Source organism: Amblyraja radiata, unplaced genomic scaffold (assembly GCF_010909765.2).
Source record: "Amblyraja radiata isolate CabotCenter1 unplaced genomic scaffold, sAmbRad1.1.pri S89, whole genome shotgun sequence".
Taxonomy (NCBI): Eukaryota; Metazoa; Chordata; class Chondrichthyes; order Rajiformes; family Rajidae; genus Amblyraja; species Amblyraja radiata.
This window is the reverse complement of record NW_022630172.1, coordinates 10,965,528-11,037,616: the sequence shown is the minus strand read 5'-3', so window position 1 is coordinate 11,037,616 and position 72,089 is coordinate 10,965,528. Positions and strand designations below refer to the sequence as shown.

The following is a 72,089-nucleotide window of genomic DNA, read 5'->3' as shown; positions in this document are numbered from 1 at the left end:
AGTGTAAACACAATCTCTCACAGTCTGGGACTTACCACAGTCTCTGTATTTTACAGTCCGGGTTCCTCAGAGCCGCAGACACCAGTTTCACTCCGGAATCTCCCAGGTCGTTTAATCCCAGTCTAAACACAAACAGACAGAGTAAGAAACAAACTGATACAAACCCCGCCCGGTGAGGCTGAGATAGACAACTTCTCCCAAAGGGATATTTCTGGAAACACCTCAGCACATTATTGAACAAATCTGTGTGGATGTGGGTGTTTGGTGACTTTCACCATTTATTCTCATTCCCCGACAACCGGGACAAGATTTTTTCTCATTCCCTGTGCAGTGAAAGGCGGCAGGGCAGGGCAGGGCAGGCAACAGGTGTGTCCCGGGGGAAGGAGTCGATCACCGTGACCCGGGGGAGCCCAACCCCCCCGTGCACAGTGACAGCCACTCGGCCCCATAGAAGGGGTGCTGGACGGACGGAATAACAAAATAGTGGAACAATTTTACAGTTCAGTGTTAGCGTCAAACGGATATTTACCCCAAGTCCTGACACTTGTGCAGAACCGGTCCCAGCCGCTGGAGACCTTCACACTGAATGCGGCAGTTCCATAGATCGAGGTGTTTGATTGTATCACAGAGCCTGATGACATGAGACAGGACCGCACAGTCAATCGGGGTCAGTCCCAGTCCACTGAATGAAAGTGTTTCCACAGATCCCAGTGTCTGCTGAGCCAGTGCAGGATTCTGAGACTCAAACAGGTAGTGCATCGTGTTCAGGAGCCTCCGTTTACCAGCTTCACTCCCTGTGTTTCCAGCCCGGCGTTTAACCTCCTCCTTCACCCAGTCACTCACTCGGCAGATTGTTTGATGAGGGAATTTACCCAGAAACTCCTCCAGGATCCAAGCTGTCCGTGGGGAGGAGAGTCCAGCGACAAAACGGAGAAATACTTCAAATCGCCCGTCTGAATTGCCATGGGCTTCAATGAGGAGTGTCGTGATATCCCCGCGATCTACAGTCAGGAATTGTGCGAGTGCGGCTACAAACTCTTGGATGGTGAGGTGCGGGAAGGTGTACACCACGCTCCGGGCTGAATCCTCTCTCTCCAAAAGTTCCATCAGGAACCCGGACAGGAACTGGGAAGGCTGCAGATTGTATTTGATCAAATCTTCATCTGTGAACACAATGTTCTTCTCAGCCACTCCAGTGAAGGCCATCTGACCAACCCTCAGTAACACCTCACGGAGGTTCTCAATCTCACGGCCGTGGTTTTTCAGGATGTTGTAAATAAAGTAGCAATATAGTTGTGTGATGGTCTTGGGAACTCGCTGCGGGTCCCGGTGTGTTTGTGTGAAGAAGGGGCCCAGTGTCAGGACAAGGATCCAGCAGTAGGCGGGGTTGTAGCTCATGGTGTACAGGATCTCGTTCTCCTTCACATGTTTGAAAACAGCTGCTGCCACCGTCTGATCTTCAAAATACCTGGTGAAATATTCCTTCCGTTCCTCACCAACAAATCCCAGGATTTCAGCCCAGACACTGATCTCTGCCTTTTCCAGTAAATGTAACGCAGTGGGGCGGGTGGTGACTAGCACTGAACACCCTGGGAGCAGCTTGTGCTGGATTAAACTGTACACAATGTCAGACACTTCACACCACCACTCGGGATCTGGACACTGGTGCTTAGGTTCTGTGTCTCTCCGACTGTCAGCAAAATCGATTCTGCCCTTGAATTCATCCAGACCGTCGAATATAAACAGCAATCCCTCTGGGTTCTTCCAGATCTCCCGCAGCATATTCCCAAAGTAAGGATACTGATCCAGAATCAGTTCCCTCAGGTTTATTCTGTGTTTAATCATGTTCAAATCCCGGAATTTGAAACTGAAGACAAACTGGAATTGTTGGAATATTTTCCCTGTGGCCCAGTCATGAACAATCTTCTGCACCATTGTTGTTTTTCCGATCCCCGCGACTCCGGACACTGATGCTGAACTCCCCGCGACTCCGGCTACTGATGCTGAACTCCCAGATCGGGATTTACTCCGGGAAAAGCTGCTGTGGAACAATTGATCAGTCCTGATTTTTTCCAGTTCTCCCCGGAGATGTTTCTTTTGCCATTCCTCATGGTCCCGGCCTCTTGCCAGCAGCTCATGTTCCACCAGTGTCCGATCTCGAACAGTGGAGATGATTGTGAGCTCAGCGTATCGATCAAGCAGCAGGAAATTCTTAACCTTCTCGTTCATCAGGATGGTGTTCACACTCAGTGTTTCAGTCTGTGCTCGCAGAGTCTCCTTGTGTTTCCGTTGAACATCTGTGGACATAGAGACAGCATGTATTGAGTATAGGAGCAGGGAGGTTCTACTGCAGTTGTACAGGGTCTTGGTGAGACCACACCTGGAGTATTGCGTACAGTTTTGGTCTCCTAATCTGAGGAAGGACATTCTTGCCATAGAGGGAGTACAGAGAAGGTTCACCAGACTGATTCCTGGGATGGCAGGACTTTCATATGAAGAAAGACTGGATAGACTCGGCTTGTACTCGCTAGAATTTAGAAGATTGAGGGGGGGATCTTATAGAAACGTACAAAATTCTTAAGGGGTTGGACAGGCTAGATGCAGGAAGATTGTTCCCGATGTTGGGGAAGTCCAGGACAAGGGGTCACAGTTTAAGGAAAAGGGGGAAATCTTTTAGGACCGAGATGAGAAAAACATTTTTCACACAGAGAGTGGTGAATCTGTGGAATTCTCTGGATTCCACAGAAGGTAGTTGAGGCCACAGTTCATTGGCTATATTTAAGAGGGAGTTAGATGTGGCCCTTGTGGCTAAAGGGATCAGGGGGTATGGAGAGAAGGCAGGTACAGGATACTGAGTTGGATGATCATATTGAGTGGTGGTGCAGGCTCGAAGGGCCGAATGGCCTCTTCTCCTGCACCTATTGTCTATGTTTCTATGTCTGTATCTATTCTGGTGAAGGTGAAACAGCTAACATGTGTTCAGCAAAAATAGTAGGGGGATATTTTTAACTGAATCTTTGGAAAGTCAGAGATCGAGAGGTTGAGAATGAACATTGGCCAGAAAATATTTCAACAACCCAAATGTAATTCCGAATGTGTTTGCGTAAGCTTAAGGCAACATTGGTCGCTTTATTACAGAATGAAGATTGTTTCACGGAGCTCCTAGTCCACGCCCTACCCTGTAGTGGCTATGGGGCATAAATATGGGCACTTGCTATTCTTCTGCAGTTGTATAGGGCTCTGGTGAGACCACACCTGGAGTATTGCGTACAGTTTTGGTCTCCTAATTTGAGGAAGGACATTCTTGCTATTGAGGGAGCCCAGCGTAGGTTCACCAGATTGATCCCTGGGATGGCGGGACTGTCATATGAGGAAAGATTGAAAATACTAGGCTTGTATTCACTGGAGTTTAGAAGGATGAGGGTGGGAGGGTCTTATAGAAACATATAAAATTATAAAAGGACTGGACAAGCTAGATGCAGGAAAAATGTTCCCAATGTTGGGCGAGTCCAGAACCAGGAGCCACACACAGTCTTAGAATAAAGGGGAGGCCATTTAAGACTGAGGTGAGAAAATACCTTTCCACCCAGAGAGTTGTGTGAATCTGTGGCCATTTGGGACTGAGATGAGGAGAAACTTTTCCACCCAGAGAGTTGTGTGAATTTGTGGCCATTTGGGACTGAGATGAGGAGAAACTTTTCCACCCAGAGAGTTGTGTGAATTTATGGAATTCCCTGCCACAGAGGGCAGTGGAGGCCAAGTCACTGGATGGATTTAAGAGAGAGTTAGATAGAGCTGTAGGGGCTAGTGGAGTCAAGGGATATGGGGAGAAGGCAGGCACGGGTTATTGATAGGAGATGATCACAATGAATGGTGGTGCTGGCTCGAAGGGCCGAATGGCCTCCGCCTGCACCTATTTTCTATGTTTCTATAAGAGAGGAGGGGAGGAGATTGAGGGTGATTGAGGTGGAGTTGAGGGTGGAGGAGGGTGAGGAGAGGGGGGGGAGAGGAGAGGGGGGAGAGGAGAGGGGAGGGGAGGGGAGGGGAGGGGAGGGAGGGGAGGAGGAAACATTGCGGATGGTAACAGTCGATGGGATCAATTACAAGTCCAGGACAAGGGGTCACAGTTTAAGGATCAGGGGGAAATCATTTAGGACCGAGAAGAGAAAAAAAAAAATTCACACACAGAGAGTGGTGAATCTGTGGAATTCTCTGCCACAGAAGGTAGTTGCGGCCACACAGTTCATTGGCTATATTTAAGAGGGAGTTAGATGTGGCCCTTGTGGCTAAAGGGATCAGGGGGTATGGAGAGAAGGCAGGTACAGGATACTGAGTTGGATGATCAGCCATGATCATATTGAATGGCGGTGCAGGCTCGAAGGGCCGAATGGCCTACTCCTACACCTATTTTCTATGTTTCTATGATCATGGCTGATCATCCCCAATCAGTACCCCGTTCCTGCCTTCTCCCCATATCCCCTGACTCTCTCTCGCTATCTTCAAGAGCCCTATCTAGCTCTCACTTGAAAGAATTTCTCTCCAGAGAACCGGCCTCCACCGCCCTCTGAGGCAGAGAATCCCACAGATTCACACAACTCTCTGGGTGAGAATGACAGACTCTACTGACAGAGAGCAGCTGGCCACTGAAATCCCCGTAGAGGAGTCTGACTACTCAAAATGACCGAGGAATGTGACACTAACACATAGTTCCCTGTCCATCCTCCAGAGCCAGCAAGGAAGGCCCAACACCCAAGTTGTGACACATTCTCATCAGGCAGCTAAAGACAATACAATACCATTTATTAAAGACAGACATTCAGTTTCAGAGTGAAAGGAAGGCGGCTATGGGACTTTTCATGGAGTTTCCCCCTCTGTGTCTCTCTCTCTCTCTGTGTGTCTCTCTCTGTGTGTCTCTCCCTGTGACTCTATCTGTCACACACACACACACACACACACACACACACACACACACACACACACACACACACACACACACACACACACACACACACACACACACACACCCTCCCCTCCTGTCTCTCTCTCTGCCACTCACTCAGGCAGCTAAAGACAGACATTCAGTTTCAGAATGAAAGGCAGGCAGCTATGGGAATCCCATCCCATCACTTACCTTTCAGGTGAGTGGGCACTTCAGATAAACCCTGCCCCATCGTGTCCATGTAGGCGAGCTGGTCTTTACCTGTTTAAACAGAATAACGTGTTAACATGAGCTTACACCCCAGCGGTATGAATATTGACTTCTCCAACTTCAAGTGACCCTTGTTTCCCTCTCTCTCCATCCCTCTCCCTTCACAGTTCCCCGACCAGTCTGACTGTCCTTGATTGAAACATGGAAAATAGGTGCAGGAGGCCATTCGGCCCTTCCAGCCTGCACCATTCGCCATTCAATATGATCATGGCTGATCATCCAACTCAGTATCCTGTACCTGCCTTCTCTCCATACCCCCTGATCCCTTTAGCCACAAGGGCCACATCTAACTCCCTCTTAAATATAGCCAATGAACTGTGTGGCCGCAACTACCTTCTGTGGCAGAGAATTCCACAGACTCACCACTCTCTGTGTGAAAAAAAATGCTTTTTCTCATCTCGACTTCCCCCTTATCCTTAAACTGTGTGTGTGGCCCCTTGTTCTGGACTTCCCCAACATCGGTAACAAACTTCCTGCATCTAGCCTGTCCAACCTCTTAAGAATTTTGTAAGTTTCTATAAGATCCCCCCTCAATCCTCCAAATTCTAGCGGGTACAAGCCAAGTCTATCCAGTCATTCTTCATATGAAAGTCCTGACATCCCAGGAATCAGTCTGGTGAACCTTCTCTGTACTCCCTCTATGGCAAGAATGTCTTTCCTTAGATTTGGAGACCAAAACTGTACGCAATACTCCAGGTGTGGTCTCACCAAGACCCTGTACAACTGCAGTAGAACCTCCCTGCTCCTATACTCAAATCCTTTTGCTATGAACATTGTATCTGTTAATTCAGTTGTTACCTTCTCCGAGTTAACAATGATCTATCCTACATTTTCATTCATCCTCTGTGTCCATTTTCACACCTTATACTTCCTTATCTCTGTATCTCCCACTCCCCCGACACAGTCTGAGGGTCACCCTTTCTATCCATCCGGAGATGCTACCTGCCCTGCCGAGTGAAAGGGCCTGTCCCACCAGCATGCGATTGCATGCGTCTAGCGCGACCAAACGTGGTGGCTTGAGGCGTACGGCCTCACGGGGCCGGTCCCACTTCCAACCGCGGTGGCGTCTGGAGTTGTGCGGAGCTGGTCCCGACATCATACTCACCAATCAGCCGGGCAGGAGGCGGGACAACTGAATTTGGATGTCGCATGGCGTCGGGCGGTGACGTCATCGCGCAATGCCACGCTGGGCGGTGACGTCATCGCGCAACGCCACGCGCTGGGCGTACGCCGTCAAGACGTTGCCTACGGAGTAGACCTGGAGTATTGCGTACAGTTTTGGTCTCCTAATCTGAGGAAAGACATTCTTGCCATAGAGGGAGTACAGAGAAGGTTCACCAGACTGATTCCTGGGATGGCAGGACTTTCATATGAAGAAAGACTGGATAGACTCGGCTTGTACTCGCTAGAATTTAGAAGATTGAGGGGGGGATCTTATAGAAACGTACAAAATTCTTAAGGGGTTGGACAGGCTAGATGCAGGAAGATTGTTCCCGATGTTGGGGAAGTCCAGAACAAGGGGTCACAGTTTAAGGATAAGGGGGAAATCTTTTAGGACCGAGATGAGAAAAACATTTTTTTTTAACACACAGAGAGTGGTGAATCTGTGAAATTCTCTGTCACAGAAGGTAGTTGAGGCCACAGTTCATTGGCTATATTTAAGAGGGAGTTAGATGTGGCCCTTGTGGCTAAAGGGATCAGGGGATATGGAGAGAAGGCAGGTACAGGATACTGAGTTGGATGATCAGCCATGATCATATTGAATGGCGAATGGTGCAGGCTCGAAGGGCCGAATGGCCTCTACTCCTGCACCTATTGTCTATGTTTCTATGAGACGCTGCGCACGGCCGTCGAGGCGTTACGTACGGCCGGCAGGCCGTTGCCGTGCGGATTTTTTGAACACGGTCAGTTTTTCGGAGCCCCCCGCGCACGATGTCGGGACCAGCTCCGCACAACTCCATATGGCTCCGGCGATCGAAGTGGGACCGGCCCCGCGAGGCCGTACGGCTCAAGTGACCACGTTAGTTCGCGCTTGCCGCATGCAGTCAGCCGCATGCTGGTGGGACAGGCCCTTAACTCCAGCATTTTGTGTCTATCTTGTATGAGGTGCTTGTAAGCTCAGCGGCATTTACAGCTGAAATTTAACAGTCTAATGTTGCCGAACCTTGAGCCAGTATCTCTTTCAATATTCTGCTCAGCTTCGGTACCGTGTGATGTATTTTCACAAGGGATTCCCACATCAACCTTTGTGCTCCAGAATCGTTCTCCATCACCAGATTCAGGAGCAGTTTGGAGCCGGCCGCTTGTTTTCCTGTCTCTGCAAGCTCAGTCACTCTCTGTAATGAACAAGTCAAGTCACATTTATATCTATACCACATTTAAAATGCAACTCTCGTTGGCCAAAGTGCTTTACATTTGTTATAAGAATAGTATAAACAAACAAACTACATACATATATACATATAGCCTTCGTTCAGTGGACGTCAGCAAAGGCTGGGGGGTATCGATACGTTTTTAGTCTAGACTTAAAGGAGTTGATGGAGGCGGCAGTTCTGATGGGAAGGGGGATGCTGTTCCACAGTCTAGGAGCTGCAAGTCTAGGAGTTCCGGAGGGAGAGGGAGAGGGAGAGGGAGAGGAGAGGAGAGGGAGAGGGAGAGGGAGAGGGAGAGGGAGAGGGAGAGGGAGAGGGAGAGGGAGAGGGAGAGAGAGAGAGAGAGAGAGAGAGAGAGGGAGAGGGAGAGGGAGAGGGAGATAGAGATAGGGAGAGATAGAGATAGAGATAGAGGTAGAGGTAGAGGTAGAGGTAGAGGTAGAGAGAGAGAGACAGACAGACAGACAGATAGAAACATAGAAAACAGGTGCAGGAGTAGGCCATTCGGCCCTTCTAGCCTCCATACCCCCTGATCCCTTTAGCCACAAGGGCCACATCTAACTCCCTCTTAAATATAGCCAATGAACTGTGTGGCCTCAACTACCTTCTGTGGCAGAGAATTCCAGAGATTCAGATAGATAGATAGATAGATAGATAGATAGAGATAGATATAAAGATAGAGAGAGAGGAAGAGAGAGAGAGAGCAGAGAGAGGAGAGAGATGATGAGAGAGAGAGAGAGATGGAGAGATAGAGATAGAGATAGAGATAGATAGATAGACAGACAGACAGACAGACAGACAGACAGACAGACAGCCAGACAGACAGACAGACAGCCAGACAGACAGACAGACAGACAGACAGACAGACAGACAGCCAGACAGACAGACAGACAGACAGACAGACAGACAGACAGACAGACAGAAACATAGAAAATAGGTGTAGGAGTAGGCCATTCGGGAGAGAGAGAGAGAGAGAGAGAGGGGTTGGAGAGAAAGCAGGTACAGGATACTGAGTTGGATGATCAGACATGATCATATTGAATCAAAGGGCCGAATGGCCTCCTCCTGCACCTATTGTCTATGTTTCTATCACTGGAAGTCACGTGCCCAAATGGGAATTGAAGACAATTGGTGAGTTGTGTTGGAGCTGTGAGCTGGTGTTGGTCAAATACAGGCTCAGTGTTGCTGCATCCACACACTCCTTTGTGAGTTTGATCAACATGGGCCCCGGATATTCCTTTACATTGGTTCTCTCAGTCTGTGTTAAATTTAGAAGCAAAACACAATCTGCGTCCGTTACACTTACGTGACACTCTTGCCCAGTGAAGTGATCCGTGCTCATTACCATGAGGCTAACTCCCTCCACACACTCTTCAATCGCCTGCTCCAGTCGGTCCCGGTAGAATCTCGTCAACAGTAAGAGCTGGTGATCATCGCAATTTGACATGAAAACGGAGATTGCCGAGTTTATATCTGTGAACACAGGAGGAGAAGTAAAACATCATCTGAGAAATCCTTCAACACTGGCCCTCACTTCACACTTCCATGGGTAAAGTTGTGAGACCACACCTGGAGTATTGTGTGCAGTTTTGGCCTGTTGGCCTTCATAACATGAGGATTTCAGTATAGAAGCAAATAGGTCTTTCTGCAGTTGCACAGGGCCCTGGTGAGAGCACACCTGGAGTATTGTGTGCAGTTTTGGCCTGTTGGCCTTCACAACAAGAGGAGTTGAGTACAGGAGCAAAGCGGTCCTTCTGCAGTTGTACAGGGCCCTGGTGAGACCACACCTGGAGTATTGTGTGCAGTTTTGGCCTGTTGGCCTTCATAACATGAGGATTTCAGTACAGGAGCAAAGAGGTCCTTCTGCTGTTGTACAGGGCCCTGGTGAGACCACATCTGGAGTATTGTGTGCAGTTTTGGCCTGTTGGCCTTCATAACATGAGGATTTCAGTATCGGAGTAAAGAGGTTCTTCTGCAGTTGTACTGGGCTCTGGTGAGACCACATCTGGAGTATTGTGTACTATTTTGGTCTCCTAATTTGAGGAAGGACATCCTTGTGATTGAGGGAGCCCAGCGTAGGTTCACCAGATTAATCCCTGGGATGGCGGGACTGTCATATGAGGAAAGATTGAAAAGACTAGGCTTGTATTCACTGGAGTTTAGAAGGATGAGGGGGCGGCTCTTATAGAAACATATAAAATTATAAAAGGACTGGACAAGCTAGATGCAGGAAAAATGTTCCCAATGTTGGGCGAGTCCAGAACCAGGGGCCACACACGTCTTAGAATAAAGGGGAGGTCATTTAAGACTGAGGTGAGAAAAAACAATTTCACCCAGAGTTGTGAATCTGAGGCCATTTGGGACTGAGATGAGGAGAAACCTTTCTACCCAGAGAATTGTGTGAATCTGTGGAATTCCCTGCCACAGAGGGCAGTGGAGGCCAAATCACTGGATGGATTTAAGAGAGTTAGATAGAGCTCTAGGGGATAGTGGAGTCAAGGGATATGGAGAGAAGGCAGGAACGGGGTACTGATTGGGGTGAATGGCGGTGCTGGCTTGAAGGGCCGAATGGCCGACTCCTGCACCTATTGTCTATTGTCAAACTTCCATGAGTGCATGAGAAAAAGATGCAGTTTTAACATCACGTATTGGCAGTGAACGGTTCCCACTCCCCCACCATTCATCACACCTGAACATATTCTCTACCTGGGCCACAGGGAATAGACAATACGTGCAGGAGTAGGCCATTCAGCCCCTCAAGCAATGGGGTGAACCTACGCTGGGCTCCCTCAATCACAAGGATGTCCTTCCTCAAATCCTTTTCTCATACACTCCGCACTGGCCATATTTCCCGCAAGTCCAGGGAGGGCTGTAGGCTCACCTGGCGGGACAGGCAGAGTTGAGCTGGGTTTAGCGCTGTTTCTCTGTGCTGGCTTTGGGCCTGGGGGTACAGCTCGCATCTGACTCCCGACCGCAGTCCCACACACCCCCCCAGCCCCACTCCTCCCTCCTCCAATCATCGCGCTGAATCATCATGTCCCGCCCCCATTGCCTGCTGACCGACGTCTCTCTTGTCCAATTAGCGCGCTCGATCAGCAGTCCTACCCCCACTGTCTCGAGGAAAGCGGAGATTTTTAAATCCGGATGACAAAAACTTGGGGGGACGTGTCCCCTCTGGCCCCCCGGGTTTTCCGCCCCTGGGGTCAAAGGCTCATTTCTGCGCAGAATCTGATCCTGGACTCTGATATTCTGACAACATTTGCAGCAACTCAGATCAAGAAGATTCAAGTTCAAGAAAGTTTACTGTCATATTTCCCAGATAGGACAATGAAATTCTCGCTTTGCTTCAGCACAACAGAACATAGAAGGCATGAATACAGAACAGATCAGCGTGTCCATATACCATTGTATAAATATATACACACATGAATAAATAAACTGATCAAGTGCAAATAACAGATAATGGGCTATTAATGTTCAGAGTTTTGTCCGAGCCAAGTTTAATAGCCTGATGGCTGTGGGGGAGTAGCTATTCCTGAACCTGGACGTCACAGTCTTCAGGCTCCTGTACCTTCTACCTGAAGGTAGCAGGGAGATGAGTGTGTGGCCAGGATTGTCACTTTTGCAGCAACTCAGATCATTTGTTTCCAAAAAGAGGGCTGATTTATCATCCTGCATCTGCCCACCTGTGACTGTGATGTCCCTGTAGATGTCAACTCTCTGGGCTCAGCCCCTTCCCTATTCCCACTTCCGTGTGAACCTCATTTCTTGCATCAGGTGTACACCCACTGTCAGAGCATCATATATATGTCACAGAAGGTTCACAAACCTGTTTGTTTCTTTGATGTAGAGGCCACTGAATCACCTCCCCAGTTACCACCTTCAGCCATGATGTCGACAGGCGTTCACAAACTCTGTAGCTCTGGAATAAACAATATTAACAGAACCATCAGGTGACAATTGAATGTGACGGAAAACATTGCCTTGTGAACCAACAAACAGCATTACAGTGCAGCGGAGATGTGGAAAACAACCCATCCAAACAAGATGGTAAACCCCTGCAAATTAACAAACAAGAAAAGTAGACCACCAAGCTCTTCATGTCTGCCCTGTCATCCATAAGACTATCTGATCTATCCAAGGCAGCAATTCATCATTTGTGCCAGATCCCTGAAGCTTTCAAACACCCTGATCACCGTATCACTATTCCAGACCAAACACGGCCAACCCCCAACATCCACATCTCACCTGTTTGGAGGCTTCAACTCACAGAGAAAGAGGAAAAATACCCACTGATGGGGAATTACTATCACACTCTGCTGGCCCTATTCTTCCCACAACCCTGCTATCCAGGACAAAAGCTTCCACACCACCATGTTACCCATTGCCAAATTCCCCACTAGCTGGACCGGGAATTAAACCATTTCATGGGCCAAACGCAAACGTCCCAACTCTGTAATCCCCACTGCTCCCATGCACATTCCACCACATCCCTGGAGTTCCCATTCCAGAATAGAAGGATCCAGTGGTCGTGGTCCATGTGGGGACCAATGACATAGGAAGGACGAGGAAGGAGGATCTGCTGAAGGAGTTTGAGCAGTTAGGGAATAAATTAAAAAGCAGAACCTCGAGGGTACTGATCTCCGGATTGCTACCTGAGCCACGGGCCAAATCGGCGAGGGTACGTAAAATTAAAAAGCTGAATGCGTGGCTCAAAGACTGGTGTGGGAATAATGGGTTTGGTTTCTTGGGCCACTGGCACCAGTACTGGGACAGGGGGGATCTGTTCTGTAAGGACGGACTTCACCTGAACGGTGCTGGGACTGGGGTCCTGGCAAATCATATAACTAGGGCAGTAGAGAGGTCTTTAAACTAAGTAGCGGGGGGGAGGTATCAAGGGGGGTAATAACGGCAGGGGTAGAGGAAATAGAGCAGGGTATCAGTGGGGAAGCGGAAAGTCAAAATGTGACAGGAGACAGAATGGGTGAAGATAAAGCTCTAGATGTAAAAGGGGCAAAAACGGAAAGGAAGGGTAGTAAAAATCATCTGAAAGTGCTTTATCTAAATGCACGGAGTATTCGTAATAAGATAAATGAATTAACGGTGCAATTAAGTATATATAGTTATGATATCGTGGCCATTACGGAGACATGGCTGCAAGGGGATCAGGACTGGGAGTTAAATATAGAGGGGTACTCGACAATTAGGAAAGATAGACAGGAAAGAAAGGGAGGAGGGGTGGCCCTTTTAATAAGGGAGGGAATAACGGCAATAGAGAGGAAGGATATTGCGTTGAAGGATCAGGATAGTGAAACAGCTTGGGTACAGATAGAGAATAACAAGGGGAAAAAAACACTAGTGGGTGTAATTTATAGACCTCCAAATAGCTGTGACGCTGTTAGTCAGAACATAAATCTGCAAATAGTTGACGCATGTAAAAAGGGAACTGCTGTAATCATGGGGGACTTCAATTTTCATATTAATTGGGCAAACCAAACTGGGCAGGGTAGACTAGAGGAAGAATTTATAGAATGTATTAGAGACGGGTTCCTAGAACAGTATGTCACAGAACCGACAAGGGGGGAGGCAATCTTGGATCTGGTCCTGTGTAATGAAGCAGGATTAATTAAAAATGTCATAGTTAGGGACTCGTTGGGAACAAGTGACCACAATATGGTCGAATTCCATATTCAAATAGAAGGGGAGCAGGTTGAAACTCAGGCTAGGGTGCTTAGTCTAAATAAGGGGGATTATGAAGGTATGAGGACTGAGCTGATCAAAGTTGACTGGGATAGCAGACTCAAGAATAAGACGGTACATGAGCAGTGGTGTACGTTTAAGGGTCTACTGTATAACCTTCAAGAAAAATTTATTCCTATGAAGAAAAAAAGGGGTAAGGGTAAGAACAGTCAGCCATGGCTCAGTAAAACTATAAAGGATAGTATTCGGCTGAAGGCAAGGGCATATAAGGTAGCCAGAGATAGTGGGAGGGTAGAGGATTGGGAAGCATTTAAAGGTCAGCAAAAAATAACTAAGAGATTAATTAAGACGGGGAAAATAGACTATGAAAGGAATTTAGCAAACAACATAAAAACTAATAGTAAGAGTTTTTATAGCTATATAAAAAGAAAAAGGGTGGCTAAGGTGAACGTTGGTCCATTGGAGGGTGAGACTGGAGAGTTGTTGGTGGGGAACATGGAAATGGCAAAGGCATTAAACGAGTATTTTGTATCAGTCTTCACCATAGAAGACACAAAAAATATTCCAACGTTGGATAAACAGGGGGCGGTAGGAATGGAGGAGCTAAATACTATTAAGATCACCAAGGAGGTGGTATTAGGGAAATTAATGAGACTGAAGGAGGATAAATCCCCTGGGCCTGATGGATTACATCCAAGGGTCTTGAGGGAGATAGCGGTGGGGATTGTGGATGCATTGGTGATAATTTTCCAAAACTCCCTGGAGGCAGGAACGGTCCCAGTGGATTGGAAAATGGCCAATGTAACACCTATATTTAAAAAAGGAAGTAAACAGAAAGCGGGTAACTATAGACCGGTTAGTCTAACATCGGTGGTGGGTAAAATGTTAGAGACAATTATTAAAGAAACACTAACGGGGCACTTGGATAAACATGACTTCATCGGACAGAACCAGCATGGTTTTGTGAAGGGGAAGTCCTGTTTAACGAATTTGCTCGAATTCTTTGAGGAAGTAACAACCCGGGTGGATAAAGGGGAACCGGTGGATGTGGTATACTTGGACTTCCAAAAGGCTTTTGACAAGGTGCCACATAAGAGACTATTGCTAAAAATAAAAAATTATGGAATTGGGGGTAATATATTAGCATGGGTAGAGGATTGGCTAACAAATAGGAAGCAGAGAGTGGGGATAAATGGTTCATATCGGGATGGCAACCGGTAACTAGCGGGGTTCCGCAAGGGTCGGTGCTGGGACCCCAGTTGTTCACAATTTATATAAATGATTTGGAGGAGGGAACCAAGTGTAATATATCAAAATTTGCGGACGATACAAAAATGGGAGGAAAAGTAGGGGATGAGGAGGATAGGAAGAGTCTGCAAAAGGATATAGATAAGCTAGGTGAGTGGGCAACAACTTGGCAGATGAAATTTAATACTAATAAATGTGAAGTCATTCACTTTGGGAAAAAAAATGATAGGGCAAGTTATTTTCTAAATGAGGAGGAGCTGCGTTGTAATGCAACGCAAAGGGATCTAGGGGTATTAGTACATGAATCACTAAAAGTTAGTATGCAGGTGCAGCAAGCAATCAGGAAGGCCAATGGAGTTTTGGCCTTTATTGCTAGGGGGATTGAGTATAAAAACACGGAGGTCTTGCTGCAGCTGTACACAGTATTAGTGAGACCACATTTGGAATACTGTGTACAGTTCTGGGGTCCATACTTAAGAAAGGATGTACTAGCCCTGGAGGCAGTGCAGCGAAGGTTTACAAGATTAATTCCTGCAATGAGGGGATTGACATATGAGGAAAGGTTAAGTAGGCTGGAACTCTACTCTTTGGAGTTTAGAAGAATGAGAGGCGATCTCATTGAAACATATAAGATCGTGAGGGGCCTTGATCGGGTGGATGCACCGAGGATGTTCCCAATGATCGGGGAAACTAGAACTAGGGGACATAGTTGCAGAATAAGGGGGGGCTCTTTTAAAACTGAGATGAGGAAGAACTTCTTCACCCAGAGGGTGGTTAATTTATGGAATTCACTGCCCCAGGGAGCAGTGGAAGCAGAAACTTTAAATATATTTAAGACTAAAATAGATGGTTTTTTAGCTGCCAAGGGGATAAGGGGCTACGGGGAGAGGGCAGGGATATGGACCTAGGTATGGTTAGTATAGTAAGACCTGAGTGATCTCCTGGACAAGTGTCGATCGCCTAGATTGGGGTCGGAGAGGAATTTCCCGGATTTTTTTCCCGAATTGGACCTGGGTTTTTATCCGGTTTTTTGCCTCCCCCAGGAGATCACGAGGTTTTTGGGGTGGAGAGGGGTGATAGCGGTATAAAGGGGAGGGTAGTGTCTTGTGTTCTGTGTCTTGTGTCTACTGTTTGTGGGTAAGTGTGTCTGTTTAGTGTTCAGCCATGAGCGAATGGCGGTGCGGGCTCGACGGACCTGGTGGTCTACTCTCGCACCTACTTTCTATGTTTCTATGTTTCTATGATTCTATCCCAGGCCTGGACTCTGCAGGGTCTCCATGATGTCAGGTGATGTCTGCAGTACCACCACCAGTCCCACTTCACAGGAGAATCATCCATCTCATCTCTACAGGACGCTGCTCAAACCCGCCCAAAGGTTCATCGGACGGCGTTACCGGGAGAGAGCTGGGGACGTCAGGCGCGAGGAATGGCCCACAGGCGCGAGGAACGTGCCCACAGCACCTTCAAGGTAGGCGGAGTCGCCCCACGGGACACAAAGATGGGTGAGGAGAGGGAGGTCAGTTCACATGAAATGCACCAGTACATCGAGCTCGAGGGTGGACCGGATTTCGACTTTGAAAATGGCAATGCCCGTAGGTGTAATATGTGCTAAAAGAATTTCACTGTGCTGTTGCATATTGAACTACTGAACTGTTGACCAAGCATCTGTTCCTGTCAGCACTCTCCAACTGATTCATCCTCAACAAACAGGGATTATCCTTTGCTATCTTGCAGACATTCTCTATTATCATAGCTGAAAGATACAATTCTGCATTAAATGGTACTACTTCTGGTCCTGAACTATCCCAGTTGTGGACAGGTGATCTCTCCCTACCTTTAAACAACATCTAGCATCTAAAGCAAACTTATTTAGTTATCTTATGGCTGTGTGTGATCTGGCCAAGTGCAAATGACTAGCATTTGTTACCAGTGTAATAAAGACAATGTGTATTTACTTGTATTTAAGAAGGAACTGCAGATGCTGGAAAATCGAAGGTACACAAAAAAGCTGGAGAAACTGAGCGGGTGCAGCAGCATCTATGGAGCGAAGGAAATAGGCAACGTTTCGGGCCGAAACCCTTCTTCAGACTGATGGGGGGTGGGGGGGCGGGGAGAAGAAAGGGAAAAGGAGGAGGAGCCCGAAGGCTGGGGGATGGGAGGAGACAGCAGGAGGGCTGATAAAGGGGAGACAGCAAGGATCAACAAAATTGGGAGAATTCAATGTTCATGCCCCCAGGATGAAGACTCTCCAAGTGGAATATGAGGTGCTGTTCCTCCAATTTCCGGTGCTGCTCGCTCTGGCCATGGAGGAGACCCAGGACAGAGAGGTCGGATACGGAGTGGGAGGGGGAGTTGAAGTGCTGTGCCACCGGGTGGTCAGGTTGGTTATTGCGGAAAGAGCGGATGTGTTCGGCGAAACGATCGTCAAGCCTAAGCCTGGTCTCACCGATGTAGATCAGCTGACATCTAGAGCAGCGGATGCAATAGATGAGGTTGGAGGAGATGCAGGTAAACCTCTGTCGCATCTGGAACGACTGCTTGGGTCCTTGAATGGATTCGAGGGGGAGTTAAAGGGACAAGTGTTGCATCTCTTGCGGTTGCAAGGGAAACTGCCCTGGGAGGGGTTGTTATGGGAGGGAAGGGAATAATTGACTAGGGAGTTGCGGAGGGAGTGGTCTTTGCGGAAGGCAGACATGGGGGAAGATGGGAAGATTTGGCGAGTGGTGGGGTCATGTTGGAGGTGGCGAAACTGACGGAGGATTACTTGTTGTATGTGACGGCTGGTGGGGTGAAAGGTGAGGACTAGGGGGACTCTGCCCTTGTTGCGAGTGGGGGGATGGGGAGAGAGAGCAGTGTTGCGGGGTATGGAAGACACCCTGGTGCGAGCCTCATCTATGGTGGAGGATGGGAACCCCCGTTCCCTGAAGAATGAGGACATTTCAGATGCCCTGGTGTGGAACGCATCATCCTGGGAGCAGATGCGGCGTAGACGGAGGAATTGGGAGTAGGGGATGGAGTCCTTACAGGAAGCAGGGTGGGAAGAAGTTTAGTCCAGATAACCATGGGAGTCAGTAGGTTTATAGTGGATGTCGGTCAGAAGTCTATCACCTGCAATGGAGATAGTGAGGTCAAGGAATGGTAGGGAAGTGTCGGAAATGGTCCAGGTGTATTTGAGTGCCGGATGGAAGTTAGTGTTGAAGTGGATGAAGTCAGTCAGTTGTGTGTGGGTGCAGGAGGTGGCACAAAAGCAGTCGTCGATGTAGCGGAGGAAGAGGTCGGGGATGGGGCCCTGGTACGTATTGAACAAGGATTGCTCGTCGTAACCGACAAAGAGGCAGGCATAGCTGGGGCCCATGCGTGTGCCCATAGCTACGCCTTGTATTTGGAGGAAATGGGACGTGAAGTTATTGAGGGTAAGGACCAGGCGGAGGAGAGTGCCAGTGGCTGGGTATAGGTTGCTTCTCTGATCGAGGAAGAACCGGAGGGCTTTGAGAACATCCTGGTGGGGGATGGAGGTGTAGAGTGACTGGACGTCCATGGTGAAGATGAGGGGGTGAGGGCCTAGAGAGTGGAATGCGCGGAGACGACGGAGAGTGTCTGAGGTGTCTTGAAAATAGGTAGGGAGTGATTTAACCAAGGGGGATAGGATGGAGTCAAGGTATGTGGAAATGAGTTCGGCGGGGCTCGAACAGGCAGAGACAATAGGTCTACCGGGACATTCAGGTTTGTGGAGTTTGGGTGTGTGTATTTACTTTATTGATTAAAATAGTACATGCAGAAAACAATGGAAGTGCAATGTTAGATGATCCATTATCAGAACTGGGACTGTAATCAAATGCTGCTCAAACTGCTGAGTGTTTCCAGCATATTTCTCTTTTTCATTCAGATCTTCTGGAATAGCAATATTTTAAAAAAAATTCCATGCCCAAAAAAACGGTTGCGAAAGTCACACGTCATCCTACAGTGGTCAATAAATTTGTGCAAATTTCATATTTCCCCTCACATACCCAATAGTCCCAACCCATTTGAATAATGAAATGAGAACTGACATGTACAAAACGCATTCTGTGTTGCAAATCTGAAATCCTCAAAGTATCCTTTCCTTTTACTATCATCCTGGGAGCACTGTCCCTCAGCCTACTCAAAATAAATGTTCACGCATGTTGTACATCCGTCAAAGAGAATGCCTACAAGTCCTTTGTCAGGCTCAAATTAGTGTATTGTGGAGCCGTATGGGATCCTTTCAACAACTGCAACATCACCCTGGAGAAAGTACAACGCCGAGCAGCCCGCTTTGTATGTAATGACTAATCAAGCATGAATCAAGCATGAATAATATGCTGACTTCTCTCGGATGGGATACCTAGAGAGCCGCAGAATCTGGCTAAGACTTATTGCAATTTACAAGGAGATTCACAAAATCACGCCATCAAATCTCCCGTCATCCCAGAGCACCAACTGCCATGAAACAAGACAAAATAATGGTCCCTACATCTTCAACTGGCTAAATTTTAATAAACCTTGCTACCAATATTCCCTTTACCCAAGGACGATAAGGGAATGGAATGATACCACCCAACACACGTGCTGCTCCCGGTGTTAAGTCATTTAAAAAGGGGATTGAGCAAGTAGATCTCCTCAACTTGGTGAAAAAGACCCACTTTAAAATGTAATCACCACTCTACTCACTGCGCCCGATAACAACTGATGAACTGTTTGCACAGTGATCAACTAGAACCAGAACTAGTCTTATCTGTGACCACAGGGCGAAACAAATGTGCAACTCCCCTTACAGAAGGCTCAGAAAGTTGAGGACGTTTATCAGCAAAAACATCTGAAACCAGAAATAACAAGCTGACGGTTTCATTATGAAACAGTTCCCTGAACATTGAGCCATTTAGTAAGTGTAAAACAAACTGGGACATTTGCTTTGACTCCACCAGACTGCTCAGCGCATTCACCACATCAACTGTTAGTTCCAACTTTATAGAAGTCTGTGTGATTTGCAGCATCTACACAAACACATCCAATGACAAAACACAGCAGCTGTTGTGGAACATGACTTTTCTGCTTCAAACTATCACTGGGACACATTTACTCACAACAATAAATTCAATGTGTTGCAGACAGACAAGAACAAATCACATTCAATGGGGAATTTAACCCAAGTCTCTCCCCAAGATTAGAGCCGTCCACTGGGGAGCGGCGGACAAAATACTCACCGATGGATGGATGGATGGATGTCAATCTGCTGTCCTCGCTCCCCGGCCCTGAGTCTCCCCGCCCGCTCAGACACCGCGGTGGGCCCCACAGCGGCCTGGACAGTGGAGTCCCTCTCCTCTCCTCTTCCCGCTCCCCCAGCCCGTGGACTCCCTCTCTTCTCTTCTCTCTTCCCCCGCCGCTGCAACAGGTCGGTCGGCTGGAAGGAAACGACGCCCATCCGGTGACTTGCCAGCCTGTGCACATGCGCACTGCGTCATCATGGCAGGAAGTAAATTAAACAAACCCACAGATGCTGCAGGTCGAAACTCAAACCCACAGATGCTGCAGGTCTAATATCAAACCCACAGATGCTGCAGGTCGAAACTCAAACCGGAAAACACAACCCCAAGTTCCCATTTAGGTTGCACACCACCTTTACTTTAAAATATCGATGAGTCCAAATGGTGAACTCTCTCCCCCAACAGAACATGTCACATGTCATGGGTGGAATTGGCTGCTCACAACTTCTGCTCAAATAAAACAAATGCTGTTCCGACACGTAAACACAACTGAAACATTTACCACATTTCTAATTCCAAGAAAGGTTAACATTGGCAAAGTCACCGGCTGTTAGGTGGTTAATTGGAATAAGTTTGGAAATTATTAACTGTATTTGGAAGTTTGATAAATTATTGGAAAGGCTAAATTTCACGAGAGCATCAATTGAGCTGTATAGAGTAATGAGATGAGGGATGAAAGGGTGAGGACCACTTTCCCTGAGTAATTCGGTCGAATACAGGGTAGCACGGTGATACACGAATTAGCTGAAAGATTGTAGACCTGGTGAAACGTTTCTCCCACCACAGGATCAGTACAGAACTGGAACTCAGCCAAAATTACCTGTGAAGACACGTAATCTGGCCGATGAACTCTTGCACAACCGGCAAAGACACTGGGTCAAATAATTGGCTTCCTCTGTCCTCAATGTATTGAAACCGCGAATGACCAACGGTAGCTGGGGGATGGAGGTACCACTGGTAGACACAGTGATGAAGACAGGAACCCCAAGCACATTTACACTGGGTGGAGCTGGGCATCCCTGCATTGTTCCAACGTTCCTCAGAGTCAGAAACAAGCCACCCCAGAAACACACCGACCACCACCCCAGTCACAGATTCTGACCCCTAGATCTGGACTCTTCACTCAGGGGAATAACCAGCAGTCAAGAGTGTTAAATTCTCACATGTACAATGGAACAATTATATTCTTACATGCAGCATAACATACCACCCGGCATACATCCAATCTATGGACATTTCATTCAGGTCACCCCTCATTCATCGAAACATTAAAGAACAGAGGCTGAGCATCGGTCTCGCTACACACGGCAACGCCAGTCTGATGATACTGAAAAAGTTACTTTTATAACTACTAAACCAGGTTCGCTTCTCAATAAACAGACACCACACAAACTGTTTGGTAGACCAGTTCAAAACTTTACTTAACATCGGCCGATGGAAGGGAGCGAGAATTCCAGCTAAGTGACCAATATAGACACTCGACTGTCCTCTGTTCCCTTCTCTGAACAACAGAATTACATCGCATTATATAGCGTTTCTTTGTCACATTAGCACATTCCACAGACATTAGTCATGGTCAGAGGTACAGGAAAAGGCATCACATCAAAGGCCTTTTGTTTACAGGTTATGATATACTAAAAACATTGACCATTTGTTTTAGGTCATTTTATCTTCAAAGAGATCACCCTAGCTCTTTCGCTGTTTCCTCTCTGTCACTTGGTCCTTCATAAACTTAGGCCATTTGGTTTATGGCATCTTATCTTTCCACTTCCCTGGATCCTCTCTCATCACTTTGGCCCTCCTAAACATTGGTCATTTGGTTTATGGCATCTTACTTCAAAGATGTGACTAGCTGTTTCTCTCTTCCTTTATTGCCTCCTCCCCCATAAACATTGGTCATTTGGTTCATAGCATCTTACTTCAAAGATGTGACTAGCTGTTTCTTTCTCTGTCACTTCCTCACTTGGGAGACAATGTTATGGTACTTATTATCCCACACACCTGCAACCTGAGGCAAGCCTAATTTGACACTAAATATAAGCTGTAAGCTAGCCCAGAAACCCATTTTAATTTCTTCTTATTTTTATAACTTTATTCGGCTTCATCAATACTTGATGCAATATTATTCCTTATTTATGTCAATAAATGTTATCTAATACTCTTGTTGCTGCTGTAGCAAGGCACCATGTTCATTGTATAATAGTACAAAAACATTCACAGAATACAGCATTGCTGCTTTATTGACTGCTGGCGAGGATGGTCTCACATTTCACAGTTACCCCATCTGGCACCATGCTGTCACCCACCCACCCTGTCCCCACCCTGCCGAGCCCTCTCGACACCCTCCCCACTCCATCCTCACCCTCCTGAACCCTCTCCTCACCCTCCACACCCCATCCTCACCCTCCTGAACCCTCTCTTCACCCTCCACACTCCATCCTCACCCTCCTGAACCCTCTCCTCACCCTCCGTACCCCCTCCTGAACCCTCTCCTCACCCTCCTGAACCCTCTCTTCACCCTCCTGAACCCCATCCTCACCCTCCTGAACCCTCTCTTCACCCTCCTGAACCCCATCCTCGCCCTCCTGAACCCTCTCTTCACCTACACACCCAAACCCGCCCCTCCTGAACCCACTCTTCACCTTACACACCCAATCCCGACCCTACTGAACCCTCTCTTCACACCCCATCCTTACCCACCAGAACCCTCACTTCACCCTCCACACCCAATCCCCACCCTACTGAACCCTCTCTGCGTCCTCCACATCCCACCCTCTCCCAAACCCTGTGCACTCTCCACATCCCTTCCGAACCCTCTCTGCATCCTCTCCCCTCTCTCCCAAACCCTCTCTGCACCCTACAAACCCCGTCCCCATCCTCACGAACCCTCTCTGCACCCTCCACGCCCCATCAAATAGTGAAAGGCTTGGACAGAATGAATGTGGAGAGGATGTTTCCACCAGTGGGAGAGTCTAGGACCACTAGTCTAGCCTCAGAATTAAAGGATGTACCTCTAGAATGGAGATGATGAGGAATTTCTTGAGCTGGAGGGTGGTGAATCTGTGGGATTCATTGCAGCAGACGGCTGCCATTAGGTATTTTTAAGGCGGAGCTGGACAGATTCTTCATCCGTACGGGTGTCAGGGTTATGGGGAGCAGGCAGGAGAATGGGGTTGAGAGGGAGACATAGATCAGCCGTGATTGAGTCTAAGAATAAAATCATCGTCTATATCTCTCGTTTCCCTTAACCGTAACCAGACTGAAGAAGGGTCTCGACCCGAAACGTCACCCATTCCTAGTCTCCAGAGATGCTGCCTGTCCCGCTGAGTTACTCCAGCTTTTTGTGTCTAACCATGATTGAATGGCGGAGTAGACTAGATGGGCCGACTGGCCTCATTCTGCTGCTCCCCACGGCAGACCCCTCTCTGCCCGGTGATGCATAAACTCGGGGCGTCACCGGGCAGCTGCGGCTGCAGGAACCCCTTCACTGATGAGCGGAGACCCGGTTGACAAACGGCGCCACTCTCCCCGGGGTTTCACGGTGGCGCGTACAACAGGTAGAGTTGCTGCTTTACAGCAAAATGCATCGCCGGAGACCCGGGTTCCATCCCGACTACGGGCGCTGTCTGTACGGAGTTTGCACGTTCTCCCCGTGACATGCGTGGGTTTTCTCCCAGATCTCCGGTTTCCTCCCACATTACAAAGACGTACAGTTTTGTAGGTTAATTGGCTTGGTGAATATAAACATTGTCCCTAGTGGGTGTAGGATACGTTTGTGACAACCAGTGGTGGTGATTATAGTCAAAGATACAGATACAGAGCAACGGAGACGCGCTATATCCCCTCTCTACCCCCCTCTCCACCCCCCCTTCTCTTTACCCGCCCCCTTCTCCTCTCCCCTCACTCCCTTCTCCTCTCCCCCGCACCCCTTCTCCTCTCTCCCCCTTCTCCTCTCCCCAAACAGAAACCACCATATTGAGGACAGAATAATATGGACATAAAACAATAATATGTCCTCACCTTTCTGTGTTATTGGGGAAGGTGAAGCAAGACAGATAATTTACAGCAGAACAGTGAGCTGTAGATGTAGTGGACCAACACCATGACGGTGTCGAGGCCGCCCTTCAAATTGGCGCCAACAACCTGGTTTTATTGGTTTTTAAACTTACTAACTTCACCACCGACGTTTTTGTCCAAATCATGGCATTGTTTAGAAATTGCAGAAATTCCAGAACTGATCCTTGCAGAATACTATTGGTCAAGAACCTTGTCAGAAACACTTTCCCATTTCCCCTCGCCCTAACCTGTTTGTTTTTTTTTCTTCTCTGTCCCTAGTCTTCACCATTCTGCAGCATCCACCCCCCCCCCCTCCCATTTCACTCACCTGCTCCTTGGAAGGGGCTCGATGATTCCTTGTTTGATGAATCTCGGTCATGATGGATTTCGTCACTTGATTCAGTTCCAGGTGCGTGAACCACGTCTCCTATTCCTCTTTCTCGGGACTGACATTGTTCCCTTTCCTCTTCGGCGGGTTCACGTTCCATTGAAGTTCTGCTTTCAATCCCACTTTGCTTTTCTGTCGTTGTTCCTGTGTTCTGACCATCGTTCTTTGATGAGGTGCCTGGCCAAAGTCTTTTGAAAACATTGACCACTTGAGTTAATTCCCACCTGAAAAATAAAAACATAAATTGCAGTTGCAGAGCAATTTCAAATTGAGAAAACCACAGGTTGGGAATAGCCGGTAGCAATCTGAGCTGACATTCTGGGGGAAGTGGAAGTTAATGGTCATCTTAGAAATAGAGCAAGCTAAGCCATTTGACCCAACTTAACTAAAATTACCCATCAAATCTAGTCCCATCAATCCACGGCTTGACATTTCATCTCTCTAAACCACTCTGTCCAAATGTATTTTGAGGAAAAGATTTAACAGGAATCCGACGGGTTACTTTTTCACACAAAGGGTGGTGGGTGTATGGAACAAGCTTCCAGAGGAGGTAGTTGAGGCAGGAACTATCCTAACGCTTAAGAAACAGTTAGACAGGTTGATGGATTGAACAGGTTTAGAGGGATATGTGGCAAGGGCGGGCAGGTGAGACTAGTGCAGCTAGGAGGTGTTTTAGCGGTGTGGGCAAGTTGGGCCGAAGTTCCATATACCTACCACTGTGTGAAGATGTTAACCCTCGGGATCCTATTAAATGGTTCCCCTCTCACCTTAAGCCCTTAAGATTCTTATTCTCTGAGGAAAAAATACCTGTGCTAACACCCTATTTATTTACCCCTCGTCCCATGATTTTATACATCCCTAAGATCACTCATCAATCTAAATATTTCATAATACTTTATTGTCACAAGTACCAAGGTACAGTGAAACACTTTGTTGTGCACACAGATGGGTAAAATCATACAGCAGACCTCAACTAGGAGGGATAAATAAAGCCAGGATATTCACCATGAATTGCAACGGTCTAGAGACCACTGAGAAACACTGAGATCCCTAAAGTCAGCAGCACACACGAAGATGACATTTGGCATTCTTGACATCAGCTGCAGCACAGAAAGCAAGTACAGGGAGGCCTTGTTACCAATTTGTTTAAGTTTAGTTAGAGATACAGCGCGGAAACAGGCCCTTCCTGCCCACCGGGTCCGCGCCTACCAGCGATCCCCGCACATTAACACTATCCTAGAACTGCTAGGGACGAATTTTACATTTACCAAGTCAATTAATCTACATACATGTACGTCTTTGGAGTCTGGGAGGAAACCGAAGATCTCGGAGAAAACCCACGCAGGCCATGGGGAGAACTTACAACCTCTGTACAGACAGCGCCCGGAGTCAGGATCGAACCCGGGTCTCCGGTGCTGCATTCGCAAGGCTGCGCATAGAAATGAATATTTCAAGTATCAGCAGAGACTGGAGTGATTGAAGTCATCGTCCTTGAATCTGGGCCAGACATGCAGTGATCTAATAGAGGTACAGAATACTATGAGAAAAGTAAGGTCGATGGAAAATATAGTTATAATAATAATAATAATACATTTTATTTGCGGGCGCCTTTCAAAATCTCAAGGACTCTTTACAGAGATTAACAAGAGAGAAAAAACATATAGTCGGAGTAAAATAAATAACAAGGACATCACCAATACACAAATTAAAGACAGAAATCGCTCCAAAGACAAAAAATTTAAAACACAATGTGAAGAGAGAGCAGCGGCAGCTAAAGCGCGCCAGCGTCCACTCTCCCTTCCGACAGCCATCTTGGACACAGACTAACATATTAATTTACACACAAAAAAAAAACAATCCCCCCACAATGATTGCCACTGTGGGAGAAGGCACAATGTCCAGTTCCCATCTCCAGTTCTCCCAAAGTCAGGCCTATTGAGGCCACCGCTATAGTTCTCTCCATAGTAGAGGTGATTATGGATTTAATGTGGGGACCATGAGATTTAGAGAATGATCTTTCAGGAAGAATCTTTCAGCAATGATGGCAGCAGTCTAGCACCCACTGCCTGAGGTGGTGTTGGAGGCAGGTACTCTGTCACAACATTGTAGGAGCACCTGGATGTCCATTCGAACTATAAGTTGATAGTAGGCGACAGACCAAGTGCTCAGAAATGGGATTAGTGTAGAGATATTGACAGGAGGGAGACGGGTCAAAGGCTCATTTCTGCGCACTGAATCTGATTCTGGACTCTGATATTCTGACTTAACTTTGGCGGCAACTCAGATCATATGTTTCCAGAAAGAGTGCTGATTTATCGGACAATTCCTGCATCCGCCCACCTGTGACGGTGATGTCCCTGTAGATGTCAACTCTCTGGGCTCAGCCCCTTCCCTATTCCCACTTCCGTGTGAACCTCATTTCTTGCATCAGGTGTACACCCACTGTCAGAGCATCATATATATGTCACAGAAGGTTCACAAACCTGTTTGTTTCTTTGATGTAGAGGCCACTGAATCACCTTCCCAGTTACCACCTTCAGCCATGATGTCGACAGGCGTTCACAAACTCTGTAGCTCTGGAATAAACAATATTAACAGAACCATCAGGTGACAATTGAATGTGAAGGAAAACATTGCCTTGTGAACCAACAAACAGCATTACAGTGCAGCGGAGATGTGGAAAACACCCCATCCAAACAAGATGGTAAACCCCTGCAAATTAACAAACAAGAAAAGTAGACCACCAAGCTCTTCATGTCTGCCCTGTCATCCATAAGACTGTCTGATCTATCCAAGGCAGCAATTCATCATTTGTGCCAGATCCCTGAAGCTTTCAAACACCCTGATCACCGTATCACTATTCCAGACCAAACACGGCCAATCCCCAACATCCAAATCTCAACTGTTTGGAGGCTTCAACTCACAGAGAAAGAGGAAAAATACCCACTGATGGGGAATTACTATCACACTCTGCTGGCCCTATTCTTCCCACAACCCTGCCATCCAGGACAAAAGCTTCCACACCACCATGTTACCCATTGCCAAATTCCCCACTAGCTGGACCGGGAATTAAACCATTTCATGGGCCAACCGCAAACGTCCCAACTCTGTAATCCCCACTGCTCCCATGCACATTCCACCACATCCCTGGAGTTCCCATTCCAGAATAGAAGGATTCTATCCCAGGCCTGGACTCTGCAGGGTCTCCATGATGTCAGGTGATGTCTGCAGTACCACCACCAGTCCCACTTCACAGGAGAATCATCCGTCTCATCTCTACAGGACGCTGCCCAAACCCGCCCAAAGGTTCATTGGACGGCGTTACCGGGAGAGAGCTGGGGACGTCAGGCGCGAGGAATGGCCCACAGGCGCGAGGAAGGTGCCCACAGCACCTTCAAGGTAGGCGGAGTCGCCCCACGGGACACAAAGATGGGTGAGGAGAGGGAGGTCAGTTCACATGAAATGCACCAGTACATCGAGCTGGAGGGTGGACCGGATTTGGACTTTGAAAATGGCAATGCCTGTAGGTGTAATATGTGCTAAAAGAATTTCACTGTGCTGTTGCATATTGAACTACTGAACTGTTGACCAAACATCTGTTCCTGTCAGCACTCTCCAACTGATTCATCCTCAACAAACAGGGATTATCCTTTGCTATCTTGCGGACATTCTCTATTATCATAGCTGAAAGATACAATTCTGCATTAAATGGTACTACTTCTGGTCCTGAACTATCCCAGTTGTGGACAGGTGATCTCTCCCTACCTTTAAACAACATCTAGCATCTAAAGCAAACTTATTTAGTTATCTTACGGCTGTGTGTGATCTGGCCAAGTGCAAATGACTAGCATTTGTTACCAGTGTAATAAAGACAATGTGTATTTACTTGTATTTAAGAAGGAACTGCAGATGCTGGAAAATCGAAGGTACACAAAAAAGCTGGAGAAACTGAGCGGGTGCAGCAGCATCTATGGAGCGAAGGAAATAGGCAACGTTTCGGGCCGAAACCCTTCTTCAGACTGATGGGGGGGGTGGGGGGGGCGGGGGAAGAAAGGAAAAAGGAGGAGGAGCCCGAAGGCTGGGGGATGGGAGGAGACAGCAGGAGGGCTGATAAAGGGGAGGAGACAGCAAGGACTAACAAAATTGGGAGAATTCAATGTTCATGCCCCCAGGATGAAGACTCTCCAAGTGGAATATGAGGTGTTGTTCCTCCAATTTCCGGTGTTGCTCGCTCTGGCCATGGAGGAGACCCAGGACAGAGAGGTCGGATACGGAGTGGGAGGGGGAGTTGAAGTGCTGTGCCACCGGGAGGTCAGGTTGGTTATTGCGGACCGAGCGGAGGTGTTCGGCGAAACGATCGTCAAGCCTAAGCTTGGTCTCACCGATGTAGATCAGCTGACATCTAGAGCAGCAGATGCAATAGATGAGGTTGGAGGAGATGCAGGTAAACCTCTGTCGCATCTGGAACGACTGCTTGGGTCCTTGAATGGAGTCGAGGGGGGAGGTAAAGGGACAAGTGTTGCATCTCTTGCGGTTGCAAGGGAAAGTGCCCTGGGAGGGGTTGTTACGGGAGGGAAGGGAATAATTGACTAGGGAGTTGCGGAGGGAGTGGTCTTTGCGGAAGGCAGACATGGGGGAAGATGGGAAGATGTGGCGAGTGGTGGGGTCACGTTGGAGGTGGCGAAACTGACGGAGGATTACTTGTTGTACGTGACGGCTGGTGGGGTGAAAGGTGAGGACTAGGGGGACTCTGCCCTTGTTGCGAGTGGGGGGGATGGGGAGAGAGAGCAGTGTTGCGGGGTATGGAAGACACCCTGGTGCGAGCCTCATCTATGGTGGAGGAGGGGAACCCCCGTTCCCTGAAGAATGAGGACATTTCAGATGCCCTGGTGTGGAACGCATCATCCTGGGAGCAGATGCGGCGTAGACGGAGGAATTGGGAGTAGGGGATGGAGTCCTTACAGGAAGCAGGGTGGGAAGAAGTTTAGTCCAGATAGCCATGGGAGTCAGTAGGTTTATAGTGGATGTCGGTCAGAAGTCTATCACCTGCAATGGAGATAGTGAGGTCAAGGAATGGTAGGGAAGTGTCGGAAATGGTCCAGGTGTATTTGAGTGCCGGATGGAAGTTAGTGGTGAAGTGGATGAAGTCAGTCAGTTGTGTGTGGGTGCAGGAGGTGGCACAAAAGCAGTCGTCGATGTAGCGGAGGTAGAGGTCGGGGATGGGGCCCTGGTACGTATTGAACAAGGATTGCTCGTCGTAACCGACAAAGAGGCAGGCATAGCTGGGGCCCATGCGTGTGCCCATAGCTACGCCTTGTATTTGGAGGAAATGGGACGTGAAGTTATTGAGGGTAAGGACCAGCTCCGCTAGGCGGAGGAGAGTGCCAGTGGCCGGGTATAGGTTGCTTCTCTGGTCGAGGAAGAACCGGAGGGCTTTAAGAACATCCTGGTGGGGGATGGAGGTGTAGAGTGACTGGACGTCCATGGTGAAGATGAGGGGGTGAGGGCCTAGAGAATGGAATGCGCGGAGACGACGGAGAGTGTCTGAGGTGTCTTGAAAATAGGTAGGGAGTGATTTAACCAAGGGGGATAGGATGGAGTCAAGGTATGTGGAAATGAGTTTGGTGGGGCACGAACAGGCAGAGACAATGGGTCTACCGGGACAGTCAGGTTTGTGGAGTTTGGGTATGTGTATTTACTTTATTGATTAAAATGTTGAATGCAGAAAACAATGGAAGTGCAATGTTAGATGATCCATTATCAGAACTGGGACTGTAATCAAATGCTGCTCAAACTGCTGAGTGTTTCCAGCATGTGTATCTTTTTCATTCAGATCTTCTGGAATAGCAATATCTTAAAAAAAATTCCATGCCCAAAAAAAACGGTTGCGAAAGTCACACGTCATCCTACAGTGGTCAATAGATTTGTGCAAATTTCATATTTCCACTCACATACCCAATAGTCCCAACTCATTTCAATAATGAAAGGAGAACTGACATGTACAAAACGCATTCTGTGTTGCAAATCCGAAATCCTCAAAGTATCCTTTCCTTTTACTATCATCCTGGGAGCACTGTCCTTCGGCCTACTCAAAATAAATGTTACAACAATACAACACAATACCATTTATTGTAATTTGAGCCTCAGTGAGGCTCAAACGAGATTCCGTTTCCACAGCCATACAAACAAAGACAATATCCTACAGACATACACACAATTAATTCACGCAAACATCCATCACAGTGAACCCACTGAGATGGAAGGCAAAGTCTTTTCTCTCCCCTGTGCTCCGTGTACATCCGTCAAAGAGAATGCCTACAAGTCCTTTGTCAGGCTCAAATTAGTGTATTGTGGAGCCGTATGGGGTCCTTTCAACAACTGCAACATCACCCTGGAGAAAGTACAACGCCGAGCAGCCCGCTTTGTATGTAATGACTAATCAAGCATGAATCAAGCATGAATAATATGCTGACTTCTCTCGGATGGGATACCTAGAGAGCCGCAGAATCTGGCTAAGACTTATTGCAATTTACAAGGAGATTCACAAAATCACGCCATCAAATCTCCCGTCATCCCAGAGCACCAACTGCCATGAAACAAGACAAAATAATGGTCCCTACATCTTCAACTGGCTAAATTTTAATAAACCTTGCTACCAATATTCCCATTACCCAAGGACGATAAGGGAATGGAATGTTACCACCCAACACACGTGCTGCTCCCGATGTTAAGTCATTTAAAAAGGGGATTGAGCAAGTAGTTCTCAACTTGGTGAAAAAGACCCACTTTAAAATGTAATCACCACTCTACTCACTCCGACCTGCGCCCGATAACAACTGATGAACTGTTTGCGCAGTGATCAACTAGAACCAGAACTAGTCTTATCTGTGACCACAGGGCGAAACAAATGTGCAACTCCCCTTACAGAAGGCTCAGAAAGGCCTTTACTCTGGCAGTTGAGGACGTTTATCAGCAAAAATATCTGAAACTGGAAATAACAAGCTGACGGTTTCATTATGAAACAGTTCCCTGAACATTGAGCCATTTAGTAAGTGTAAAACAAACTGGGACATTTGCTTTGACTCCACCAGACTGCTCAGCGCATTCACCACATCAACTGTTAGTTCCAACTTTATAGAAGTCTGTGTGATTTGCAGCATCTACACAAACACATCCAATGACAAAACACAGCAGCTGTTGTGGAACATGACTTTTCTGCTTCAAACTATCACTGGGACACATTTGCTCACAACAATAAATTCAATGTGTTGCAGACAGACAAGAACAAATCACATTCAATGGGGAATTTAACCCAAGTCTCTCCCCAAGATTAGAGCCGTCCACTGGGGAGCGGCGGACAAAATACTCACCGATGGATGGATGGATGGATGTCAATCTGCTGTCCTCGCTCCCCGGCCCTGAGTCTCCCCGCCCGCTCAGACACCGCGGTGGGCCCCGCTCCCCACCGCGGCCTGGACAGTGGAGTCCCTCTCCTCTCCTCTTCCCGCTCCCCCAGCCCGTGGACTCCCTCTCTTCTCTTCTCTCTTCCCCCGCCGCTGCAACAGGTCGGTCGGCAGGAAGGAAGCGACGCCCATCCGGTGACTTGCCAGCCTGTGCACATGCGCACTGCGTCATCATGGCAGGAAGGAAATTAAACAAACCCACAGATGCTGCAGGTCTAATCTCAAACCCACAGATGCTGCAGGTCTAAACTCAAACCCACAGATGCTGCAGGTCTAATATCAAACCCACAGATGCTGCAGGGTCTAATACTCAAACCCACAGATGCTGCAGGTCTAATATCAAACCCACAGATGCTGCAGGTCTAAACTCAAACCCACAGATGCTGCAGGTCTAATACTCAAACTCATTGATGCTGCAGGTCTAATACTCAAACCCACAGATGCTGCAGGTCTAAACTCAAACCCACAGGTTCTGTGGGTTTGAGTTTAGACCTGCAGCATCTGCGGGTTTGAGTCAAACCCACAGATGCAGCAGGTCTAATATCAATCCATGATCAAATATGATCAGCCATGATCATATTGAATGGCGGTGCAGGCTCGAAGGGCCGAATGGTCTACTCCTGCACCTATTTTCTATGTATCTATGTAAACCCACAGATGCTGCAGGTCTAAACTCAAACCGGAAAACACAACCTCAAGTTCCCATTTAGGTTGCACACCACCTTCACTTTAAAATAACGATGAGTCCAAATGGTGAACTCTCTCCACCAACAGAACATGTCACATGTCATGGGTGTAATTTGCTGCTCACAACTTCTGCTCAAATAAAACAAATGCTGTTCCGACACGTAAACACAACTCAAACATTTACCACACATTTCTAATTCCAAGAAAGGTTAACATTGGCAAAGTCACCGGCTGTTAGGTGGTTAATTGGAATAAGTTTGGAAATTATTAACTGTATTTGGAAGTTTGATAAATTATTGGAAAGGCTAAATTTCACGAGAGCATCAATTGAGCTGTATAGAGTAATGAGATGAGGGACGAAAGGGTGAGGACCACTTTCCCTGAGTAATTCGGTCAAATACAGGGTAGCACGGTGATACACGAATTAGCTGAAAGATTGTAGACCTGGTGAAACGTTTCTCCCACCACAGGATCAGTACAAATCTGGAACTCAGCCAAAATTACCTGTGAAGAAACGTATACACTAAAATGTGTGCTTGAAGACTGGTTACCAGAAGGTGGGATCTGGCCGATGAACTCTTGCACAACCGGCAAAGACACTGTGGGTCAAATAATTGGCTTCCTCTGTCCTCAATGTATTGAAACCGCAAATGACCAACGGTAGCTGGGGGATGGAGGTACCACTGGTAGACACAGTGATGAAGACAGGAACCCCAAGCACATTTACACTGGGTGGAGCTGGGCATCCCTGCATTGTTCCACCGTTCCTCAGAGTCAGAAACAAGCCACCCCAGAAACACACCGACCACCACCCCAGTCACAGATTCTGACCCCTAGATCTGGACTCTTCACAGGGGAATAACCAGGAGTCAAGAGTGTTAAATTCTCACATGTACAATGGAACAATTATATTCTTACATGCAGCATAACATACCACCCGGCATACATCCAATCTATGGACATTTCATTCAGGTCACCCCTCATTCATCTAAACATTAAAGAACAGAGGCTGAGCATCGGTCTCGCTACACACGGCAACGCCAGTCTGATGAAACTTGATGCAATATTATTCCTTATTTATGTCAATAAATGTTATCTAATACTCTTGTTGCTGCTGTAGCAAGGCACCATGTTCATTGTATAATAGTACAAAAACATTCACAGAATACAGCATTGCTGCTTCATTGTCTGCTGGCGAGGATGGTCTCACATTTCCCACAGTCACCCCATCTGGCACCATGCTGTCACCCACCCACCCTGTCCCCACCCTGCCGAGCCCTCTCGCCATCCTCCCCACTCCATCCTCACCCTCCTGAACCCTCTCCTCACCCTCCATACCCCATCCGCCTGAACCCTCCCAACTACTCCCTTCACCCCCACCTCTCCTCCATCCCCTCCTCTTCTCCCCCTCCACCTTTCTCCCTTCTCTTCTCTCTCTCTCCCCCCCTCTCTCCCTTCTCTACCCCCTTCTCTCTTTCTCCCCCTCCCCTCCTTTTCTCCCCACCCTCCCCCTTCACTCCGTCTCTACCCACTCCCTCTCCACCCCCTCCCCCACATTTCTCTGCCCTCCCTCCCCTACCACCACCCTTACCTCTCTCTCCCCCTTCCTCCCCCTCTCTCTTCCCTCTCCCCATTCCCCTCTCCATCCCCAATCTCCCCCCTCCCTCCCCTCTCCACACCCCGTCTCCCCTCTACCTCCCTCTCACGAACCCCAACTGTCAACGCTCGCACTTTCCCGCCCGGCGTCAGCTCCGCCCCCCACACTCACACCTGTCAATGTCCGTTACCCGCACGGTCCTGCAGCCGACCATTGCTCCCGGGAGACTGCCAGTAGTTAAGATGGCCGCCTATGGCTTCACTCCCATTGACTTCAATGGGAGACTGCCAGTAGCTAAGATGGCCGCCTATGGCTTCACTCCCATTGACTTCAATGGGAGACTGCCAGTAGCTAAGATGGCCGCCTATGGCTTCACTCCCATTGACTTCAATGGAGCCGGTGTCCACTGGGGAGCGGCGGACAAAATACTCACCGATGGATGGATGGATGTCAATCTGCTGTCCCCGCTCCCCACAGCGGCCCCGAGTCTCCCCGCCCGCCCGGCGTCAGCTTCCTCCACCCCCCACACCCACACACACACCTGTCAATGTCCGTTACCCGCACGGTCCTGCTGTAGTCGACCATTGGCCGCTCCCGCTCCCGCTCCCGCTCCCGGGCCGAACAACTGTCGACAGTTTAATTCTGAATAGGGGGGTCGGTCCAACGCGCTCGCTCGCGCTCCCGGTTTGAATGTGTCGTCTGTCTGTCGTCACCAACGGCCGCTCCCGGCCCCGGGCAACGGCGCGAGCGAGTGAGCGAGGCCCAGTGACGTCAACACGCAACCTTCCCGGCCCGGACCAACTGTCGACGCCCCTTTGCTCACGCGCGCTCCCGCTCCCGCTCCCGCTCCCGGCTTCAAGCTGTCGTCACCAGCGGCCGCTCCCGGGCAACGGCGCGAGCGAGCGAGTGAGCGAGGCCCAGTGACGTCAACACGCAACGTTCCACAACATTCCCGGCCCCGGACCAACTGTCGGCGCCCGCTCACTCACGCGCCTGCGCGTTATTTCCCGCCCGATCCACGTCCCCTCAACCGTCGCCGTCGCGCGTTTCCCGCCGGGCAGAAGATTCCAGAACATTCTCCACCAACGGTCGCTCGTTCCATTCATTCATTCACTTCCCCACATCCACCTTCACTTTCATCCCTCGCTTCCTCCTTCCCCCTCTCTTCCTCCTTCCCCTCTCCTCCTCCTCCTTCCCCCTCTCCTCCTCTTTCCTCACTCTTCTCCTCTTTCCCCCTCTTCCTCTTTCCTCCCTCTTCTCCTCCTTCCCCCTCTCCTCCTCCTTCCCCCCTCTTCTCCTTCCCCCTCTCCTCCTCCTTCCCCCTCTCTTCCTCCTTCCCCCTCTCTCTCTTCCTCCCTCTTCTCCTCCTTCCCCCTCCCTCACTCTCTCTCTCCTTCTCCTCCTCCCCCCTCTCTTCTCTTCCTTCACTCTTTCCATCCCTCTTTCCCCCCTCCTCCTTCCCCCTCCTCCTGCCCTCTCTCTCCCCCACTCTCTTCTCCTTCCCCCTCTCTCTCTTCCTCACTCTTCTCCTTCCCCCTCTCTCTTCCTCACTCCATCCTCCTTCCCTCTCTCTCCTTTCCTGCCTCTTCTCCTTCCCCCTCTCTCTCTTCCTCACCCTCCTCTCCTCCTCCTTCCCTCCTCTCTCTCCTCTCCTTCCTCCTCTTCCCTCTCTCTCCCTCTTCTCCTCCTCTCCCCCCTCTCCCTCCTCTCTCCTTCCATCTCTCCCTCCTCCTCCCCCTCCTCTCTCTTCCTCCCTTTCCCCTCTCTCCTTCCCTCTCTCCCTCCTCCTTCTCCTCCTCTCCTCCTCTCTTCCCCCTCTCCCCTCTCCCTCTCCCCTCTCTCCTTCCCTCCTCCCTCCTCTCTTCCCCCCTCTCTTCTCTTCCTCCTCTTCCCTCTTTCCTTCCCTCTCTCGCCCCCCTCTCCTTCCCCCTTCTCTTCTTCTCCTCTCTCCTCTTCTTTTCCCCCTCTCTCTTCCTCCTTCTCTCTTCCCTCCTCCCCCCTCTTCTTCCCCTCTCTCTCTTCCTCACTCTTCTCCTCCTCCCCTCTTCCTTCCCTCTCTCTCTCTCCCTCTCCCCTACTTCTTCCTCTCCTCCTCCTCCCCTCTCTCCCTTATCTCTCTCCCCCTTCAACACGATGCTGCATTTCTGCCGATTTTTGGTTTTCATTTGACACGTTTGTTTTGAAAATCTTTTTATTTTCGATTTCATTCATTATTTCGATTTAAACCATTTTTTAAGCCGACTATCGATAAAAACACTGGGTTTTTGCTTTTTGTTTTGAAAATCTTTATATTTTTCGATCGCATTCACTATCTATAAAAAAACAATTTTTTGTTGCTGTTTTGAAAATCTTTTTATTTTTCGATTACATTCATTATTTCGATTTAGACCATTTTCAAAAAGGTCAATTTTATTTTCCAAAACGTGGAGGATTTTTTCAATATTTATTTATATTGTGGAGTAAGGGAGAGGGATTTATATTATACACCACTATTGTGGGGCGTATCACTGATGGGGATGAGTCAGAATACAGAAGAGAGATCGAGCAACTGTCCATATGATGACAGCGCAATAACCTGGCCCTCAACACCAGCAAAACCAAGGAACTGATTGTGGACTTTGGAAGGAGTAGGAGGGGAACCCACAGCCCCATTTATATCAACGGGTCGATGGTTGAAAGGGTCAAGAACTTCAAATTCCTGGGCGTGCACATCTCTGAAGGTCTTTCCTGGTCCGAGAACACTAACGCAATTATCAAAAAAGCTCATCAGTGCCCCTACTTCCTGAGAAGACTACGGAGAGTCGGATTGTTAAGGAAGAGTCTCTCTAACTTCTACAGGTGCACAGTCGAGAGCATACTGACCGGTTGCATCGTGGCTTGGTTCGGCAATTTGAGCGCCCTGGAGAGGAAAAGACTACAAAATGTAGTAAACACTGCCCAGTCCATCATCGGCTCTGACCTTCCTTCCATCGACTCCACTCGCCCCTAGAGCTCTATCTAACTCTCTCTTAAATCCATCCAGTGACTTGGCCTCCACTGCCCTCTGTGGCAGGGAATTCCACAAATTCACAACTCTGGGCGGAAAAGTTTCTCCTCATCTCAGTCCCAAATGGCCACAGATTCACACAACTCTCTGAGTGAAAAAGTTTTTCCTCATCTCAGTCCCAAATGGCCACAGATTCACACAACTCTCTGGGTGGAAAAGTTTCTCCTCATCTCAGTCCCAAATGGCCACAGATTCACACAACTCTCTGGGTGGAAAAGTTTCTCCTCATCTCAGTCCCAAATGGCCACAGATTCACAACTCTCTGGGTGAAAAGGTTTTCCTCACCTCAGTCTTAAATGACCTCCCCTTTATACTAAGACTGTGTGGCCCCTGGTTCTGGACTCGCCCAACATTGGGAACATTTTTCCTGCATCTAGCTTGACCAGTCCTTTAATAATTTTATATGTTTCTATAAGAGCTACCCCCTCATCCTTCTAAACTTCAGCGACTGTCTTCGCCCTTCATGCTCGAGGGCACTCGCCTGGAAAACCTCGCCGCCGATCCGCTTACTCGTGACTTTGAGGATAGATCGTAGCGGGGATATAAAACGGAAAAGTCAATAACGGCAACGTTTGAAAAAGAAAGGACAGGGCAGTGGGGGTTTTAAAAATCAAAAATAAGCAATAAGTAAATACATTTTGTAAAAATTAATTGTTTAATGTAAAAGTGCTCTCCTTTCTATTTTCTTTTTCAAACGTGGACATATTTTTCAATATTTATTTATATTTGAATAATCCTTTTTAACAAGATGATTACATAACTGTTTAAAAACGTCACACTGATTTAGACTGAAATTGCTTTTCTTACATATACGTTAATTGTTTAATGTAACTTACATTTTGAATTTGCTCCTATAGGGAGGTTTCACAGCAGTCGGATCACGACCCATGACCCGTACTGTTGCTACGCTACTCCAAGTGGAGTACAAGCGATGAACTGCAGGTAGGCACTCACCAGTGTTTCCAGCGTAGCGGGCCCGTTAAAACCCGCCAAAATGGTCAATTTTTGCGCTGTAAATAATTATGGAAATCGGGATAAGCTTGAGAGACATTTAGCCTCCTTCAGAATTCCAAAAGCGAGGAGAAATGACGGTAGATAGAAGCGAGAGCTGAAGGGACAACAACAGCCCGAGTGCTTGGCGAACATTGGCCGTTTGCTCACTGCATTTCATCAACAGTAAGGCATTATTTGTGTTCTTTCTTGATTCCTTTGGCATCTAAAAAGTTTCAGAAGTGATAAATCTGGCTGTAAAATTTTAAAATCGCCCATGGATCTCAAGTGGGGTTTACATGCAAAATGAAAACGCCTCCGAAGCAAAATTTACAGCCAGATTTATCACTTCTGAGACTTTTTAGATAACAAAGGAATCAAGAAAAAACACAAATAATGCCTTACTGTTGATGAAATGCAGTGAGCAAACGCAATAATTCCCAATATTTTCAATTCCGATATCTGCACGGCCAATGTTTACCAAGCACTTTAGCTGTTGTTGTCCCTTCAGTTCTCGCTTCTCTTTACCTTCATTTTGCTTCACGTTTGGAATTCTGAAGTTGGGTACATGTCTCTCACACTTACCCCAATTTCCACAATCAAGTCTGCAATTTATCCCATCAGATAAAGCATAAAAGGAAGTTTAATTTGACACCTAATTCACTTTCATATCTTCAGTATTAAAAAAGTTATGGCCATTTTCATACTCGGAAATTAGCATCTTGTTCCCTATTGCTTTTCCATTGACTTAACTCAAAAGTTGTGATCAAGGACAGTCAAAACTTTATTAAAAATTAAGAGAACTGAATGAAAATTTCAGTTATTAAATCAGTTTGAAGAATTCTGAAACAAATATGAAACAATCTTACTTGGATGACCTGAAATTAAAGGATATAATTAGTTAGTTACCTAATTGTAGCTAATTACAAAATTCAATTACTAGATCTAAACATCTATCCATTTCTTACGAAAAGGTTAACATTTTTAAATAGCCTAAGTGTCCAATTAACATTCACACAAGAATTCACAATATAACATGATTTTAAAATCTAATTGTCATGAATTTATCGGCCAAATGGAAGGAATTTAATGTTTAATTCCTGTAAATGAATGGCCATTTAAATCATCTTGCGAGTGGGTTTTTGTGGAACGCGATCGATTGGAACGTTGCGGTTGCGGTGAATTTGAACCCCATATCGGCAAGAAAAACACTGCCGGTTCGTATGGGGCCCAAATCACATTTTCGCAACGTGAAATTTTGATTAAAGGCATCCTAAGAAGCAAGTTTATATGTTAAATAGATGACTTACCTTGCTTTGTCCCGTACGTGAGATCCATCCCGTTGACGGCGTTAGAAGACGATTTTTATTTTACTCCAGCGCTGAAATTGTCCCGCGGTTTTTTTTAAAAAGTGCGAGAATAAGTCACGTTTAATGTCACAACGGTGTATTCTGTTAAAAGGTGTCGACATTGTGTCCACCCAGAATCAAGAAGAGAATGCACCCGTGGGACTGAACAGTGGGGGAGGGACAATTGTTGTGAGTTAGCGCATTGTTTAGATGCCGCAGGGAATAAGTTACAGCAACAACCTGGGGACCATTGTCAGGGCAAGTCGAGGATCGCAGCCGGGTCTCCCTCCGTGCAGTGTGCAGGTAGACAGCAGCGCGTGGCCTGACAGCAACCCGCTGATCGGAGCGCCTCATCTCCGTCATGTGGTCTGCCTTTTAGCAGAGTGGGGTGGTGACACCTATCCGTGGTGGAAAACAAACAACCCTTGATAATTCCATTATTTTGATTCATCACAGCTCCTCCAATGTCTTCGATGATGGAGCTCCTGGAAAGGTGTGATGATTCGCAGCTGCTGGATTTGACAAATCATTACCGCAAGAGGCTGGAAGAGGCCACTCAAGAGGCGGTGGAGAATGTCGTCTTCGTTCTAGCATACGAGAGATATTTCAGTGAGCAAGAGTATAAGGTAGGGAGAGGAATGGATGAGTGGGTAACTTCAGCCGATACTCAAATGTTTTCATTCACAAATATTGTGGGCCGAATGGCCCATTCTTGTAATGAGTCGAGTCATATACACGTCAAGGTACAATACATGTTTATTAAAGTCCACTCACTCACAGCATCCATCTGCATGGTGTTACAGTAACTAGCAGCTACTCAGACTAATGACCAATAAACATAATATGACATAGTGTCCAAGCAAAGATACTATAAACATAGTAAACACAAATTGTTCCCCTGCATCACTGATTACACTGCGAGAGGCATAACTGAAGTCGGGTCGGGCTTACTAAAATGGCGGAAGTTCCGTTCCGTTGCGTACTACACGTCAGTCCATTGGATGATGCAGGAGTGGTCTATCATGCTAATTGCTCTCGTATCTTTGCTAATTACTTAAGCAGACTTCTGATAATATAAACCGCATCGTAGGCGGAGCATCGACTAACAAGCACTGCATAGAAACATAGACAATAGGTGCAGGAGTAGAGGCCATTAGTATTTTCTACAGCTGCTCAATTGTGTCTCTAGATTAATGTTTCAATAATGGGTCTTCAAGGAAATAGATCTTGGTTTCAATGTGTGTTTCTCAAAATTCAAAACCAAACTTCCTCGAGTAATCTCAGCATAGAAACATAGACAATAGGTGCAGGAGTAGAGGCCATTCGGCCCTTCGAGCCTGCACCATTCGCCATTCAATATGATCATGGCTGATCATCCAACTCAGTATCCTGTACCTGCCTTCTCTCCATACCCCCTGATCCCTTTAGCCACAAGGGCCACATCTAACTCCCTCTTAAATATAGCCAATGAACTGTGGCCTCAACTACCTTCTGTGGCAGAGAATTCCACAGATTCACCACTCTCTGTGTAAAAAATGATTTTCTCATCTCGGTCCTAAAATACTTCCCTCTTATCCTTAAACTGTGTGTGGCCCCTTGTTCTGGACTTCCCCAACATCGGGAACAATCTTCCTGCATCTAGCCTGTCCAACCCCTTAAGAATGTTGTAAGTTTCTATAAGATCCCCCCTCAATCTTCTAAATTCTAGCGAGTACAAGCCGAGTCTATCCAGTCTTTCTTCATATGAAAGTCCTGACATCCCAGGAATCAGTCTGGTGAACCTTCTCTGTACTCCCTCTATGGCAAGAATGTCTTTCCTACAATTGGTTAGTAAGAAGTAAGCAATCTACACTTCTCTCTATAATTACAGCGCAGTCACAAAGAATATCCCGTACAGTGGTGGTGAGTTTGTCAAACACGCCATTATATTCACATGCAATGCACTGACACAACACAAAGTGTTTCAATGATTCACATCGCTCGCTAATTTAAAAAAAAACCCGCAACAAAATAGTTATATGCGCATTTTACATTTTTGGCATAATTAATAGGTGATCAACCTCTCTTTGTAGTCTTGCATCCTTGCTTTCCACCAGGTAGACAAAAATGCTGGAGAAACTCAAGTTCAAGTGAGTTTATTGTCATGTGTCCCTGTATAGGACAATGACATTCTTGCTTTGCTTCAGCACAACACAACATAGTAGGCATTGACTACAAAGCAGATCAGTGTGTCCATATAGCATAATATAAATATATACACACATGAATAAATAAACTGATGAAGTGTAGATAACAGATAAAGGGCTATTAATGTTCAGAGTTTTGTCTGAGCCAAGTTTAATAGCCTGATGGCTGTGGGGAAGTAGCTATTCCTGAACCTGGTCGTTGCAGTCTTCAGGCTCCTGTACCTTCTACCTGAAGGTAGCAGGGAGATGAGTGTGTGGCCAGGATGGTGTGGGTCCTTGATGATACTGCCAGCCTCAGCGGGTGAGGCAGCATCTATGGAGTGAAGGAAATAGGCGACGTTTCGGGTCGAGACCCTTCTTCAGACTGATGTAAGGGTGGGGGGGGGAAGAAGAAAGGAAGAGGCGGAGACAGTGGGCTGAGGGAGAGCTGGGAAGGGGAGGTGAAAGCAGGGACTACCTGAAATTGGAGAAGTCGATGTTCATACCGCTGGGGTGTAAACTACCCAAGCAACATATGAGGTGCTGCTCCTCCAATTTGCGGTGGGACTCACTCTGGCCATGGAGGAGGCCCAGGACAGAAAGGTCGGATTGGGATTGGGAATGGGAGGGGGAGTTGAAGTGCTGAGCCACCGGGAGATCAGGTTGGTTATTGCGAACCGAGCGGAGGTGTTGGGCGAAGCGATCGCCAAGCCTGCGCTTGGTCTCACCGATGTAGAGCAGCCGACACCTGTAGCAGCGGATGCAGGTGATGAGGTTGGAGGAGATACAGGTGGACCTCTGCCTCACCTGGAATGACGTCTTGGGCCCTTGGATGGAGTCGAGGGGGGGAGGTTAAAGCGACAAGTGTAGCATTTCCTGCGGTTGCAAGGGAAGGTACCAGGAGAGGGGGTGGTCTGGGTGGGAAGGGATGAATTAACCAGGGAGTTACGGAGGGAGCGGTCTCTGCGGAAAGCCGACAGGTGAGGAGATGGGAAGATGTGGCCAGTGGTGGGATCCCGTTGAAGGTGGCGAAAATGTCAGAGGATGATCTGTTGTGTGACGGCTAGTGGGGTGGAAGGTGAGGACTAGGGGGACTCTGTCCTTGTTACGAGTGGGAGGGATGGGGAGTGAGAGCAGAGTTACGGGATATAGAAGAGACCCTGATGAGAGCCTCATCTATAGTAAAACAGGGGAACCCCCATTCCCTGAAGAATGAGGACATCTCCGATGCCCTGGTGTGGAATCCACCAGAGTCATGTTTAACATTCACCGCCAACTGGATACAGTTGTCACCATCAACCCGCAGCAAGAGCGGGGACCGCTGATGATAAAGTGACATCTGGGATCCTGCAGGTCCCCCTGTAATTCCCCCGTCCCCCATTGGATGGCAGGCAGGCAGCACCGGATATCTGGCATCATCATCAGCATCAGCAGCGCTGAGTACCCGGGTCACGTGACAGCGGGCAGGGCCGCCTCTGACGTCACCGCCTGGGAAGCGTCGGGTTTAAAGGGGAGGGAGGGTGGCCGTTTAAAGGGGAGGGAGTGCGGGGAATCGGCCAACAATATTCCAGTCCCCAGGGAAGTGACGTTTACACCACGAGATGTTCACACGATCACTCTCAGTCCGGGTCTGGGTTCCTGCAGCGACCTCAGTTCCTTCTTCCCGGTTGGACTGAACTTATTCACCCCCAGCCTGAAACATGTGGAGGAATAAAGAGGAAATAAACAGATGAAACAACAGTGTCAATAACAGGGACTGGGGTTAATATTTCAACAACACTTACAGAACAAAATCACAGGAGAAAGAAGCCCGCGGATGGATGGATGGATCCCCTGATATTTGATCACATTAAACATTAACACAAACACTCACCCGATCCACTCCAGTCTCGGGAGGGTCAGTATGAGGTTGCGGAGAGCGGGGACACATCGGTCTGTGAGGGAGTTGCCTGTCAGGTACAGCCACGTCAGTGAGGTGTTTGTACTGAGAGCGGAGACGAGATCCTCGGCTCCAGAATCTGTGAGACCGACATATTCCAGCCTGAAGATGAGAGAGAGTGAGGGTGAGGGACACACAGAGACAGGAGACGGTGCAAATCCCCAGTGTTTATCAGTGACACAATTACTGATCATATTAATGTTCAGTGTCAGACACCCAGTGAGTGTAAACACAATCTCTCACAGTCTGGGACTTACCACAGTGTCTGTGTTTTACAGTCCGGGTTCCTCAGAGCCGCAGACACCAGTTTCACTCCGGAATCTCCCAGGTTGTTGTGTCCCAGTCTAAACACAAACAGACAGAGTAAGAAACAAACCCCGCCCGGTGAGGCTGAGATAGACAACTTCTCCCAAAGGGATATTTCTGGAAACACCTCAGCACATTATTGAACAAATCTGTGGGGATGTGGGTGTTTGGTGACTTTCACCATTTATTCTCATTTCCCGACAACCGGGACAAGGCTTTTTCTCATTCCCCGTGCAGTGAACGGCGGCAGGGCAGGGCAGGGCAGGCAACAGGCGTGTCCCGGGGGAAGGGGTCGATCACCATGACCCGGGGGAGCCCAACCACCCCGTGCACAGTGACGGCCGCTCGGCCCCATAGAAGGGGTGCTGGACGGACGGAATAACAAAATAGTGGAACAATTTTACAGTTCAGTGTTAGCATCAAACGGATATTTACTCCAAGATCTGACACTTGTGCAGAGCCGGTCCCAGCCGCTGGAGACCTTCACACTGAATGCGGCAGCTCCCCAGATCGAGGCATTTGATTGTATCACAGAGCCTGACGACATGAGACAGCACCATACAGTCAATCGGGGTCAGTCCTAGTCCGCTGAATGAAAGTGTTTCCACGGATCCCAGTGTCTGCTGAGCCAGTGCAGGATTCTGTGACTCAAACAGGTAGTGCATCGTGTTCAGGAGCCTCCGTTTATCAGCTTCACTCCCTGTGTTTCTAGCCCGGCGTTTAACCTCCTCCTTCACCCAGTCACTCACTCGGCAGATTGTTTGATGAGGGAATTTACCCAGAAACTCCTCCAGGATCCAAGCTGTCCGTGGGGAGGAGAGACCAGCGACAAAACGGAGAAATACTTCAAATCGCCCGTCTGTCATGCCGTGGGCTTCAATGAGGAGTGTCGTGATATCCTCGGGATCTACAATCATGAATTGTGCGAGTGCGGCTACAAACTCTTGGATGGTGAGGTGCGGGAAGGTGTACACCACGTTCCGGGCTGAATCCTCTCTCTCCAAAAGTTCCATCAGGAACCCGGACAGGAACTGGGAAGGCTGCAGATTGTATTTGATCAAATCTTCATCTGTGAACACAATGTTCTTCTCAGCCACTCCAGTGAAGGCCATCTGACCAAGCCTCAGTAACACCTCACGGAGGTTCTCAATCTCACGGCCGTGGTTTTTCAGGATGTTGTAAATAAAGTAGCAATATAGTTGTGTGATGGTCTTGGGAACTCGCTGCGGGTCCCGGTGTGTTTGTCTGAAGAAGGGGCCCAGTGTCAGGACAAGGATCCAGCAGTAGGAGGGGTTGTAGCTCATGATGTACAGGATCTCGTTCTCCTTCACATGTTTGATAACAGCTGCTGCCACCGTCTGATCTTCAAAATGCCTGGTGAAATATTCCTTCCGTTTCTCACCAACAAATCCCAGGATTTCAGCCCAGACACTGATCTCTGCCTTTTCCAGTAAATGTAACGCAGTGGGGCGGGTGGTGACTAGCACTGAACACCCTGGGAGCAGCTTGTGCTGGATTAAACTGTACACAATGTCAGACACTTCACACCGGGATTCAGGATCTGGGCACTGGTGCTTAGGTTCTGTGTCTCTCCGACTGTCAGCAAAATCGATTCTGCCCTTGAATTCATCCAGACCGTCGAATATAAACAGCAATCCCTCTGGGTTCTTCCAGACCTCCCGCAGCATATTCCCAAAGTAAGGATACTGATCCAGAATCAGTTCCCTCAGGTTTATTCTGTCTTTAATCATGTTCAAATCCCGGAATTTGAAACTGAAGACAAACTGGAATTGTTGGAATATTTTCCCTGTGGCCCAGTCATGAACAATCTTCTGCACCATTGTTGTTTTTCCGATCCCCGCGACTCCGGACACTGATGCTGAACTCCCCGCGACTCCGGCTACTGATGCTGAACTCCCAGATCGGGATTTACTCCGGGAAAAGCTGCTGTGGAACAATTGATCAGTCCTGATTTTTTCCAGTTCTCCCCGGAGATGTTTCTCTTGCCATTCCTCATGGTCCCGGCCTCTTGCCAGCAGCTCATGTTCTACCAGTGTCCGATCTCGAACTGTGGAGATGATTGTGAGCTCAGCGTATCGATCAAGCAGCAGGAAATTCTTAACCTTCTCGTTCATCAGGATGGTGTTCACACTCAGTGTTTCAGTCCGTGCTCGCAGAGTCTCCTTGTGTTTCTGTTGAACATCTTGCACGGGAACAGGCAGATAATGGACACAATGTTAGATGGCTCAACTCAAACCCAACAATCATGATTACAAGAATGAGTTCAATGCCCTTCAACTGAATTGACGGATTTCAGTGGAGTGAGGTAAACCTGGTGGGAGAGAGGTAGAGATAGAGAGATAGAGAGAGGGATAGAGAGAGGGGGAGGGGAAGGGAGAGGGGGAAGGGAAGGGGGTGGGTGAGAGGGGGAGAGAGGGAGGGGGGTGAGCGAGGGAGGGGGAGAGGGAGGGGAGAGAGGGGAGGGGAGAGAGGGAGGGAAGAGAGGGAGGGAAGAGGGAGGGGAGAGAGGGAGAGAGAGAGAGGGAGGGGGAGAGAGGGAGGGGGGGAGAGGGAGAGAGAGAGGGGGAGAGGGAGAGAGAGAGGGGGAGAGGGGGAGGGGGGGAGAGGGAGGGGGAGAGCGGGAGGGGGAGGAGAGGGGGGGGGAGGAGAGGGAGGGGAGGGAGGGGGAGAGAGGGAGAGGGAGAGGGAGGGGGGAGAGGGAGGGGGAGAGGGAGAGAGAGGGGGAGAGGGAGAGAGAGAGGGGGAGAGGGAGAGAGAGAGAGAGAGAGGTAGAGAGAGAGAGAGAGAGAGAGAGAGAGAGAGAGAGAGAGAGAGAGAGAGAGAGGTAGGGAGGGGGAGAGAGGGAGGGAGGGGGAGAGAGGGAGGGAGGGGGAGAGGGAGCGAGGGGGAGAGGGAGCGAGGGGGAGAGGGAGCGAGGGGGAGAGGGAGAGAGAGAGGGGGAGAGGGAGGGGGAGAGGGAGTGGGAGAGGGGGAGAGAGAGGAAGAGGGAGGGAGAGGGAGAGGGAGAGGGAGATCATCAGTTGAGTGGGGAGGATTGTCGGGTAGACAGTGAAGACCAGGGAAACGCTGTCCAGGAGCAGGGGAGTGAGAGACAGATCATATTCATTCAGGTTTATGTTCACTCTGGTGGAGGGAACCTCGTGATTCAAGACCATAGACATTGTGGACTTTCAGGAATGTTCTAAGAATCTACATATTTTCAGTATGTCAAGGCCCTACCAGGAGTGTGTGGGGTTACACAGTGGGTCAGGGACCATCCATGAGTGTGTGGGGTTACACAGTGTGTCAGTACCCATCTAGGAGTGTGTGGGGTTACACAGTGTGTCAGGACTCTATCCAGGAGTGTGTGTGGATTACACAGTGTGTCAGGGACCCATCCAGGAGTGTGTGGGGATACACAGTGTGTCAGGGACCCATCCAGGAGTGTGTGGGGTTACACAGTGTGTCAGGGACCCATCCAGGAGTGTGTGGGGATACACAGTGTGTCAGGGACCCATCCAGGAGTGTGTGGGATTACACAGTGTGTCAGGGACTCTATCCAGGTGTGTGTGTGGATTACACAGTGTGTCAGGGCCCATCCAGGAGTGTGTGGGGTTACACAGTGTGTCAGGGCCCATCCAGGAGTGTGTGGGGTTACACAGTGTGTCAGGGCCCATCCAGGAGTGTGTGGGGTTTCACAGTGTGTCAGGGACTCTATCCAGGAGTGTGTGGGGTTACACAGTGTGTCAGGGACCCATCGAGGAGTGTGTGGGGTTACACAGTGTGTCAGGGACCCATCCAGGAGTGTGTGGGATTACACAGTGTGTCAGGACTCTGCCAGGTGTGTGTGAGGCATTACTGCATACACAGTCTCCCCGGGAGAGTACTGGATTTCACAGATCTGATACACTGCAAAGCCTTGTACAATTAACGCCTGGAGAAGCTGAAATAATGCAGTGTAATGGTTCTAGTGTACGTCAGAGATCAATTGATCTGTGAACAACTATCTGCCTCTTTGGTTCTCCTCGTTTTACCTGGCACTAAACATTATTCCCTTATCATGTATCTTTACAGTGTAAATGGCTCGATTATAATCACGTATTGTCTTTCTGCTGACTAGGCAGAATGCAACTAAAGCTTCTTGCTGTACTTCGGTTCAAGTGACAATACACTAAACGAAGCTAAATTAAACCAGAATTATAATTAATTAATTAATTAACGAGATTAAAACTGACGAAGGAGCAATCCATAGTGAATTCCCATGTCTGTCCCAATAATTCAACCTTTGATCTTCTGATTTCCAATTCTGCAAAGCTCTGCACATACAGTTTCAGTATGACATCAATTCTAACGTAATTGGTGTGAACTGTACATTTCAACACTCACCTTCCATATGAGAGGGTAATTCAGTTAAACCTCCGATGATGTTCATGTATTCTTGTGGATCAGGACCTGTTCAAATCAACGAGCATTCATTAAACCAGACGAATAACATTGTTAACTCCAGTGTTTCAATGTGATATTCAGTTCAGTGTGTTGATTTACCGTACCGAGCTCCTGGATTTCTTTCAGTATTTTGTTCAGCTTCGGCAATTCGTTCTGCATTTTCACAAAGGATTCCCACATCACCCGCCGGGCATGGTGACCCTTCCCCATCACCAGACTGAGGAAGAGTAAGGAACTGTCTTTGCGGTTTCCCTTTGCCACGAGCTCAGCGACACTCTGTGAAAAACAACAATGAATATATGGAGAAGTGACTGAGACAATGCTGTTCAGTGATGGGATATTCTGGAAGTTTTGAGCATGGTGACAGGCATTGGTCTGCCTCTTCATACACCCATGACACTGTGCTGACAAACTGTGTACTCCCAGAGTCCTGACAGTGCGAAACTCGCACAAAGAAAGCACATCAGCGCCTCTACTTCCTGAGAAGATTACGGAGAGTCGGTATGTCAAGGAGGACCTTCTCTAACTTCTACAGGTGCACAGTAGGGAGCATGCTGACTTGTTGCATCATGGCTTGGTTCGGAAACTTGAGCGCCCTGGAGAGGAAAAGTAGTAAACACTGCCCAGTCCATCATCGGCTCTGACCTCCCGTCCATCGAGGGGATCTATCGCAGTCGCTGCCTCAAAAAGGCTGGCAGTATCATCAAGGACCCACACCATCCGGGACACTCACTCATCTCCCCACTACCTTCAGGTAGAAGGTACAGGAGCCTGAAGACTGCAAAGACCAGGTTCAGGAATAGCTGCTTCCCCACAGCCATCAGGCTATTAAACTCGGCTCGGACAAATTCTGAACATTAATAGCCCAATGTGAACAGCCGGAAGTGGTTGTGCATGTTGGTACAGAAGATGTCGGAGAGAAGGGGATGAATATTCTGCAGCGTGACTTTAGAGAGCTCGGAAAAATGCTGAAAAGCAGGACCCCAGGGTGGTTATCTCCGGTTTGCTTCCAGTTCCTCGTGCTGGCGAGAGCAGGAACAGGGAGATACGAGACCTGAATGTGTGGCTGAGGAACTGATGCAGGGGGCAGGGATTTAGATTCTTAGACACTGGGATCTGTTTTGGAGTAAGGGGGAACTGTACAAAAGGGACGGATTGCATCTTAACAGGTGGGGGACCAGCATTCTGGCAGGCAGGTTTGCCACTGCTACACGGGTGGTGTTAAACTGAATAAGGGGGGTGGGGTGTCAAATGGGAGAGTCAAGGATGGAGTTAAAGGGAAAGAGAATAAAGGGATAGTTAATGACCCCAGAATTAATGGGAAAGGAAGCTCACAAAGGGATAGGAGAGTATGGCCAAGTGTAATAGGGATCGATGTGAAAGGTGAGATGCGTAAGGAATTAAAAGTATTGTATATGAATGCGCGAAGTATAAGAAGTAAAGTAGATGAGCTTGAGGCTCAGTTAGAGGTTGGTAGATATGACATTGTGGGGATTACTGAGACGTGGCTGCAGGAGGATCGGGCCTGGGAACTTAATATTCGGGGTTATACATCCTATAGAAAGGACAGGAAGGTGGGCAGAGGAGGGGGGTAGATCTGCTGGTGAGGGATGGAGTTCAGTCCCTTGCGAGGGAAGACAAAGGGACCGACGAGGTAGAGTCACTGTGGATTGAGTTGAGGAATTGTAAAGGCAAGAAGACACTAATTGGTGTTACTTACAAACCCCCAAATAGTAGCCCGGATGTAGGGTGTAAGTTGCAGCAGGAGTTGAAACTGGCATATAACAAAGGTAATGCCACTGTGGTGATGGGGGATTTCAATATGCAGGTAGACTGGGAAAATCAGGTTGGTTCAGGACCCTAAGAAAGAGAGTTTGTAGAATGCCTCCGAGATGGATTCTTAGACCAGCTTATAATGGAGCCGACCAGAGAAAAGTCAATTCTGGTTTAGTGTTGTCCAATGAACCAGATATGATAAGAGAACTCGAGGTAAAGGAACCGTTTGGAGGTAGAGATCATAATATGATTAGTTTTAATCTGCAATTTGAGAAGGAGAACGTAAAATCGGAAGTGTCTGTGATGCAGTTGAACAAAGGGGACTATGAAGGCATGAGAGGGGAGCTGGCCATGGTAGACTGGAAAGGGATCCTGGAAGGAATGACGGTGGAACAGCAATGTCAGGAATTTATCGGCATAATCCGGAAGACGCAGGATCATTTCATTCCAAAAGGGAAGAAAGATTCTAAGGGGGAGTAGGAGGCAACCGTGGCTGACAAGAGAAGTTAGGGATAGAATAAAACTAAAAGAAAAGATGTATAACACAGCAAAGAGTAGCCGGAATCCAGAGGATTGAGAAACTTTCATAGGACAACAGAAGGAAACAAAACGGGCAATACGGGCTGAAAAGATGAAGTACGAGGGGAAGCTGGCCAGGAATATAAAGAAGGACAGTAAAAGCTTCTTTAGATATGTTAAGGGAAAAAGAGTAGCAAAGTCAAATGTGGGTCGCTTGAAGGCAGAAACGGGTGAAATTATTATGGGCAACAAGGAAATGGCAGAAGAGTTGAATAGGTACTTCGGATTTGTCTTCACTAAGGAAGACACAAACAATCTCCCAGATGTACTGGAGGACAGAGGATCTAAGGGGGTCGAGGAACTGAAAGAAATGTTCATTAGGCGAGAAATAGTATTGGTTAGGCTAATGGGACTGAAGGATGATAAATCCCCTGGACCTGATGGTCTGCATCTCAGGGAGGTGGCTCTAGAAATAGTGGACGCATTGGTGATCATTTTCCAATGTTCAATAGATTCAGGATCAGTTCCTGTGGATTGGAGGATAGCTAATGTCATCCCACTTTTCAAGAAAGGAGCGAGAGAGAAAAAAGGGGAATTATAGACCAGTTAGCCTGACTTCGATGGTGGGAAAGATGCTGGAGTCAATTATTAAATAGGTAATAATGGGGAATTTGGATAGCAGTAAAATAATTAGTCCAAGTCAACATGGATTTATGAAAGGGAAATCATGCTTGACTAATCTTCGGGAATTTTTTGAGGATGTGACAAGTAAAATGGATGAAGGGGTGCCAGTGGATGTAGTGTAACTAGACTTTCAGAAAGCATTTGATAAGGTCCCGCACGGGAGACTGGTGACTAAAATTAGAGCACATGGTATTGGGGGTAGGATGTTGACATGGATAGAAAATTGGTTGGCAGACCGGAAGCAAAGAGTAGGAGTGAACTGGTCCTTTTCAGAATGGCAGGCATTGGAGAGTGGAGTGCCGCAAGGCTCGGTGTTGGGGCCGCATCTGTTTACCATATGTATTAATGATTTGGAAGAGGGAATTAGGAGCAACACTAGCAAGTCTGCGGATGGCACAAAGCTGGGTGGCAGTGTGAACTGTGAAGAGGATGTTAGGAGGTTGCAGGGTGACCTATACAGGTTGAGTGAATGGGCAGATGCAGTATAATATAGATAAATGTGAGGTTCTCCACTTTGGCGGCAAAAACAAGGGGGCAGATTATTATCTCAATGGGGTTAGGTTAGGGGGAGGTACTGCGAGACCTGGGTGTCCTTGTACACCGGTCACTGAAAGTTGGCTTGCAGGTACAGCAGGCAGTGAAGAAAGCTAATGGAATGTTGGCCTTCATAACAAGAGTATTTCAGTATAGGAGTAAAGAGGTTCTTCTGCAGTTGTATATGGCTCTGGTGAGACCACATCTGCAGTATTGTGTACATTTTTGGTCTCCTAATTTGAGGAAGGTCATCCTTGTGATTGAGGCGTAGGTTCACCAGATTGATCCCTGGGATGGCGGGACTGTCATATGAGGAAAGATTGAAAAGACTAGGCTTGTATTCACTGGAGTTTAGAAGGATGAGGGGGCATCTTATAGAAACATATAAAATTATGAAAGGACTGGACAAGCTAGATGCAGGAAAAATGTTTCCAATGTTGGGCGAGTCCAGAACCAGGGGACAGTCTTAGAATAAAGGGGAGGTCATTTAAGACTGAGGTGAGAAAAACCTTTTTCACCCAGAGAGTTGTGAATTTATGGAATTCCCTGCCACAGAGGGCAGTGGGGGCCAAATCACTGGATGGGTTTAAGAGAGAGTTCGAGAGAGCTCGAGGGGCTAGTGGAGTCAAGGGATATGGGGAGAAGGTAGGCACGGGTTATTGATAGAGGACGATCAGCCATGATCACAATGAATGGCGGCGCTGGCTAAAGGGCCGAATGGCCTCCTCCTGCACCTATTTTCTATGTTTCTATAATCTGTTTATTTGCACTTTATCAGTTCATTTATTCATGTGTGTATATGTTTATACAATGGTATATGGACACACAGATCTGTTCTGTATTCGTGCCTACTATGTTCTGGTGTGCTAAAGCAAAGCAAGAATGTCATTGTCCTATCAGGGACACGTGACAATAAACTCTCTTGAACTTTCTTGGACACATGGCAGTGTCCGAGAACACAGCAGAGTACAGCACGGGAACAGGCCATTCAGCCAATGATGGCTGTGTTGAAATTGATGTGAAATTGATCCAATTCCTTTTGACCTCACATGGACGGTACCAGACGTTGCGTCGAAGGACGAGAAGCCGAAGCAAAGAAGTGGAAGCCAAATAGCGGAATGGAAACAAAGCCGAAACGCCAACGAACCAAAAGGGCGGGACGACTAAAAGCCAACTAACTGAAAGGCTGCGTCGCCTGAAAGCAAACTCACCGAATGGCCGCTCTGCCGAAACGCCACCTAACCGAAAGGCTGCGTCGCCTACAGGCCAACTAACCGAATATCGCTCTGCCGAAACGCCACCTAACCGAAAGGCTGTGTCGCCTACAGGCCAACTAACCGAATATCGCTCTGCCGACACGCCACCTAACCGAAAGGCTGCGTCGCCTACAGGCCAACTAACCGAATATCGCTCTGCCGAAAAGTCAAATAACGGGCATGACGTCGACGGGGAGGCGGGACTTGTCAGCGATTGTTCCAGACGCCCACGTCCATCACATCACTGGCCGGTGGAGACGGGAGGGTGGGGGTCATTTTTCCACACAAGCCATTATTTTACTTTTCGGCAGAGCGGCATCGGTTAGTTGGCTTGTAGGCGACGCAGCCTTTCGGTTAGTTGACGTTTTGGCAGAGCGGCCATTCTGTGAGTTTGCTTTTAGGCGACGCAGCCTTTCGGTTAGTTGGCTTTTTGTCGTCCTGCCTTCTCGGTTCATTGGCGTTTCGGCTTTGTTTCCATTCGGCTAGTTGGCTTCCACTTCTCGTCTTTCGACACCACGTGGCATCAAACAGGAAATTAGAAATGTGTGCAACAAAGGTAAAACAGTTATAATGGGTGACTTCAATCTACATATAGTTTGGGTGAATCAAATTGGCAGGGGTGCTGAGGAAGAGGATTTCTTGGAATGTATGCAGGATAGTTTTCTAAACCAACATGTAGAGGAACCAACGAGAGAGCAGGCTATTCTAGACTGGGCATTGAGCAATGAGGAAGGGTTAGTTAGCAGTCATGTTGTGCGTGGCTGCTTGGGCAAGAGTGACCATAATATGGTTGAATTCTTCATTATGATGGAGAGTGACATGGGTAATACAGAAACAAGGGTTCTGAATTTAAAGAAAGGTAACTTTGAGGGTATGAGACGTGAATTGGCCAAGATAGACTGGCAATTGATTCGTAAAGGGTTGACAGTGGATATGCAATGGAAGGCATGTAAAGACTGCATGGATGCACTACAACAATTGTTCATCCCAGTTTGGCAAAAGAATAAATCAGGGAAGGTAGTGCATCCGTGGATAACAAGTGAAATCAGGGATAGTATCAAAACAAAAGATGAAGCATTCAAATTAGCCAGAAAAAGCAGCCTACCAGAGACCTGGGAGGAATTCAGAGTCCAGCAGAGGAGGACAAAGGGCTTAATTGGGAAAGGGAAAATAGATTATGAAAGAAAACTGGCAGGGAACATAAAAACTGACTGCAAAAGCTTTTATAGATATGTGAAGAGAAAAAGTTTAGTTAAAACAAATGTAGGTCCCTTGCAGTCAGAAACAGGTGAATTGATCATGGGGAACAAGGACATGGCAGACCAATGGAATAACTACTTTGGTTCTGTCTTCACTAAGGAAGACATAAATAATCTGCCGGAAATAGCAGGGGACCGGGGGTCAAATGAGATGGAGGAACTGAGTAAAATCCAGGTTAGTCGGGAAGTTGTGTTAGGTAAATTGAATGGATTAAAGGCCGATAAATCCCCAGGGCCAGATAGGCTGCATCCCAGAGTACTTAAGGAAGTAGCCCCAGAAATAGTGGATGCAGTAGTGATCATTTTTCAAAACTCTTTAGATTCTGGAGTAGTTCCTGAGGATTGGAGGGTAGCTAATGTAACCCCACTTTTTAAAAAGGGAGGGGGAGAGAAAACGGGGAATTACAGACCAGTTAGTCTAACATCGGTAGTGGGGAAAATGCTAGTTATTAAAGATGGGATAGCAGCACATTTGGAAAGTGGTGAAATCATTGGACAAAGTCAGCATAGATTTATGAAAGGTAAATCATGTCTGACGAACCTGATAGAATTTTTCGAGGACGTAACTAGTAGGGAGTGGATAAGGGAGAACCAGTGGATGTGTTATATCTGGCCTTTCAGAAGGCTTTCGACAAGGTCCCACATAAGAGATTAGTATGCAAACTTAAAGCACACGGTATTGGGGCTGAGACGGCACTCCGGTGAGGGCGGCCCGGCGCGAGGCTGAGATGGCGCTCCGGTGAGGGCATCCCGACTCGGGGCTGACACGGTGCTCCGGTGGCTGAGGCGGCGTTCCGGCGGCGGCGACCTGAATCTGGGGCTCGGCCGCGGGCCAGTAGAAGACATCGTCGGGAGCTCGCAGGTCACAGGCTGATGCCTGTTTTTCCGGAGCTCCCTCGGCAACAGCTACGTCCGCTGGACTGGAGGGCGGCAGCTTCGGCCAACCCGAGCCGCGGAGCTTGAACCGGCCCGTTCGCGGAGCTCGGTTGAGCCGCGGGACTGACCATCGCCCGGTGGGGTAACAACATATCGCCTCAGCGCAGAGGGAGAATGAGGAGGAAAGAGACAGTAACTTTAAGACTTTTGCCTCCATCACAGTGAGGAGATGCCTCGTGAACTCACTGTGGTGGATTTTACTTTGAGTTTATTGTGTCTTTTGTTGTTTATTATTATATGTATGGCTGCAGGCAATGACATTTCGTTCAGACCGAAAGGTCTGAATGGCAAATAAAGGATCTAATCTAATCTAATTGGGGGTTCAGTATTGATGTGGATAGAGAACTGGCTGGCAGACAGGAACCAAAGAGTAGGAGTAAACGGGTCCTTTTCACAATGGCAGGCAGTGACTAGTGGGGTACCGCAAGGCTCAGTGCTGGGACCCCAGCTATTTACAATATACTAGACCAAGGGCAGACCCGTTGGGTCTGGTCCCCCAATGGTGTGATCCCCCAACCCAATATTCGTCCAATGGAACTGAAGCCGTTCCCAAATGTAAGATTCCAGCACTCCCCTGCCTCCCTCAGCAGTGGATTAAAAAAAAATCAAATTGCACCTCCCCTGCCTGCTGCAGCAGTGAAAGGTTCAGAGTGTTCCTGTCTTGCAAGTTTGTTTCGAAGTGTGTTGGAAGCTGTTTCGAAGTGTGTTGGAAGCTGATAGGAAGGAGCAGCCGTCAACAAATCAAAAGGCAGAAAGTCAACGAATCAAAAGGCAGAAAGTCAACGAATCAAAAGGCAGACAGGCAGCCGGACGGCAGCCGGTCGGATGGCACGAGAGTTTTAATAGTATACTAGACCAAGTGCAGACCCGTTGGGTCTGGTCCCCCAATGGTGTGATCCCCCAACCCAATATTCGTCCAATGGAACTGAAGCCGTTCCCAAATGTAAGATTCCAGCACTCCCCTGCCTCCCTCAGCAGTGGATTAAAAAAAAATCAAATTGCACCTCCCCTGCCTGCTGCAGCAGTGAAAGGTTCAGAGTGTTCCTGTCTTGCAAGTTTGTTTCGAAGTGTGTTGGAAGCTGTTTCGAAGTGTGTTGGAAGCTGATAGGAAGGAGCAGCCGTCAACAAATCAAAAGGCAGAAAGTCAACGAATCAAAAGGCAGACAGGCAGCCGGTCGGACGGATGGCACGAGTTTTATAGATAGATAGATAGATAGATAGATAGATAGATAGATAGATAGATAGATAGATAGATAGATAGATAGATAGATAGATAGATAGATATTAATGATTTGGACGAGGGAATTGAATGTAACATTTCCAAGTTTGCGGATGACACGAAGCTGGGGGCAGTGTTAGCTGTGAGGAGGATGCTAGGAGGCTGCAAGGTGACTTGGATAGGTTGGGTGAGTTGGCAAATGCATGGCAGATGCAGTATAATGTGGATAATTGTGAGGTTTCCACTTTGGTAGCAAGAACAGGAAAGTAGACTATTATCTGAATGGTGGCCGATTAGGAAAAGGGGAGATGGGTGTCATGGTACACCAGTCATTGAAAGTAGGCATGCAGGTGCAGCAGGCAGTGAAGAAAGCGAATGGTATGTTAGCATTCATAGCAAAAGGATTTGAGTATAGGAGCAGGGAGGTTCTACTGCAGTTGGTGAGACCACACCTGGAGTATTGCGTACAGTTATGGTCTCCTAATCTGAGGAAAGACATTCTTGCCATAGAGGGAGTGCAGAGAAGGTTCACCAGACTGATTCCTGGGATGGCAGGACTTTCATATGAAGAAAGACTGGATAGACTCGTCCAGAACAAGGGATCACAGTTTAAGGATAAGGGGGAAGTCTTTTTCACACAGAGAGTGGTGAATCTGCGGAATTATCTGCCACAGAAAGTAGTTGAGGCCAGTTTATTGGCTATATTTAAGAGGGAGTTAGATGTGGCTCTTGTTGCTAAAGGGATCAGGGGGTATGGAGAGAAGGCAGGTACAGGACACTGCGTTGGATGATCAGCCATGATCATATTGAATGGCGGTGCAGGCTCGAAGGGCCGAATGGCCTACTCCTGCACCTATTTTCTATGTTTCTATGTTTGTTTATATTGTAGATTTTAGCAAATGTACTTTTGTTTATTTTATTTGTCAATTGAATGATAAGCGAACAGTTCAATGTCTAATAATTCAGCAGGTCAGACAGCATCTGCATAAACAGAGTTATTTTGTGCAGCACATTGTGTGTTTTTGTAAACCAGCAACTGCAGTTCCTTGTGCTGATGCCCAATGTCCTCTGTGGTTTAATGAACTGAACTAAATGTGACCAAAGAGACTGATGCCACTTGAGAGTATTATAATTTCAGATTCTGGTTTACAAGTTGACTGCCCCCTGACCGTTATGCTAAAATGCATGTGTAGGAAGAACAGCTGGATCAGAATGGACATTTCTCAGAAATCCCCAGGTCACAGGTTGTATTCCTGATACCAGATCTACAGGACACAAACTGATTAAAGATCAGTGCCTCCATTAGACTGTTCAACCCAGGGAATGCTAGGTGAGTGGGACTGACATTGGTCACTCTTCCCCCCAATGCCGTCAGTTGTGTGACAGGAAACAGAAGTCAGCGTGATCCTTCCACTTACCCCGTGTTCTTGTTCACTGAAACATCCCTCCCGTCTCATCATGAAGCTGAGACGTTCAACCCCTTCTTCAATCGCTTGTTTTAGTCTCTCCCGATAGAATGTTGTCAGTTGGAACAATTGGTACTCGCTCCACTGTGTCAGGAGCTCAAAGTATGTAAGAGTTAGATCTGTGTATTCAAAGAGAGAAACTAAACACCATCTGAATCAGTCCCCTTGGCTCCAGCTACAACAGCAACCCTCATCCTGACTGTTCCTGCCCCCTAATTAGAATGATCAAAACAGAATATCAGAATAAGACAATGTGCTGGAGGAACTCAGTGGGTCAACCACCATCTCTGGAGAACATGGATAGGTGACATATGCGGAGAAGGCAGGGATGTGGGGAGAAGGCAGGCACGGGTTATTGATTGGGGACGATCAGCCTCTTTTTCTCACAGAGAGTGGTGAGTCTGTTGAATTCTCTGCCTCAGAGAGCGGTGGAGGCCGGTTCTCTGGATGCTTTCAAGAGAGAGCTAGATAGGGCTCTTAAAAATAGCGGAGTCCGGGGTTATGGGGAGAAGGCAGGAACAGGGTACTGATTGGGGATGATCAGCCATGATCACAGTGAATGGCGGTGCTGGCTGAAGGGCCGAATGGCCTCCTCCTGCACCTATTGTCTATTGTCTAAAAACACAGTAGACAAATGCACTGATGAAGAGGTGCAGGTGCACTTATCACCTGAGGCAACACTGTGGGTGATGCCAGGTAATCTTCCTAGGATTATCTTCCACAAGCATGAACCACCCAGTTTACTCATGGATAATGGACACGCATTGCAATTGCTCTCCTTCAACCTAGTCTGTCCCACCCATCACCATCGCTCCACTCTCTGTGGCCTCATGCTCCCTGGCTTCAATGATACTTTGTCATGTGTACACAAGTTCAGTGACCATCCTCCTATACACGACGATAACACAAGTTCAGTGACCATCACCCTATACACGAGGATCAGGAGAGGAAGTGATACACTATCTATAATATATAATAGATAAATGCACAGTCTTTTACCCAGAGGAGGGGAATCAAGAAACAATGATATAGGTTTCAGGTGGGGTCGGGGATTTTATGTTAACATCGGTACATGGATAGGTTAGGTTTAGAGGGACATGGGCCTTACGCAGGCTTGTGGGACTATAGTAGATCGGCCATGTTGTTTGCCGTGTCCAAGGTGGGCCGAAGAACCTTGTTCCATGCCGTGTGCCTCTATGACTCTGACGCACAACTTGGACCATAATAACTCCCAACAGTGCAGACTACAGAGTCCAAACACAAGAGACGCCACGTTTCATGCACCATCTTATACTCTTCACTTTCTCAGAAAGCCTCTCCCCAGTCACTGCATTAATTCACATCTGAATCTTCAATGAGGATGATTCATCGCCTCTACGATCACTCCCTCTGTCCTTTCAACTACTGCCTGCAGATGTTAACATCCTCTCTTTCTCAGTCCCTTCCTTAATCCCCTATCCTTCTGACCTGTGGACCATGCATTAGATGCAAACCAGATATCAAGACAACATTTATATCGTGAAGAATTCTGCAACACACCTGTGTCCATCCTTGTTGTTGAGGTCACTGGAGCCGCAGTCCTGTTTCCAACTTCAGCCGTGGTGTGGATAGGTGTTACCATATTCTGCTGCTCTGCTGTAAACCGAATAATAATAGTGGGATTAGACAGTGGTTAAGACAAGAATGAAAAGATTGCCGTGAACTGTGAACCACTACCCACCACGATCAATCTCCCGGTGTTGGGGGTGACTAAACCCGTTGGGAATGTGTCCAGGAGCAGCTCCGTGTTTGGGAACTGGAGATGCAGATGGATGACCTAGAGATCATCCGAGAGACCCTTTGGACAAAACCAACAGCAAGGTGGTCACGACCAAACACCAGGATGAAAGGATGTGGGTGACCACCACGACCTCTAGTCGGCAAAGGGTGTAGGTGACCATTCTTTATGGCCATTTCCTTTCCAAACAGGTCGCAGTGTTGGAGACTGTTAGGGGATGACCAGTCAGGGAGGCGCAGTAGTATCAGGCAGGATGAGACTCCGTGCCTGGCAAAGCCATTGTGGTAGGATACACATCTGTTGGGGAGAGGGGTGGACAGGAGATTGTGTGGAAACAATCGAGACTGCAGGATTGTGCGTTGCTTTCTGGTGCCAGGGTCCAGGATGACTCGGAGCGGCTACTTGATATTCTCAAGGGGGAGAATGAGCCAGAAGTTGCTGTGCATGTTGGCACAAATGACATAGGACGTTAGGAAATTGTAAAATAACAGGGCAGTGAACTCCGTAGTGCTCCTTGTGCTACGTGCTAGTGAGTGTAGGAACAGGGAAAGAAAGACAGGTGAATGCGTGGCAAAGGAGCTGGTACAAGGGGCAGGGATGCATACTTTTGTACCACTGGGACTTCTTCTGGGGCAGATGTGACCTGTACAAGAGGAATGAGTTGCACCTGAACCCGAGGGGAATGCCAATATTGTGAGCGGCAGCTCCCACTGTCTCCATCACAAGAAATAGACTGTACACAAAAAAGCTGGAGAAACTCAGCGGGTGCAGCAGCATCTATGGAGCGAAGGAAATAGGCAAAGTTTCGAGCCAAAACCCTTCTTCAGTCTGAAGAAGGGTTTCGGCCCGAAACGTTGCCTATTTACTTCGCTCCATAGATGCTGCTGCACCCGCTGAGTTTCTCCAGCTTTTTTGTGTACCTTCGATTTTCCAGCATCTGCGGTTCCTTCTTAAACAAGAAATAGACTATTGACTGACGTCTATTACTAACCCACTGACTCCCAAAACTATCTCGACTACACTTTTTCTCACCCTGCTTCCTGCAAAGACTCTATCCCTTACTTCCAAATCCTCCGTCAGCGCCCAAGATGAGGTATTCCATACTAGAACATCCGAGATGTCATCATTCTTCAGGGAACGGGGGTTCTCCTCTCCCATCATAGAAGAGGCCTTCACTCGTGTCTCCTCGTTACCCCCAGCTCCGCCCTTGCCCCTTCCATTCGTCAGAACAAAGACAGAGTCCCCCTCGTCCTTACCTTCCACCCCATCAATCATCGCATACAACACATAATGATCCAAAATTTCCACCACGAGCCACATGTTCCCATCTCCACCCTTGCCGCCTTCCCTCTGCAACTCCATGATTAACTCATCCATTCCCACCCAAACCAAACCCTCCCCAGGTACCCTCTCATGCAACCGTAGAAGACGCAACACCTGTCCCTATACCTCCCCGCTCGACTCTGTCCAGGGACCCCGACAGTCCTTTCAGGTTAGGCAGAGGTCAACTTGCACCTCCTCCAACCTCATCTACTGTATTCATTGTTCAAGATGTCGACTCTAAAGGGACTGTCCCACTTGGGCGTCATTTGCGCGTCACGCAGGTGGCGCGTGAAGGTTTTGTCAATCTCAAAATCCTGTGGCGCCGCGCGCCACTGCCGATGTCACCACGCACCATGCGCGCATCACTTGATGAGGCGTAAATGATGTCGCGTAAATGACGTCGCGTAAATGACGTCCAAGTGGGACAGGGCTTTAAATAATCGTAAGCTTGCATCTGAGTAAAATTTATTTCCAAACGCATTGAGAGTTTACGATTATTTAAATGGTAAATGGAGCTTCAGAAGCGTGTTCATTTTGCATGTTAAAACCCACCTGAGAACCATGGGCGATTTTGCAATTTTACTGACGGGTTTCTAACTTTTAATACTTTTCATATAACAAATGAATAAAGATAACAAAGTCAATAATGCCACTTTTGATGAAATGCAGCGAGCAAACGCGATAATTCCCGATATTTTGGATCTTTAAATCTCAACGAAAAATGTCCGCAATCAACTTCCGCCTTTTTGGCCCCTTCAGCTCCCTCTTGTATTTACCTTAGTTTCTATCTTTTTTTTTACTGTAAATTTAGGTAGCTGTTCCTCACGGTCACCCGGACCGGCTCAGTTAATTGCAGCTCAAAAACGGGCCGTTTTCGATGTTTTTAACGGGTGTGAAAGTGCGTGTTTTCCCATTCACTAACATGTACCGGAAGTGACGCTTGTCCCCCAGTTAAAATTTTCGGTCACGTGAGTGGGGATTTACGCTCCAGTGACCTTTCGTGAAATCACCCTATTGGTCAAGAACCTTGTCAGAAAAACTTTCCCATTTCCCCTCGCCCTAACCTGTTTGGTTTTTTTCTTCTCTGTCCCTAGTCTTCACCATTCTGCAGCATCCACCCCCCCTCCCATTTCACTCACCTGCTCCTTGGAGGGGACTCGATGATTCCTTGTTTGATGAATCTCGGTCATGATGGATTTCGTCACTTGATTCAGTTCCAGGGGCGTGAGCCACGTCTCCTATTCCTCTTTCTCGGGACTGACATTGTTCCCTTTCCTCTTCGGCGGGTTCACATTCCATTGAAGTTCTGCTTTCAATCCGACTTTGCTTTTCTGTCGTTGTTCCTGTGTTCTGACCATCGTTCTTTGATGAAGTGCCTGGCCAAAGTCTTTTGAGGATCTTGCCCACTTTAGTTAATTTCCCACCTGAAAAATAAAAACATAAATTGCAGTTGCAGAGCAATTTCAAATTGAGAAAACCACAGGTTGGGAATAGCCGGTAGCAATCTGAGCTGACATTCTGGGGGAAGTGGAAGTTAATGGTCATCTTAGAAATAGAGCAAGCTAAGCCATTTGACCCAACTTAACTAAAATTACCCATCAAATCTAGTCCCATCAATCCACGGCTTGACATTTCATCTCTCTAAACCACTCTGTCCAAATGTATTTTGAGGAAAAGATTTAACAGGAATCCGACGGGTTACTTTTTCACACAAAGGGTGGTGGGTGTATGGAACAAGCTTCCAGAGGAGGTAGTTGAGGCAGGAACTATCCTAACGCTTAAGAAACAGTTAGACAGGTTGATGGATTGAACAGGTTTAGAGGGATATGTGGCAAGGGCGGGCAGGTGAGACTAGTGCAGCTAGGAGGTGTTTTAGCGGTGTGGGCAAGTTGGGCTGAAGTTCCATATACCTACCACTGTGTGAAGATGTTAACCCTCGGGATCCTATTAAATGGTTCCCCTCTCACCTTAAGCCCTTAAGATTCCTATTCTCTGAGGAAAAAATACCTGTGCTAACACCCTATTTATTTACCCCTCGTCCCATGATTTTATACATCTCTAAGATCACTCTTCAATCTAAATATTTCATAATACTTTATTGTCACAAGTACCAAGGTAGAGTGAAACACTTTGTTGTGCACACAGATGGGTAAAATCATACAGCAGACCTCAACTAGGAGGGATAAATAAAGCCAGGATATTCACCATGAATTGCAACGGTCTAGAGAAACACTGAGAAACACTGAGATCCCTAAAGTCAGCAGCACACACGAAGATGACATTTAGCATTCTTGACATCAGCTGCAGCACAGAATGCAAGTACAGGGAGGCCTTGTTACCAATTTGTTTAAGTTTAGTTAGAGATACAGCGCGGAAACAGGCCCTTCCTGCCCACCGGGTCCGCGCCTACCAGCGATCCCCGCACATTAACACTATCCTAGAACTGCTAGGGACGAATTTTACATTTACCAAGTCAATTAATCTACATACATGTACGTCTTTGGGGTCTGGGAGGAAACCGAAGATCTCGGAGAAAACCCACGCAGGCCATGGGGAGAATTTACAACCTCTGTACAGACAGCGCCCAGAGTCAGGATCGAACCCGGGTCTCCGGTGCTGCATTCGCAAGGCTGCGCATAGAAATGAATATTTCAAGTATCAGCAGAGACTGGAGTGATTGAAGTCATCGTCCTTGAATCTGGGCCAGACATGCAGTGATCTAATAGAGGTACAGAATACTATGAGAAAAGTAAGGTCAATGGAAAATATAGTTATAATAATAATAATAATAATACATTTTATTTGCGGGCGCCTTTCAAAGTCTCAAGGACACCTTACAGAGATTAACAAGAGAGAAAAAAACATATAGTCGGAGTAAAATAAATAATAAGGACATCACCAATACACAAATTAAAGACAGAAATCGCTCCAAAGACAAAAAATCAAAAACACAATGTGAAGAGAGAGCAGCGGCAGCTAAAGCGCGCCAGCGTCCACTCTCCCTTCCGACAGCCATCTTGGACACAGACTAACATATTAACTTACACACAAAAAAAAAATCATCCCCCCACAATGATTGCCACTGTGGGGGAAGGCACAATGTCCAGTCCCCATCTCCAGTTCTCCCAAAGTCAGGCCTATTGAGGCCACCGCTATAGTTCTCTCCATAGTAGAGGTGGTTAACACCAGGGGGCATGGATTTAATGTGGGGACCATGAGATTTAGAGGATGATCTTTCAGGAAGAATCTTTCAGCAGTGATGGCTGCAGTCTGGGACCCACTGCCTGAGGTGGTGCTGGAGGCAGGCACTCTGTCACAACATTGTAGGAGCACCTGGATGTCCATTCGAACTATAAGTTGATAGTAGACGACAGACCAAGTGCTCAGAAATGGGATTAGTGTAGAGATATTGACAGGAGGGAGACGGGTCAAAGGCTCATTTCTGCGCACTGAATCTGATTCTGGACTCTGATATTCTGATTTAACTTTGGCGGCAACTCAGATTAGATTAGATTAGATATAATTTATTGCCACACAGCCAGGCTGGTGGAAATTTGGGTTGTCTGCAGCATACAATAATAAAGAACACACAACCACAATAAAACTGTAACACAAACATCCACCACAGCATTCATCACTGTGGTGGAAGGCACAAAATCTGGCCAGTCCTCCTCCATTTCCCCCCCCCCCCCCCCCCCCGTGGTCAGGACCAGAGTCAGTCCAGGATCGGCTCTTCCTCACCGGAGACCGCGGCTTTAAGTTGTTGTAGGCCGCAGACCGGCGGTCAAGATTTAAAGTCCCCGCCGCAGCCAGAAGCACCGTAGACTGCAGGGCCGGCGGTCGAAGCTCCCCTCCCGGGGTGATGGTAAGTCCATGCCGGACCCGCGGTAGAAGTCGGCCGCGGGCCGGCAGTGAAGGCTTCTTCTTCCCCCGGGTCCCCAACGTGAGATCCCGGGCTGTAGACGCCGCACCAGCTGGAGCTCTGCAGACCGCGACTTCAGGCTGCCGGCTGCCCCGGGCCAGCGAAACGGAGCGCTCCCCTCCAGCGAGGGCTCACCCGCTCCACGCCGAGAGTCCACGCTGCGCCCACCGCTGAAGCCCCGGGCGCGTCTCCGGGAAAGGCCGCGTCGATCCTTGATGTTAGGCCACGGGGGAGGCGACCTGGAAAAACTCGCCTCTCCGTGGAGGAGGCGACCGAAGCGGTTCCCCCTTACCCCCCCCCCACACCACCCCCCACACAAAACACACACAGAAACATTAAATACAGACTTTAAAACATACTAAAAAAAAACTGACGAGCTGCATGACATGGCTGCTGCCAGAGCAGCGCCCCCTAATGCAGAATCATATGTTTCCAGAAAGAGTGCTGATTTATCGGACAATTCCTGCATCCGCCCACCTGTGACGGTGATGTCCCTGTAGATGTCAACTCTCTGGGCTCAGCCCCTTCCCTATTCCCACTTCCCTGTGAACCTCATTTCTTGCATCAGGTGTACACCCACTGTCAGAGCATCATATATATGTCACAGAAGGTTCACAAACCTTTTTGTTTCTTTGATGTAGAGGCCACTGAATCACCTTCCCAGTTACCACCTTCAGCCATGATGTCGACAGGCGTTCACAAACTGTGTAGCTCTGGAATAAACAATATTAACAGAACCATCAGGTGACAATTGAATATGAAGGAAGACATTGCCTTGTGAACCAACAAACAGCATTACAATGCAGCGGAGATGTGGAAAACACCCCATCCAAACAAGATGGTAAACCCCTGCAAATTAACAAACAAGAAAAGTAGACCACCAAGCTCTTCATGTCTGCCCTGTCATCCATAAGACTATCTGATCTATCCAAGGCAGCAATTCATCATTTGTGCCAGATCCCTGAAGCTTTCAAACACCCTGATCACCGTATCACTATTCCAGACCAAACACGGCCAATCCCCAACATCCACATCTCACCTGTTTGGAGGCTTCAACTCACAGAGAAAGAGGAAAAATACCCACTGATGGGGAATTACTATCACACTCTGCTGGCTCTATTCTTCCCACAACCCTGCCATCCAGGACAAAAGCTTCCACACCACCATGTTACCCATTGCCAAATTCCCCACTAGCTGGACCGGGAATTAAACCATTTCATGGGCCAACCGCAAACGTCCCAACTCTGTAATCCCCATTGCTCCCATGCACATTCCACCACATCCCTGGAGTTCCCATTCCAGAATAGAAGGATTATATCCCAGGCCTGGACTCTGCAGGGTCTCCATGATGTCAGGTGATGTCTGCAGTACCACCACCAGTCCCACTTCACAGGAGAATCATCCGTCTCACCTCTACAGGACGCTGCCCAAACCCACCCAAAGGTTCATTGGACGGCGTTACCGGGAGAGAGCTGGGGATGTCAGGCGCGAGGAGTGGCCCACAGGCGCGAGGAAGGTGCCCACAGCACCTTCAAGGTAGGCGGAGTCGCCCCACGGGATACAAAGATGGGTGAGGAGAGGGTGGTCAGTTCACATGAAATGCACCAGTACATCGAGTTTGAGGGTGGACCGGATTTGGACTTTGAAAATGGCAATGCCTGTAGGTGTAATATGTGCTAAAAGAATTTCACTGTGCTGTTGCATATTGAACTACTGAACTGTTGACCAAACATCTGTTCCTGTCAGCACTCTCCAACTGATTCATCCTCAACAAACAGGGATTATCCTTTGCTATCTTGCGGACATTCTCTATTATCATAGCTGAAAGATACAATTCTGCATTAAATGGTACTACTTCTGGTCCTGAACGATCCCAGCTGTGGACAGGTGATCTCTCCCTACCTTTAAACAACATCTAGCATCTAAAGCAAACTTATTTAGTTATCTTATGGCTGTGTGTGATCTGGCCAAGTGCAAATGACTAGCATGTGTTACCAGTGTAATAAAGACAATGTGTATTTACTTGTATTTAAGAAGGAACTGCAGATGCTGGAAAATCGAAGGTACACAAAAAAGCTGGAGAAACTGTGCGGGTGCAGCAGCATCTATGGAGCGAAGGAAATAGGCAACATTTAGGCCCAAAACCCTTCTTCAGACTGATGGGGGGCGGGGAGAAGAAAGGAAAAAGGAGGAGGAGCCCGAAGGCTGGGGGATGGGAGGAGACAGCAGGAGGGCTGATAAAGGGGAGGAGACGGCAAGGACTAACAACATTGGGAGAATTCAATGTTCATGCCCCCAGGATGAAGACTCTCCAAGTGGAATATGAGGTGGTGTTCCACCAATTTCCGGTGTTGCTCGCTCTGGCCATGGAGGAGACCCAGGACAGAGGTCGGATACGGAGTGGGAGTTGAAGTGCTGTGCCACCGGGAGGTCAGGTTGGACCGAGCGGAGGTGTTCGGCGAAACGATCGTCAAGCCTAAGCTTGGTCTCACCGATGTAGATCAGCTGACATCTAGAGCAGCGGATGCAATAGATGAGGTTGGAGGAGATGCAGGTAAACCTCTGTCGCATCTGGAACGACTGCTTGGGTCCTTGAATGGAGTCGAGGGGGAAGGTAAAGGGACAAGTGTTGCATCTCTTGCGGTTGCAAGGGAAAGTGCCCGGGGAGGGGTTGTTACGGGAGGGAAGGAAAGAATTGACTAGGGAGTTGCGGAGGGAGTGGCCTTTGCGGAAGGCAGACATGGGGGGAGATGGGAAGATGTGGCGAGTGGTGGGGTCACGTTGGAGGTGGCGAAACTGACGGAGGATTACTTGTACGTGACGGCTGGTGGGGTGAAAGGTGAGGACTAGGGGGACTCTGCCCTTGTTGCGAGTGAGGGGGATGGGCAGAGAGAGCTGCGGGGTATGGAAGACAACCTGGTGCGAGCCTCATCTATGGTGGAGGAGGGGAACCCCCGTTCCCTGAAGAATGAGGACATTTCAGATGCCCTGGTGTGGAACGCATCATCCTGGGAGCAGATGCGGCGTAGACGGAGGAATTGGGAGTAGGGGATGGAGTCCTTACAGGAAGCAGGGTGGGAAGAAGTTTAGTCCAGATAGCCATGGGAGTCAGTAGGTTTATAGTGGATGTCAGTCAGAAGTCTATCACCTGCAATGGAGATAGTGAGGTCAAGGAATGGTAGGGAAGTGTCGGAAATGGTCCAGGTGTATTTGAGTGCCAGATGGAAGTTAGTGGTGAAGTGGATGAAGTCAGTCAGTTGTGTGTGGGTGCAGGAGGTGGCACAAAAGCAGTCGTCGATTTGCGGAGGTAGAGGTCGGGGATGGGGCCCTGGTACATATTGAACAAGGATTGCTCGTCGTAACCGACAAAGAGGCAGGCATAGCTGGGGCCCATGTGTGTGCCGATAGCTACGCCTTGTATTTGGAGGAAATGGGACGTGAAGTTATTGAGGGTAAGGACCAGCTCCGCTAGGCGGAGGAGAGTGCCAGTGGCCGGGTATACGTTGCTTCTCTGGTCGAGGAAGAACCGGAGGGCTTTGAGTACATCCTGGTGGGGGATGGAGGTGCAGAGTGACTGGACGTCCATGGTGAAGATGAGGGGGTGAGGGCCTAGAGAATGGAATGCGCGGAGACGACGGAGAGTGTCTGAGGTGTCTTGAACATAGGTAGGGGGTGATTTAACCAAGGGGGATAGGATGGAGTCAAGGTATGTGGAAATGAGTTCGGTGGGGCACGAACAGGCAGAGACAATGGGTCTACCGGGACAGTCAGGTTTGTGGAGTTTGGGTATGTGTATTTACTTTATTGATTAAAATAGTGCATGCAGAAAACAATGGAAGTGCAATGTTAGATGATCCATTATCAGAACTGGGACTGTAATCAAATGCTGCTCAAACTGCTGAGTGTTTCCAGCATGTTTATCTTTTTCATTCAGATCTTCTGGAATAGCAATATCTTAAAAAAAATTCCATGCCCAAAAAAACGGTTGCGAAAGTCACACGTCATCCTACAGTGGTCAATAGATTTGTGCAACTTTCATATTTCCCCTCACATACCCAATAGTCCCAACTCATTTGAATAATGAAATGAGAACTGACATGTACAAAACGCATTATGTGTTGCAAATCTGAATTCCTCAAAGTATCCTTTCCTTTTACTATCATCCTGGGAGCACTGTCCCTCGGCCTACTCAAAATAAATGTTCACGCATGTTGTACATCCGTCAAAGAGAATGCCTACAAGTCCTTTGTCAGGCTCAAATTAGTGTATTGTGGAGCCGTATGGGATCCTTTCAACAACTGCAACATCACCCTGGAGAAAGTACAACGCCGAGCAGCCCGCTTTGTATGTAATGACTAATCAAGCATGAATCAGGCATGAATAATATGCTGACTTCTCTCGGATGGGATACCTAGAGAGCCGCAGAATCTGGCTAAGACATTGCAATTTACAAGGAGATTCACAAAATCACGCCATCAAATCTCCCGTCATCCCAGAGCACCAACTGCCATGAAACAAGACAAAATAATGGTCCCTACATCTTCAACTGGCTAAATTTAATAAACCTTGCAACCAATATTCCCTTTACCCAAGGACGATAAGGGAATGGAATGTTACCACCCAACACACGTGCTGCTCCCGATGTTCAGTCATTTAAAAAGGGGATTGAGCAAGTAGTTCTCCTCAACTTGGTGAAAAAGACCCACTTTAAAATGTAATCACCACTCTACTCACTCCGACCTGAGCCCGATAACAACTGATGAACTGTTTGCGCAGTGATCAACTAGAACCAGAACTAGTCTTATCTGTGACCACAGGGCGAAACAAATGTGCAACTCCCCTTACAGAAGGCTTAGAAAGGCCTTTACTCTGGCAGTTGGGGACGTTTATCAGCAAAAATATCTGAAACCGGAAATAACAAGCTGACGGTTTCATTATGAAACAGTTCCCTGAACATTGAGCCATTTAGTAAGTGTAAAACAAACTGGGACATTTGCTTTGACTCCACCAGACTGCTCAGCGCATTCACCACATTAACTGTTAGTTCCAACTTTATAGAAGTCTGTGTGATTTGCAGCATCTACACAAACACATCCAATGACAAAACACAGCAGCTGTTGTGGAGCATGACTTTGCTGCTTCAAACTATCACTGGGACACATTTACTCACAACAATAAATTCAATGAGTTGCAGACAGACAAGAACAAATCACATTCAATGGGAAATTTAACCCAAGTCTCTCCCCAAGATTAGAGCCGTCCACTGGGGAGCGGCGGACAAAATTCTCACCGATGGATGGATGGATGGATGTCAATCTGCTGTCCTCGCTCCCCGGCCCTGAGTCTCCCCGCCCGCTCAGACACCGCGGTGGGCCCCGCTCCCCACAGCGGCCTGGACAGTGGAGTCCCTCTCCTCTCCTGTTCCCGCTCCCCCAGCCCGTGGACTCCCTCCTTTCTCTTCTCTCTTCCCCCGCCGCTGCAACAGGTCGGTCGGCAGGAAGGAAGCGAGACCCATCCAGTGACTTTCCAGCCTGTGCACATGCGCACTGCGTCATCATGGCAGGAAGGAAATTAAACAAACCCACAGATGCTGCAGGTCTAATATCAAACCCACAGATGCTGCAGGTCTAAACTCAAACCCACAGATGCTGCAGGTCTAATATCAAACCCACAGATGCTGCAGGTCTAATATCAAACCCACAGATGCTGCAGGTCTAAACTCAAACCCACAGATGCTGCAGGTCTAAACTCAAACCCACAGATGCTGCAGGTCTAATATCAAACCCACAGATGCTGCAGGTCTAAACTCAAACCCACAGATGCTGCAGGTCTAATATCAAACCCACAGATGCTGCAGGTCTAATATCAAACCCACAGATGCTGCTGGTCTAATATCAAACCCACAGATGCTGCAGGTCTAAACTCAAACCGGAAAACACAACCTCAAGTTCCCATTCAGGTTGCACACCACCTTTACTTTAAAATAACGATGAGTCCAAATGGTGAACTCTCCCCCAACAGAACATGTCACATGTCATGGGTGGAATTGGCTGCTCACAACTTCTGCTCAATTAAAACAAATGCTGTTCCGACACGTAAACACAACTCAAACATTTACCACACATTTCTAATTCCAAGAAAGGTTAACATTGGCAAAGTCACCGGCTGTTAGGTGGTTAATTGGAATAAATTTGGAAATTATTAACTGTATTTGGAAGTTTGATAAATGATTTGAAAGGCTAAATTTCACGAGAGCATCAATTGAGCTGTATAGAGTAATGAGATGAGGGACGAAAGGGGGAGGACCACTTTCCCTGAGTAATTCGGTCGAATACAGGGTAGCACGGTGATACACGAATTAGCGGAAAGATTGTAGACCTGGTGAAACGTTTCTCCCACCACAGGATCAGTACAGAACTGGAACTCAGCCAAAATTACCTGTGAAGAAACGTATACACTAAAATGTGTGCTTGAAGACTGGTTACCAGAAGGTGGGATCTGGCCGATGAACTCTTGCACAACCGGCAAAGACACTGTGGGTCAAATTATTGGCTTCCTCTGTCCTCAATGTATTGAAACCGCAAATGACCAACGGTAGCTGGGGGATGGAGGTACCACTGGTAGACACAGTGATGAAGACAGGAACCCCAAGCACATTTACACTGGATGGAGCTGGGCATCCCTGCATTGTTGCACCGTTCCTCAGAGTCAGAAACAAGCCACCCCAGAAACACACCGACCACCACCCCAGTCACAGATTCTGACCCCTAGATCTGGACTCTTCACTCAGGGGAATAACCAGGAATCAAGAGTGTTAAATTCTCACATGTACAATGGAACAATTATATTCTTACATGCAGCATAACATACCACCCGGCATACATCCAATCTATGGACATTTCATTTAGGTCACCCCTCATTCATCTAAACATTAAAGAACAGAGGCTGAGCATCGGTCTCGCTACACACGGCAACGCCAGTCTGATGAAACTTGATGCAATATTATTCCTTATTTATGTCAATATATGTTATCTAATACTCTTGTTGCTGCTGTAGCAAGGCACCATGTTCATTGTATAATAGTACAAAAACATTCACAGAATACAGCATTGCTGCTTCATTGTCTGCTGGCGAGGATGGTCTCACATTTCAGTCACCCCATCTGGCACCATGCT

The 72,089-nt window shown here is 47.9% G+C and overlaps 1 long non-coding RNA gene across 1 annotated transcript; it reads right to left on the bottom strand.

Annotated features, from left to right (window-relative positions):
- Positions 1-42,936: 42,936 nt before the first annotated feature.
- Positions 42,937-43,803, bottom strand: LOC116969624. Its single transcript, XR_004410862.1, has 3 exons — positions 43,749-43,803; positions 43,426-43,593; positions 42,937-43,245 (listed from the first exon to the last, which is right to left on the bottom strand). It is a non-coding gene; the product is annotated as an uncharacterized LOC116969624 (long non-coding RNA).
- Between the last annotated feature and the right edge of the window lie 28,286 nt (positions 43,804-72,089).